At 40.9% G+C, this 72,089-nt stretch overlaps 1 pseudogene; it reads right to left on the bottom strand.

Annotated features, from left to right (window-relative positions):
* Positions 1 to 55,817: 55,817 nt before the first annotated feature.
* Positions 55,818 to 55,935, bottom strand: LOC126485457 (5S ribosomal RNA; annotated as a pseudogene).
* Positions 55,936 to 72,089: the final 16,154 nt, after the last annotated feature.

The following is a 72,089-nucleotide window of genomic DNA, read 5'->3' as shown; positions in this document are numbered from 1 at the left end:
GTTCGTGATCACGTTTTTATTTCAAATGTTCGCGGCCATTGTCAGCTTGAAGAGGTTATATCTGCTACTTGGTTCCTATCTTGTCGGTGCGTGTGAGGTCATCCAAGTGCTGAATCTGGTCAGCTTCTCTGTACACAACCTCGTCACGGGCAAAGTTTCAAGCATGCACGTTTCACAGATTAAAAAGGAAATTTAAGGTGTTCAGTTAAACTAGAGGTCGCTGTACCCGCTCACATTCTTGGCAGGGGGAGGGGAGGGGATGCAGTTTAGATGTGGGAGAGTGAGCTATGCTGCCTCGGATCGATCGTTCGTTCGCGATAGCCATGCGGTCCTTTGGTGGTTCGTTGCGCATGTGCATTTTGATGGCTCTCGACCTTCCACCATTAGCGAGTCCACCAGCATGAGATAGCAAATACAAGGTAGCCAAGGAGGTGGAAACGTTGTTCATACTATGCCAAGACTGCTTGGTATCTACAACAAGAAAACACAATTAATTAGCAGGAGTACAAAATAAGAAAGTATTTATTACTTAACTTTGTTGTAGTCCATGATCTGTTGGTTGACAATTATAGAAGACCCGACTAGACTAAGCGTCTGTAGAATGACATAATTTACAAGTCACAAATCTTGCACTGACGAACTAATTTCCTGTAATATTGAATGTCGAATCCGGTGAATTTGAAGACTAACTTGGCTGTCGACATGATAGATAGTAGAATTGTTTATAACTGCCAACTTAGTACTGTTGACTTTACTGTAGTACTATTACGGAACTTTACAACTGGGCTACAAAGACTTGGCAGCAACGACTGAGCTGCAGACGATGACTGACTAACATCGGCGCTGGCTGCCCACTGAGCGCTGCTGCGAACTGTAGACTGGCACAACAGCACTACACTCCTGCTACATATGAGGTAGCCTAACGTCGCCTCGCAGCGAGTTTAAGTACCTCGACTGGCTGTGTACTCTTCGGCTAACACAGCCGTTCTTCTGTTCCGTTTATCGAGAGAGTCGCATTCTGCGGATCGATCTCTCAGGCGGCAGTGTGGTCGTATGACTAACGACATCACACATGTGCTGTGGGAGACTGCTAGCAAAGACAGAAATAGCATCCGTGGGCGCAAAGGCGTTTTACCGCCGTTCAGCCCTAACACACTGAACACTGTCTCGCTGGCTGGAGCCATGATACGTACGAGGGCGGTGTTTTGGCCAACTGTGGGGCGAAGGCAGACACTGTAAATTTGCCTGAGCCTAATTTGTGGAGACTTTGAGTGCCCCTCCGCTACTGATCCATCAAATATTTTGGTGAGGTTGTTACTATAAAACGTTTCCTTGCCGCGTTTTATTGTTGTTGTTGTTTCTGTTGTTGTTGAAGGTAGGCGAAATGCTACGCAGGCAGCGGAACTGTGCAGAGAGCGATATCCTGACAGAGACCCACCTTCCCGACGGGTGTTTCCTTGTTTTGTTGCGACGCTTCAGGAAACGGGAAGTTTCAACCCACGACAAAGCAACAGTCGTAGCACTCGCATAGACGAAGCTGCTGAAGTTACTGTTCTCGCTTCTGTTCCTATGAATCCACATGACAGCTTGAACACGATATTGACATTCTTACAACCAGTCTACATTGTATTCTTACAAGTCACGGTTCTATCTTTACCGTGTACACCTACTTCAAGAATTGCATGGGAACGATTTCCAGAATCGTTTACAGTTCTGTCAGTGGGCACAGCAGCAAACCCTCACCAACCTGAACTTCTTCTACTATGTTCTATTTACCGATGAATGTTCCCTCTGAAACGAAGGACAGGTAAATACAAGGAACATGCATTATTGGTCCAGCGACAAACCACGATGACTCAGATAGGTGGAACATCAGTGTCAGTGGAGCGTTAAAGTCTGGTGTGGGGTGCTTGGTATTACAATTATTGGCTCTTATTTCATCAATGGTAGTCTGAACGGCACAGCGTATGCCAACTTCCTCTGACGAATTCTTCCTCCTCTTCTGGCTGATGTGCCGCTATGAACTAGAATGCTTGTGTGGTATCAATGTCCAGCACATAATGCCTTATGTGCATGTCGTGTTCTGAACCGAAGGTATCCTTACAGATGGATTGGTCGAGGAGATGTTAGATCTCCTCATTTAAATCATCTGGACTTTTTCTTCGGTGATGTGTTAAAGACGTTGTCTGTCGCTATATTCAACAACTCCAGAGCTCATGCAGGAACGTATCATGCTTGCTTGTAATTCTCTTTAGCAGGCAACACTGGAAGGAGTAAATAATTGTTTCATTCAATGAGTGCACTCTGAGCACCTTTAAATGTTCTACTGCTGGTGAATGGTACAGGGAGACCAAGTTCTTTGCTTGGTTTTCATTTGTTTTGTGACAACCCCAGCAAGTGGACGAGTTTGTGATCCCGGGCTCAAAGTCAGTGTTATATTATGTAATTAATAAGGTTGTGTTTCAGTGAATGGTACACTGTGCAACGTTTTTGAATTGGTCTTAAGGAGAGGAAATGAATTACCGAATAAAAACTACATGTTGCCATTTAAAAAAGTCATACCGCTGTTCATATCTTTGTAAAAAACAAATCTACAACGAAGGCAATCATGCTGACGGTTAAAGAACATATGCTTGAGACATTTTGTAATCTTCATCTGGACAAACAGTTATTTAGGGTGGTCAAGATAAATGGGACACCCTTCATATATCAATAGAATTACTAGTGCCTTGTTCATCATTCAGCCTGCGGTGGTGCGTGGCGCACCCTAGTGGCCACACAGTTTTCCCACACTACTATCTCGAGCTCCGTTTTAAAAATGTAGCAATGCTGATGGCTAAAAGTTATAGCAGTTTTAGGAACCGGATCGCCTTTACCGTTATTATCTTAGATTATATTCCTGAATATAGTGATGAGTATTGAGCGCAAGTTCTTCTAATTGTATTTTAACAGTTGGAAGGCTCAAATAATTCAAATTAGAAGTGTTTGTTTGGCACCTTCATCCTCACAAAATGTATAAACACACGAAAATGTACAATTCAAAATCTACGGTGACATTGTTTCCTACGTTTGTGTTTTTACTTTTTTCTTGTAACTCATTGTGCATACTGAAATATATTTGATTATGGTATGTTTAATTTTAATAATTTTCTTCATTCACATGCTTGACTACGTAACCTTCCCGGTGCCTTCCTCCGTACGTTTCTACGTAATTTGAAGTCACGCTCTTACCACAGCTAAAATCTACACCTTGGTGCCATTGGCATTAATAACTTCATGAAGTTTTAATTCTATTTATAGCACCTATGTCGCTATTGTTTGTTGTGTTATACGTACGTAATTGTTTATTTCGTTAAGTCTTATTTTCCATTTCTCCTTTTCCAAATATAGCTCAAGATATGATCTTCTAGTCAGAACGAAACCGTTCGTCATTAATAAAAAAGTAATAATTGCGAAGTTTTCTCCATTCATTATTTCAACGGAGAGTACGGTTTGCTAACAAATTCCGTCAGTTACGAAATATTTCTGTGTTAAAGAGACGTGTGAGGGATGTACTACGTTGGTGCTGAGGTTTTTTTTATCATGAAGAAGAAATCAGCATGATATTTTTCTCTAATAACATACCAGTGCTCTCGATTGCTTAGTGATATTGGATTATAGCTTGATGATGACCATTATTTGTACATTTAATAAAAATACAAGGTGATTTTGGGTGTAGCAAAAGGACATGTTGGATAAATAAAATGAAATATCCTTTAAATACGTTTCCATTTCTGAGGAGCTCTATGTCTCTGTTTACATGTAGCTTCATTTACCTCCAAGTGAATCACTGAACATTAAATCACAAATGTTATACACATTTATCCCAATAGGAGTGAATACAAATTAACTTAAAAATATACAACATTCGATACTCAGCAAACAACAAAAATCGAGAAGATAAACACAATTTTCTCTACAAAAGAACTGATTTCGAAACACCGCTCAATTAATGTAAACACAATAAAACTCTTACTGGAACATACCACTCCTAAGAGCTATCGACCTGCCCAAGGTGACGTACCTAACCACAAAATAAGACAGCAGTAAAAGAGATTACAATGATTTTAACACAGTACTTTAACTGGACAGGTAATAGTTAACAAGAGTAGAAACAAATTCCTACTCAGCGAACAATAAATGGTTAAAATGGCACTGAGCACTATGGGACTTAACTTCTGAGGTCATTAGTCCCCTAGAACTTAGAACTGCTTAAACCTAACTAACCTACGGACATCACACACATCCATGCCAGAGGCAGGATTCGAACCTGCGACCGTAGCGGTCGCGCGGTTCCAGACTGTAGCGCCTAGAATCGCCCGGCCACTCCGGCCGGCGCGAACAATAGATGCAGGGTAGAGAGATACACGTTTTTAAAGCAAATCTGTTCTTACAAGCTACCCACAACATATTAAATCGGTGGCCATTCAAAACTCAAAAACTGACCAGTGTGCTAACACCAACGAAAATCGGTAAATTTAGCTCTAATCGACAACTGAGCAAAACTGAGTCAACTACACATTTTAGTAGGAAGCACACCACACGATTCGCTACTGGAGCACGTATGACACGAGCCCTGGTCCACATGAAAACTCACACGCGACCATGCTGCCACAAAGTAATGGCAGACGTGGAATGCCGTACATGGACTTCTTAAACTAGTTCGGGCACGCAAACAATCCATGAGCTTCCCTAATGAATGTCGCTGCCGCCTTGCTATGGATATGTAAGCCATAGATTTGTTTACATGTTGTATTGCCCATAGTAGCAACTTCCTCAGCTGTTGCCAATCCATATGCCAATAACCACGTGCCCGCCTTCTTTCACTCCGCAAGTAGAGACGAAAAAAAAAAAAAAAAAAAAAACAACAGTGAATCCGGCTAGCGCTCTATGGTGGAAGCGATGAAATCTAACCGTCAATAGTCATGGCTCATGAACAGCACAAATAAAAAACTTTGACGATGGTAGCCAAGAGAAAAATTTCAAGGCTTGAGTGACTAGATGCCATATACCATAGCATGGTTACCAGTACTAAAATGTTGTAACACATCCACGCAGGAGATAAAATTTTAGAACATTCAAATCTGCTCAATCACGTGTTCCTCTATAGAAAATCCTAAACAGCAGCTAATTCTCTTGTTACGTGGCATCATTGAACTCTACATTTTGAGGTGTCTATTGCAATGTAAGTAACCAAGAGATAAAGTCCTAGGTACAAGTAAACAGATTATATTTACCGTAAATTATTGAAGTCAGTTGAGAACGAGAAAATACGGTACAGCAGGATCTGACTATCTCGTTACTCGGCTTTTTGAATTCTATATATCAAAGTGTGAATTCTATCTACTTAATCTCAAACAGGGTATCTAAATACGATAAAAATCACAACGCCACATATTTTCACGACGGTATACACTGAGGTGACAAAAGTCAGCGATATTCACAATTACCGATGGCGGTAGCATCGCGTACACAAGCTAAGATAAGGTTAGTACATTTGTACTATGATGATTCGTGTGAAAAGCTTTCCGTGGTTATGGCGGCACGACGGAAATTAACAGACTTTAAGCACGGAATGGTAGCTGGAGCTTGACGCCTTGGACATTCAATTTCGGTAATCGTTGGAAATTCAATATTACAAAATCGACAATGTCAACAGTGGCCGAGAATATCATACTTCAGGCATTACCTCTCACCGCGGATTACTCAGTAGCCGACGCCTTCACTTAACTACTGAGAGCAGCGGTGTTTGCATAGAGTTGCTAGTGGCTCAGAGCACTACGTCACTTAACTTCTGAGGTCATCATTCGCCTAGAACTTAGAACTAATTAAACCTAACCAACCTACGGACATCACACACATCCATTCCCGAGGCAGGATTCGAACCTGCGACCGTAGTGGTCACTCGGTTCCAGACTGTAGCGCTTAGACCCGCACGACCACTCTCGCCCGCGAGTTGCTAGTGCTAACAGACAAGCAACACTGCGTGAAATAACCCAGAAATCAACGTGGGACAAACGGTTAGGACAGTACAGCGAAATGTGACGTTAATGGGCTATGGCAGCAAAAGACTGACGCGTATACCTTTGCTAACAGCACGGCATCGCCTGCAGCGCCTCTCCTGGGCTCGTATCCCTATCGGTTGAACCGATATGGCCTGGTCAGATGACTCTGGATTTCAGCTGATAAGAACTGATAGTAGGTTCAGAGTGTGGCACACATCCCACGAAGCCCTGGGACTAAGTTGTTAACAAGGCACTGTGCGAGCTGGTGGTGGCTCCACAGTGGTGTGGGTCTCCTTTACGAGGAATGGACTGTGTTCTATGGTCCAGCTGATCATTGACTAGAAATTGTTATGTTTGGTGTTGTGGCTATGCCCTCTTGTAAAGTTTTGTGGTTCCTGGCTGGATGAGAAGAGTGTGGTATTATTGGTGGATGCCCAGTTTCCCCTCACTGCAACACAAAATGCACATGCGGTTACAATACACTCCATTACAGGAACCAACTAGGTACTTCACTGATGTCCAGCCTGAAGTTCTGTAGCAGTCAAAACACATGTAGTAATGGCGAAGAGTTCTCGGGCTTCCAGCCGGGTGGCGGTGTCTTCAAACAGCGACGTTTCGACGAGTGACATACTCATCATCTTCTGGCGAAGTGCCGAGACTTTGCGGATGCCGGTCCCTTTATACCTGCGGTGTGCCCCCCACCACCTGGCCGCGGGAGGCTGGGTCCAGAGGAGCCGGCGGGCGAGGTGGAGGGGGAAGCGGGTGCGCCGTTCGTGTCTCCGTCAGAGCATTCTGATTGCGTCTCGTGAGCTGGACGGTTCTTGTTGCGTTCCTGGCGCATTGCGGCTAATGCTGGATTCCAGGCCGCGCTCAGTTGATAGCCTTCGTCCCTGTTCACAAGGTTCTCGTGGACCCGTATTTCTATTGCTTCTTTAATGACGCTATCCCAATAGCTCCCGGCTCGGCATAGCACCCTGGTGTTTTCGAAGTCAAAGGTGTGGTTTTCTTTGATGCTATGTTCAGCTATAGCAGATTTCTCTATCTGTCCAAGTCGAACATGCCTGATGTGTTCCTCGCACCTTTTTGAGATGCAGCGCTGCGTTTGACCAATGTACTGCACACCACATTCGCAGGCAATGTTGTATATACCAGGTGTGTTTAGTTTGAGTGGGTCTTTAGCTGAGCCCAGCAGCTCTTTCGTCTTCGGCGGTGGTCGGAAGACGGTATTTATGTTAGATTTTCTTAATAGCCTCCCGATTTTGGCTGATGTGGGCCCCAAATATGGAAGAAAGGCGAGTCTCTTGTTAACTTCCTCTTCCTCTTCCTGAACTTTGTCAGCCTGTCTCCTCTTGAAGGCCCTGCCAATCTGTGTTTCACTGTACCCGTTTTTCCGAAAAACCTCTCTTAGGTGGTGTAATTCGTCTGAGAGGCTTTCTTTGTCACAAATGACGTGCGCCCTACGCACCAAGGTGGTCAGTACTGACTGGCGTTGCGCCGGATGGTGGCAGCTGGTTGCATGGAGGTACAGGTCTGTGTGTGTCTTTTTTCTATATACTGAATGGCCCAGCGTGCCATCCGCTTTCTTCCTGATCAGTATGTCTAGGAATGGAATACAGCCATTCTCTTCTACTTCCATCGTGAAGGTTATATTCTCATGTATGCCGTTTAGGTGGTCCATAAACTCCTCCAGTGCCTGCCTGCCATGCTGCCAAATCACGAAAGTGTCGTCCACATAGCGGAAGAAGTGCCTGGGTTTACGGTGAGCAGTTTGTAGTGCCACTTCCTCAAAGTGTTCCATGTAAAGATTCGCGATCCCTGGAGCAAGGGGAGATCCCATGGCCACTCCATCCACTTGTTCATAATGCTCTCCATTGCACTTGAAGTAGGTGGTCGTAAGTGCATATTCAAAGAGCTTCACTGTTTCAGGCTCGAAGTGCCGATTAAGGAGCGCCAAGGCGTCTTGTAGCGGTACTTTTGTGAACAAGGAGGTGACGTCGAAGCTCACGAGTAGGTCATCACTCTGTATTCGGATGTCCTTCAGTATTCTAACGAAATCCGCGGAGTTTTTCACGTGATGACTGCAGTGTCCCACCAGTGGTTTCAATAGTGTCGCCAGGTATTTGGCCAGTCCATAACTGTGCGAGTTGATAGTGTCCAGAATCGGCCGTAGAGGCACCCCATCTTTGTGAATCTTGGGCAACCCATACAGGCGCGGTGTCGTTGGCGCTCTGGGATACAGCCGTTTCTGCACTGCCTCTGGTAGACCACCTAGCACTTACGACCACCTACTTCAAGTGCAATGGAGAGCATTATGAACAAGTGGATGGAGTGGCCATGGGATCTCCCCTTGCTCCAGGGATCGCGAATCTTTACATGGAACACTTTGAGGAAGTGGCACTACAAACTGCTCACCGTAAACCCAGGCACTTCTTCCGCTATGTGGACGACACTTTCGTGATTTGGCAGCATGGCAGGCAGGCACTGGAGGAGTTTATGGACCACCTAAACGGCATACATGAGAATATAACCTTCACGATGGAAGTAGAAGGAATGGCTGTATTCCATTCCTAGACATACTGATCAGGAAGAAAGCGGATGGCACGCTGGGCCATTCAGTATATAGAAAAAAGACACACACAGACCTGTACCTCCATGCAACCAGCTGCCACCATCCGGCGCAACGCCAGTCAGTACTGACCACCTTGGTGCGTAGGGCGCACGTCATTTGTGACAAAGAAAGCCTCTCAGACGAATTACACCACCTAAGAGAGGTTTTTCGGAAAAACGGGTACAGTGAAACACAGATTGGCAGGGCCTTCAAGAGGAGACAGGCTGACAAAGTTCAGGAAGAGGAAGAGGAAGTTAACAAGAGACTCGCCTTTCTTCCATATTTGGGGCCCACATCAGCCAAAATCGGGAGGCTATTAAGAAAATCTAACATAAATACCGTCTTCCGACCACCGCCGAAGACGAAAGAGCTGCTGGGCTCAGCTAAAGACCCACTCAAACTAAACACACCTGGTATATACAACATTGCCTGCGAATGTGGTGTGCAGTACATTGGTCAAACGCAGCGCTGCATCTCAAAAAGGTGCGAGGAACACATCAGGCATGTTCGACTTGGACAGATAGAGAAATCTGCTATAGCTGAACATAGCATCAAAGAAAACCACACCTTTGACTTCGAAAACACCAGGGTGCCCCTAGTATCAGGAGAAATAATATTTCAGCGAAAATTTTTGAGTTGTGTTCGAGCTGCATTAGCTATTGATCTGCAAAACATTTCAGACCTGACTGAGAAGATCGTTAGTTCGACGATGTGGTTCGTTAAATTTTACCCTACTTACTGCAGTCACCCTAATAACCTAGTAATTGTTGCACAGTACTCCAACGCCAAGGCAGTAACGTTGGACACAGAGGCAGAGCAAGGAAACGGCCCTCAATCAGGTGAGAACGCAGCGTCATCCCCAGCTGACGTCACGATGGCACACGGACACTCCCCTCCGCCAGCTGACGCAGCAGCATCCCGTGACCTTGCTGCTGCCCATGCTTCTGCAACACGTCCACAGGGAGACACTCGGTATAAGCTCCGTGACCCCCAAACGTCGGCCCACAAGATACATGATGGATAAGACGATTGCTTAGAATTAAGTAAGTTTGATAAGATGAGTTTAGTTTTGAAATACATTAGGAATAGTGACTTTACTGAAGCTGGAGAAGGCTTAGAAAACGAGATATGGTAGTGAAATAGTTAATAAAAATTTTCATTGATGATATCTGTACAACACCTTCGTTAGTGCCCACTTTCCTTATACTGATCTACTTTATCTGCAGTAAAATTTCGGTAAAGATACCTAAACATTACTGTGCAGCATGTGGCAAGCAGCGTTTAGTGGAAGTGGAATTTATTTGACAAGGGCACAATTGAGTTTATTTTCTACCCTCTTCATCTCCATTAACTTGGTCATCGGCAGGAAGTTAAATCCTTATTTTGCTGTCTTCATTAACTTTAATATAAGTCTTGTGCTAAAACAGGATGCCAGTCATAGAAAATACAATATGTAATGTAATGAAATACAAATTACAGAAGCTGTTATTTATCAAACAATATGTAATGTAACGAAATACAGATTACAGAAGCTGTTATTTATCAAATAAATTTTAAAAAGTAATATCCCTACAAATATTTAGAGTGATGCATGGGCAATTCTTATAGAAATCATACGTTCTTGAACAAGGCTCCTGCAGACGTAGAATGCAGGCCCTTTTACTTGTGTAAGGTGCATACTTCCTTTTTTGGATAAAACGATCAAAATGAGTTTTATGCTAGCTAATGAGAGCAAATAAAATAATGATTTCTACGTTAGCTGGAAGCAACTGGAAAGTAAATAAAGCGATCTTAACTTCAAAATTTCCAGTAGGAACAACCAATAAAATGGTACATTTGAAACGCGTCCTCAAAACTGAGCATTTTATACCTAAGTATTTATTTTACCCTGACAGAGAAGACGTTCCTGTAAGAATTTAAACAACGGCGAAAGAAAAGAGAAAAGTAAGATAGATGACAGTGTTGAAGACGGATAAACATTGTATTACACTTTAACTTTGAATTAACTTTCTTTTCAATTTTAAAGTGTATACCCGATTAACAGGAAGTAACATTTTTCTGTCGAACTGCGATAGTAGGCAAAATTACTTCCGCCTTGTTTAAGCACAGACGTGTCTGCTTTTGTACACTCTGAGTACCTCGAAAGACGTCTGCGTGTGCAAGCGACCGACATGTTTCGCGAATTCCACGTTTATTATTACTTCGCATTTTACGAAACAATGTCTTTGAGTTACGAGTAAAAGGAAGGAATATTGTCTACTATGTTTTTCAACAACACGCATTACTGATGTTATTTAATCCAAACCAGAGCTTGTCAAAACCTCAGCTGCAAATGATTGTTCACGAATAACACAACCAGCTACAAACACTTTAAGAACGCTATTGTTCAAAGCATTATTATTTCATTATAATCTTTCAAATTTTGTAATGAATATCAAATATTTTTTTTAAATATGTGCAGTGAGATTTTGCCACTAACACGTAACTCTTTGCAGTATATGCTTGTTCCCGCTAACTACAGTTCAGTATTGTCAAAAGACGGCTAACCGGAAGGTAAGGGAGTAAAGCCTCTCGAATAGCGTAGTGGAACAAATTAATAACAACACTGACTGTGCAGTCAACTGACTCTCCATTTAGAGCATGGCAGCTAACAACCGTAACATGAGGTATCAACAGTAAGCGTGTATCACCCGTCTGATAATAGGTTTTTGGCGTTGAATCAATCGTAATTTGTAGGTAAATAATTTTTGAGATAATTTGTTCCCAGTTATAATATTTCTATGTAGCACACGCAGTTACTTTTGCACCATACAGTTCAAAAGACAATAATTGTGCTGTATATAATAAGCCGGATGGTGCACTGTGTTTGCAGATTCTCATCAAACAATGACAGATTGTGTAGTACCGCTGCTTTATTATAATTGCCATAGGCAGAATTAAATCACTGGAGCCACAAATACGATATGGAAATATCAGTGATCCAGAATTGAATTACCTCAGGCTTATTTGCATGTTCTGGTTTTTGAAAACAACTACGTTTGAAAACCACGTACTGGTGAAACATCAGTTTCATTACAACATATTAGCGACTGCAACTATGAGTGTGAATTGAAATGTTGATTGCAAAGAGTGGCTAATGAGCGTTATTATACGCAGCTAACGTTTATTTAAGGAATGATAACTGTTATCCATGCGCATAAAATTGCATGGAAGTACTACTGAAATGAATTTTAGCATTAACCACGTGTTTTTTCAGCCTCATTGACTGCGCACAATATGCCAGTCTGGGACGCAGATGACGCTGTAACAGACACAACTGAACCTAACTTCACAATCAACCACCGACCTTCCAAATGATTGGATTATGGATAACAAATGTAAAAACTGCAAATGTAGCTATACTTATTCACAATGTATCGCATAGACAAGCAGATGAGATGCAGCTATGGCAATTCTATCCAGTCCAAGATGAAATCATCGACTGAAAATATGGTCAACTAGCGGTGAAAACTCTGAATCTCAGTAACAGCAGGTTGGTCGTACCTATGAAATGTGTTATTACGAGAAAAGAATGTCAGTGCCTTATTATATCCCGTAACAGTCAACAGTGGAATGCGAACAACCTTAAAGATGACACAGAGGAAACCTGTAACTGCAATGGGCGTTGACAGTTGGAATACAAGCTATGATTCAGTGCTCTTTATAGGTACCGCCCCCCCCCCCCCCCAAATATAGCTGTACGCGTTTTCAATCTACGCTCGATATGTTGGGAAAAATACGGGCGTGAGGTCGGTGGTAAGCATAAATTATCTTCCAAAATTGTATTAGTGCTTTTAAGTAGCCTGTTTAGGTTTTTATATTGGTAACGCCACGTAGCGCTCTGTATGAAAAGCACTGGCTGTGCTATGTGCAGTCTGTGGCTGGTTTGCATTGCTGTTCGCTATTGTAGTGTTGGGCAGTTGGTTGTTAATAGTGCGTAACGTTGCGCAGTTGAAGGTGAGGCGCCAGCAGTGGTGGGTGTGGGGAGAGAAATTGCGGAGTTTTGAGAGCGGATGATCTGGACGTGTGTACGTCAGAGACTGTAAATTTGTAAGACTGGATGCTGTGAAGTGCTATATACACACACATATATATATATATATATATATATATATATATATATATAATGACTTTTGAACACTATTAAGGTAAATACATTGTTGTTCTCTATCAAAATCTCTCATCTGCTTAGTGTGCCTATCAGTAGTTAGTGCCTACAGCAGTTTGAATCTTTTATTTAGCTGGCACTAGTGGCGCTCGCTGTATTGCAGTAGTTCGAGTAACGAAGATTTTTGTGAGGTAAGTGATTTGTGAAAGGTTTAAGTTAATGTTAGTCAGGCCCATTCTTTTGTGGGGATTATTGAAAGTCAGATTGCGTTGCGCTAAAAATATTGTGTGTGAGTTTAGTGTTTATCAGAATAGGTAAAGAGCGAAATGTCTGAGTATGTTCAGTTCTGCTCAGCTGTTTGAAAATCAAATACTGTAAGAGGTTTATCAGCACATTAATTGATTAAATTTTTTAAGGGGACGTTTCATATGTCGACCCTTAGCCGAGGATACCTCACTAGAATCTTCTGATTTTTTCTTGTAGTTTCTGGAATTAGTGTAGCTATTGTTTATTGCTAGCTCGTAATTATAGAGAGAATTTCCTTTGCAGTTATGGTTTTTCATTGTTGTACGGTAAAACAGTTGTGGCATGCATGTAGATTTGCACCAAGTATTTCGCAGCTGCGCTTGCAATTAACGAGATATTATTTTCAATGCTATGTTAATGTGTTTTCTTATTTTGCTCTTCAAATTGTGCTTTTCTGTGGTATTGTGTGAAATATTGTGACAATAAGGGCGTATGAAAAACGTAATACTAGGCTCCAAAGTGAACTGAGAAATGACAGTGAAGACGAAAGCAGTGTGTTAGCGCCACCGTGTAATGAATTAACTAATGTTCAAACTAGTAATTTGGTAATTGCGCATAGGGAAATGGAGCGGGCTGCAAATAATGGTGTAGACAGTGAAACAATTGGTGAACAGGGAAGCATTATCGATCGATCGGTCGGCAACAGCTTGCCTCAGAAATCCGAAATGACAGGACACAATTTTGCAAATACTGTAGATTCTGGTTTTGGGCCCTCACCGTTTTCTCAAATAAGTCAAGACACATTTTCTGCTTGTCAAAATGTGAATGTTGCCGGTGCAGATTCACTGCCTAAAAGCACTGAGGAACATGTTTCAGACACCAGTGCATTGTTATTACAGTTAATACAAAAAATGGGATAAAAGCTTCAAAAGTTAGACACAATGGAACAAAATCTTCAAAAGTTAGACACAATGGAACAAAATTTTCAAAAGTTAGACACAATGGAACAAACTCTTCAAAAGTCAGACACAATGGAACAAACTCTTCAAAAGTTAGACACGATGGAACAAAATAAGAGACAAACACAGCAAAAGCTTCAAAAATTAGACACAGTGGAGCAAAATCTTCAGAAGTTAGACACCACGCTTGAACAAACACGTGAAGATTTAACTACCGAGTTACATAACATCGAATCGAAATGTCAAAAAGTCTGTAATGACGTAAAAACAGAAATATGTGAGAACTGTCAGTCTATTTTTTCGCGGCATGAAGATGCATTACAGAATCACGAAGCAGCCATAAAAGAACTGCAAACTATTGTTCATGAAAATCACGAGACCTTGCATGCTATAATTCACTCAGTTGCATCTACCGATTCGGTTACGCTACTTGCAAAAACTGAGGAAAACTTAAAGGAGACAATAGATACTCTGAAAATTGGTTCAGAGAGACCCATGGAGGAAATTAGTCCATTATCAGAGAAAGTAGTCGAACTTTCGGATCAGCTAAATAATTTATCTACGAAGGTAGACAATAATCTGAATGAGACAAGACAGGTAGTATTTAATGATACAGAAGAGTATGAACAAATTAGGAAATTCGAACAAAATCAGAATCAACTTAATACGCAACACCAAAGAGAAATCTGGGAAGTACAAGAACAATTGGCACAGGTAATACAAGAAACATATTTCAGCGGACACTCGCTCTCCACTACGGGAAGAGGGACATAGAAATACGGAACAGCCACAAAATTATAACTTAGGGCACTTCGGAAATTATGAAAGAAATTGGCAAGGTACACCGAATTTTGCGATGGAACCGCCGAAATGACGTAACAGTGACCGACATGCTACACGCCGACATGATGATTTTGTCTATAAGCTGTTTATTACTACACGTAAATTCAAATCATTTAACAATTCCGACAACGACATTCATCCACAAGTGTGGCTTCATCAATTCTCTCATGGTTTTCCTCCCAACTGGTCATTCGAGCACAGATTAGAATTTATGTGTGGCTATTTAGAGAATGAACCAGCTGTAAGAATGCGATCGGTCATTCACGATTGTCACTGTGAAGGAGAATTTTATCAAGCCTTCCTCTCAGCATATTGGTCTCAAGCTGCACAAGACCGAGTAAAACTTAGCGTCATAATGATGAAGCATTTCGAACAATCTGAATTTTCCAGTCTTGTGAAATATTTTGAAGACATGTTGCACAAGAATCAGTACCTGTCATACCCATACAGCCCCTCAGAACTCATCCGCATTTGCTTAATCAAATTGCCTGAACATTTACGACGTATTATTTTTGCAGGACGTTGCAAAGACGACATTGAAGCTATTCAGCGACTGTTACAAAAATTGGAAATTGACACCGACAATCACGTGACGCGAGAACAGGAACACAACAATTACAGGTTACATTTATTACAATTCCGTGATGAAAGAAATAATAACTGGACACGACAAGGCTATTCCTACAACATAAATCGTGACCAAAACAGACACCACCCGTATGACAACCATTGGCAGAGTAGTAATAATCACAGGGAAAGATCACGTCTCCGCAGTAATGACTATCACAGAGACAATCAGAGAAACAGACAATAAGGAAACCAAAATAATCATTATTGAGGTAGATAGAATAACGTCAGACGCAGCTGTCCACCGCGCAGCTACGATTAAAAAAGAAACTATGTAAACTAGCCACAAAACGACAGACCTGAATTTCATCAGAACTGACGAGATGCAAACAGGGCAGGACCCTCTCGACAAGGTGAATTTTTAGAAGTTAGGTCTCCTAATCCCAATAATGACGTGCGCCAACGAAGAGACAGACAATGACTCACACCACAGGCAGCTACGTGCGCCAGCTGGCTAAGAGAAAAATAGCATAGACGTTAACCTGGAGAAAAATTTTAGCATTTCTTACCGACGTATACAACATGATAATTGCTTTGAAGTTGAAACTCTGCGCGCTAGGAAGAGTAAAGGATCGCACCACATTTCACACGTAAAACCGTTTAATGAAAAATAATCTACTTTTTAACTTTGTCTTTTCCATAAAACTTTTCACTTCACGTTACTAGTATGCTTTGTCAGACTTAGAGACTGTTAACATGCAACAATGTTTGAAGTTAGATATCCAGTCAAGAACCAAGAGAACTTATTTAAACAGAAATTACGAATGCATTGTTATAGTGAACAGATGACACACTGTTGTTATTTGTACATTATTGCTTGTTAGTTGCACGATTACGTAACGAATATACGGCTCACATACTTAGAACATATACTGCTAATGAGATTTTAATGCCACATTTTGGTTTACTTGGAAAGATATTCTTTATTTGAAGTACATTCTGTGAGGCTAAAGATGACTTAGCTTTTGGTTTCTTTGACAGCTACACGATTATATCACGACGCTTCTTATATGTGACACAATTTACATTGTTGCTTTTGCGGTGTATCTGTTTTATATCTGCACAGTTTTTCGGCATTATTCTGGAAAGTAAAACATGTTTTAGTAATAACTTTGTGGTGTAGCTACAATGAGACAGCCTTTTCCTTAGCACAACAATACTTTACAGTATAGCACTTTCTTGATCACGGTAATATACATGACAACTACGATATCTATACGCACAGCATTTCACTTTTGTTTATTACGAGGTAAGTACATTGACTTCTGCAGAACTTTGCTTAAAGAGGACAATAACTACGACACTTCAACAGAATTATCTTACGAGACGCACAGTTACGCGCTACAGTACACGTATTTGAGTGATTAATTTTGTACTTAAAACATTTATTTTTAAAGATTTTTGAATTACAATGATACATAGGTTATCTGTGATACATTTCATTCCACTGCTGTAATCTATAACACCTGATGGTATCATTACATTAATCCTCAGGGGGATACACATTTACTTTGTCTACCATGTGTTTGGCAAGCAGAAGGAGCCCTATCTCTAGCCCTGGTATTTGCTTATACAACTTTACACATCGGTACCATATTTATCTAACCCAGAGTTACACAATTATCTGATTATTTAACAGAGAAACAAACATTTTTTTTACTACATCAGTGACACATGTTTACACAATTACACAGTTGGATAGCTTCACACTTATGAAATTGTCTTTTGTCTGTACTTTGTGAACTCTTCATACTTTTTTGGAACCATTGTGATACTATGAGACCTTTGAATGTCGTATTTGGTAAGGGATCATGATTTTTGAAGTACGTTTGAGTTGGAGACTTTATTGAAGGTCTTGAAATTATTGAAAGAAACAGCGATGATTTTCAGATGTGATTGATCTGTTATGATGTTATTATTATGATGATGATGTGTATTACGCTGTTGAGGTATGTTTATGACCAATAATCATGCTATATGAGAAATGTGATTACGTGTTTATATGTATATGAGTAATGAATAGAAGTTAGGGGCTCTGGTTTAAGAAAAAGGATGCTGGAAACCAAGAATCGTACTTTAAGAGTTATGAAATGTGTGTATATGCATCAATGTATCACAATGCAGGCGACATTATTTTTGACATTCTTATATTTATAGGATTTTGTTTCTACACATTCGTAACGCAAATTCTCAACCTGTGAAATTTTTTTATATGAGGCTGTGACTGCTGTTGTAAATATTTCAGTAAGAAAGTTAAGTGACCTTCACTTAATGTGTCGTGGGCGCCCAGCTGTGCCACCTGCCTGGAGAAAATGCCATTAGGTGGAGAAAAAAAGAGACCATTAACCTCGATATTCACATTCCTTTGTAGAAAGCATCGCAAATATGACACTCTCATTACTTGGAAACATATGGTTACTCGTACTTTGGGCTACTTATTGAAATGCATATGAATGAATGGATGGGATATATTTTTACATCTGCACACCACATTATGACAAGTGTCTTTCTACGAGAGTTGAGAGAATTTCTACCAACTTATGAAATGCCACATGACTACTGAATGATGTTTTTATACTTTGCTTTGCACATAGTTGCTTATTTCATTTGATATCTGTTTTCCAGCTGTGTCGCAGCATTGGTTTTATAAAATAAAATTAAATGCATTTGCTAATGTGAACAGTTTCTGTCAATAGATCTATTAAATAATAATTTTACGATCCACATTCTTCAAAAAAGGAGCACTTGGAAAGGAAAGAAGAATAAGAAGGGACTAATAACAGTAACTGCATACATAATTTTCTTTTGAAGTACTTGGTAACTTTGTTTGTAGAATAAGTTGTGGTGCACCACCTTAATTGCATAGTCATTAAGATGTGAATAGACATTTCCTTTATACGCATTGTTGTCTTTAGTGTACTATTTTTTCTGCTTGAACTTTGTCATATTTAGGTATAAGTTATTGCATTGGCTGCTGCTGTGTGCCAGGCATAGTGCTACTGAATTTCACTTTGTATTAGACTGTTAAGTCAGTTTTACTACTGATTTATTTTTCTTTTTGCTGCACATTGGCTCATATAGTGATAATATTGCATTTGCTTTGTTAATTTATATTTATTGCTGGTTGCTTTGCCAATTTGCATTTTTGTCATTGATGTTTCTGTTAGTTGTTTTGTGCTGCTGCATTGCCTCATCCCTTAGTTTAGCATCTGAGCTCAGTAGATGACAAGGTATAAAAAAAAGTGAAATAAGAGGATACATCTATGACATGAAGTTTTGGGTTGGACTGTAGTACCAAATGTCACATTGAAAACAAACCCTGACGTGTCGTTTTGTGTCATTCCACTATGTGTCTGTGTACCTTGTGTATTTTTCTTCCTGTCTTTATGTGTTCATCTGATAAGACTTACATTGTAGAATTTTTCTCATATTAAACTACATTCACTACGATGAGGACTACTGCTATCCCCAAATATAATTTACATTTATAATATGTTATTTACTTTGTAACGATGTTTAGACATTATTTATTCTGTTTTGTTTCAATGCTCACGTGTGAAGTTGATGTTTCGAAAGTTATTCTAACCTTTTATGTATTTACTTATGTCATAATTCCTGTAACACTGATGTATATGTTTATTTCAACTCTTTTGTAAAGCCTGTGTTACTACAAATGTTTTCTGTATTTTTATGTTCTTTAATGATGAATTTTGTACCTTTCTAATTGTATTCTCATGTTATAAAACTGTAATGGACACCAGTTCATCAAATTAAGTAACTTGTAAGCATACATTTCACTGCACAAATTTCTGTGGGTTATAGTATATGCACAATATGTGAGAAGTTGGGACTGTTAGTGTTTGCACGTGTGTTAACAATTCAGCAAGGGGCTTGATAACAGCATTGCTGGTTCTAAGGACATACCAAAAAGGTTTTGAGTGCACAAGTAGTTTATGGACTTGCTATATTGTGCGCAAGAGTCTTCGATGGTGATTGTGCACCTGCACAGTCGCAACACATGGCTGCTGGCCGTCGCTACAAGGGCTACAGTGGGTCTGCACCTTTGATGGCCCACCAAAACTATTATTTCTAGAAGGACTACAGTGGGTCTGCATCTTTGATGGCCCACCAATACCATTATTTCTACAAGGAGTACAGTGGGTCTGCACCTCTGGTGGCCCACCAATACCATACTCTCTACCAGGACTACAGTGGATTTGCTCTGTGATGACCTACCTACCAATATTCTTCAAAACTTCGACTGACTCAGCTGTGGGTTTGCTCTGTTGTGGCCCATTACCTGTCTGCATGTCAAGAGTCAGCACTGTTTTTCCTTTGGAAACACAACACTACTTCTTCAATTCTGCATGGAAATCCACTACTTTCGTGTGCATTTTCTTTTACTGCTCAGACTTTGAGAAAATAAAAAACACTGCAATTTTACTGTGATGAATGATCAGAACTGTCTTTATGGACTGTGAGAAAATTTTAGCTTTTGACCAACATTGTATCAATAAGTGTGTGCATTTGATTTCTTTGTTATTGTATTTCTGATTTTTTTTTTCAAATCTGTATTGGCCACTGCCCAAAACAATTTGTAATTGTGGGGAGCATGGTGGCTATGTAAGTAGGCTGTTTAGGTTTTTGTATTGGTAACGCCACGTAGCGTTCTGTATGAAAATAACAGGCTGTGCTGTGTGCAGTCTGTGGCTGGTTTGCATTGTTGTTCGCTATTGTAGTGTTGGGCAGTTGGCTGTTAACAGCGCATAGAGTTGCGCAGTTGGAGGGGAGCCGCCAGTAGTGGTGGATGTGGGGAGAGAAATGGCGGAGTTTTGAGAGCGGATGACCTGGTCGCGTGTCCGTCAGAGACAGTAAATTTGTAAGACTGTATGCCATGAAGTGATATATTTATATATATAATGACTTTTGAACACTATTAATAAATACAGTACATTGTTGTTCTCTATCAAAATCGCTCATTTGCTAAGTATGCCTATCAGTAGTTAGTGCCTTCAGTTGTTTAAATCTTTTATTTAGCTGGCAGTAGTGGCGCTCGCTATATTGCAGTAGTTCGAGTAACGAAGATTTTTGTGAGTTAAGTGATTTGTGAAAGGTATAGGTTAATGTTAGTCAGGGCCATTCTTTTTTAGGGATTATTGAAAGTCTGATTGCGTTGCGCTAAAAATATTGTGTGTCAGTTTAGTGTTGATCAGAATAGATAAAGAGCGAAATGTCTGAGTACGTTCAGTTCTGCTCAGCTGTTTGAAAATCAAATAATGTAAGAGGTTTATCAGCACAGTAATTCATTAAATTTTTCAAGGGGACGTTCATGCTTTCTTCGAAAATTATTTTGAGCTACTTGTTCAGGAGCCCACACGAAGTAGAAATGGTTTCGAAAACGAACTTTTAGCAACAAATAATCCTGAACAAGTAGGAGGCATCATGACTGATACGGGGACACTTAACAGAAAGTCGTTGTAGAGAGACTGAGTACCGTAACATACAAATCCATCAAAAATAAACGCAAAATAAAGGGATATCGAGAAATAATGTGTTTTTTTTTTTCACAGATGTTTATTACTCCATTTCAGTGTTTACATGATGTTTTCCAAGGTACTTCTATCGTACTTGAACGCACTATTTGTAGGATCTGTGCCAGTCCTCTAACACATGGTGAAGGCCGTTCTTTATCAGGTCCTTGAGAATCGCTTCACCTTTCTTGAGCATTGCTTCAGTAGTCTCAAACAGAATGTCCCGAAGCTTTCCCCTTCAGTGACGCGAATAAAAAGGAGTCACAACATGCAAAATTGGGCTATAAGGCGGATGTGATATACATGTAATACTGATGTGAGGTAGAAACTGCGTGAGTTGATTTTCACCATACTGCCGCATATTCTCATGATGAAGTCGCCATTCAGTTAAAAAAATTCTGGTTGTTTCCTTGTAATTAGCTTTCGCAATTTAACAAATTTTCGAATGTAGTACGCAGTAGTAACAGTAGTGTAAGGGCGAAATGCATAGTATTAAATTATTGATTGTCATAAAATATGATCACCAACACTCACGCCTTGTTTGGTGCTGGCGATTTCCACACTGTGCTGGCTCACTTTCCTTCAGGCTCATAATGGCGCAGCCACGACTCATCACTGCTGATAATCGATTCCAGACACGCATCCCCTCTATTAGCAAATAGACGCAGCACCTGGCTGCTCTCCCTTTAGACAGCATTTTGTTAATAGAAGTGGTGCCCAACGGGCACAAACACGGATCATTTGGAGATCATGCGTAATTGTAAGACACCGCCATATGAAATTCTCAGCACTTCACTGATGTTTACGTCGGCCATAGCAGGAGGCCCGCCTTACTTAACACAGTTGGCGTTCTTTGAAAAGTCCTTGAATCATCTAAACACTGTTACACAAGGTGGTGCATCTTCACCCTACGTTTGCTGCAGTTTTTCCTAAGATTCACTGGCTGCATGGTTTAAACGAACACACAATTTTATAGTGCTATACCGCTCCTAATGCGTCGCCTCTATCATTTGTGATACGAAATGCAAAGAGCGTCTACAAAATAGAGCATTATTACCACGTTACCAGTACGAGAGTGCTGCCACCTATGGACATTATACATTAAGCCCACTCTTTTCAAATATTCATGGTACGGATAAGAAACAATCACGAAAAATACAAGAAAAAATAGTCTCAATCTTTGTTGATCAGCTCTCGTATATCTACTTGAAAAACAGATAAAAGTTCGCTTGACGCGCTCTTAAGAGACAGTCTCCTTCTAGTCTAACTGTGTAAGCGTAGATCAGTTATGGCTTAAATTCAGAGGGATAGTACCTTTGGCCATGAGAGATGTATACCAATTAAATTAGTAAGAGAAGTAGATGCTTCATGGTACACAAAACGGGACACTACACTGTTGGACAAGCGACGAAAAATGCATGCCAAAATTAAAAGTTTCAATGTTGCACCCTCCCCGTGATCCTGCCACAGAAAGGTGCGGAACGGGAAGGCTGAAAAGGCATAAACGCACTACGCCGTTACGAATCATGTTCGGATTTAGACTAATGGTTTTGAATGATTCGTAGTGGTTCCGCCACGTATACGAGAACAGAAACTGCAGATTCGTTACACTCCGAAATAGCCGATTTACGGTCGACGTTTATGCAATCCCACGACGTTCTTTTCTCTTTATTCCACAAAAACAGTAACAAAAATGGCTAGCTTACAATGAAATGACATAAATAAGGTGACAGATAACGGCAGTCATAAATAACAGCATTCAGAGAATGAGGAATGATATTCAGTCTTTACAGTAGCACACATTCAGCACCTTCACTGTCACCTTCAAGTGGTGGCAGTTCAGCATGCACATTTTCTTCATCTGCAGCCTGAGGTTCCTCTTCATCATATCCCAGACCCAAATTAACCATTCAGTAAATCCTTGTTGTGTGTTCCTTCCAGGGTAAATTACGTGGACAGAAGAGCACTCCCGAACAGCGACATTGCAAAATCCTTCACTGCCTCGTTATTTTTGTCAGTTCCAGCCTTCTAAACACATCCTTAGGGAGTTCAAGGTCGTCCTTTATAACAGACACCAGATGTTTGCCGTCATATTCTTGTATCTGCTGTAATACTGATTTATTTTTCATGCGTGACTTGCAGGTGAGGTTAGCGTCGGAAACGTGACACAACCCATCCCCTCTCCTCGAGGAACCCAGTTCCTAACCTATACCCATTCTGTTGAGGACAATTCGGAGCACGTTACCATATTTCTTATTCTGATTCTGATACTTACGTGTTTTCTCGAATTCATTTTCCATATACATCTTGCATTCAGTATGTTGATCGCTCCCAGTATTGTTAAAAATGTAACTTGTATATTTGCCAATTAACCAAATCTATGGGTTATTTTTTACTTGAGGATAGTAACTTTCTTCTGGTCTGAAGAAAATGTTATTCGATACATTGTTTGCTGAAGTTCTTGTTATCTGAACAATTTTCTCCCTGGTCCACCTCCAGTTGATAATCCGATCTCCACATGTGTAGCGATGAGGCACACTATCAACGGGATTGCATTTCCTGCAGAGGTTAGTGTCACTTAAACCGATGGCAAAGAGACGCTCATTAGTGCTGATGATTTTATTGACTACCTTGTGCCACGCTGTTCTCACGTCAAACGACAGAGCATCACTACTCATGTTTTATCCAGTCCACGTTCCGTGCTATTCCAGCATATTTAGTTTCTGTATTATTTTTCCTTTCATGTTTCTGTCCTTCAGCTAGAATCGCCTTTGTTGTAACGTTTTTGGAGTTGCTGGGATAGCTTAGTTCAAGATAATATTCTCTAACACGTTTTAGTTTAAAACTTATTTTTTGTATATTTATCTGCGGCTCTATGGTTTCTAGCCTGACAATGTCGTATAGTTTTGCTGTAACGCACCCTCGATCGTTACACAGTATGCTCCATGTTCGTGTGACATACAGTGCCATCGCTTTTGACTTGATGTCGGTTAGTTCCATTCCTCCATTGCTGTCTTCACCGGCACTCGAAACAATTCCCATTTCCACAAAACCTTTGCTAAGATGGACATGATCGTCTTCACAACCATTAAAGGAATGGGGAAAACCTGTGCTATGTAGTAGGCCTTGGATAAAATATACGTGTTGATAAACAGTATTCTCAGGAACTGGTCTATGCTACGTCGACAGTTTTCAATCAAAACTCCCTTGATTTTTCTTGCCGTGTCCCGCCAATTTATAGCTATTATTTTTAAAAGGGAAGTTGTCGATGCTATTCCAAGGGCCTTGTGTTCATTAACATGGTTCGTCCTCTCAGTGCGCAAGTTGACAAGCCGCTTTATATTCAGAAATTTACTTTTGTTTTAGTTTACTCACGCACCTGATGCGGAACGATATTTTGCAAGTACAACCTCTAGTTGTGTCACATTTGCTTGGTCTCTGATGATTACGCCTACATCGTCCGCGTAAGCACCCACCACGGTCTTTGATAATTGAATAGTAATGCCTGTCAGCCTGTGCTGTAGCTGTCTCAGGAAACGTTCCAGTGATATAACGAACAGGAGCATGTATAAGGGGCTTCCTTGGGTAACACCCCTTTTTAATTAAATTTGTTTTGTCAGTTGACAGTTAACGGAGATTTGTGCAGTAACGCCCACTGCCATGTTTTTGATGATGCCGATGGTTTTTGGCTGGAAGTCCATTCGGTGCATTGTCTCTATCAGGTATTTGTGATTAATTTGATGAAATGCCTTACGGAAGTCTATGAAAAGCAGTCCACATTTTATGTTACTTGCCTGCGTTAGCGCAATGACATAGGGATACAAAGCCGCAGTTTGTAAAATCGTCCTTCTAAAAGCACAAGTCTGCTGTTGGCCTATGATGTCAGCGGTGCATGGTATAAAGCGCTTATTAATTACTCGAGCTATAATTTTATAATCCGATTTTAAAAGCGAAATGGGCCGTAGGTTGTCTATTTTCTTGCACCCTCTGTCCTTCGAGATCAACACGAATTTGTATTGTTTGAACTCTATAGGCACTGACTTTCCCTGTAAGACTTCATTGACAGTTTCGGTGAACTTTTCTCCTATTAGGGTTCAAAATCGTTTACAAAATTCAATGGGCAGTCCGTCAGGTCCTGGAGATTTCTTAGCAGGGGAGCTGCTCACGATTTCCAATACATCTTCCTTGGTGATGTCCGAAGAAATATTCTCATCATCATCTCGCGATATTCGTGGAAGATATGTACCAATGAGCTCATCGTTATCTTCTTCGTCTGTTTCCCCTGACGCATCCATACGTTCATAGTATGCTGAGATATCTTTAATTATTCGCTTCTGGGTGGTGATTACGGTACCATCATCGATTTGAAGTTCATCTATGAAACTTCTTCTTCTATTCTAGGCGTGTCTGACAAGGTGGTACAATGCAGCAGTCTCATCTTCAGTGACTGACTATGCTTTGGATTTTAATTTAAGTCCCTCCAGTTCCTTACGTTTCAGACTTATTATTATTGCTTTTATTTGCTTGATGTCTTTTAATCTTGTAGGAATTGCATCTATCATAGAGGTCCCTTAGCACGCTGTAGAAGAATTCTACAGTCTGTTCCCTTTCTCTGGCCATATCTGAAATAAAAGATATTAAAACTTTCCTTAGCTTCGGTTTCGCTCGTTGGGTCCACCATTCTATCACACTTGGAAAATTGTTTAGTGAACGGTGACACATTTCCCAAGCTCTGGTTAGGGCATCTTCAAAGTCTTCTTCTGATAATAACGATATGTTTAGATTCTACTGGCGCCTTACTCTTCGGCTAGGTTGTGGTGTTAAATTTACGCAGGTCAACAACACACTGTGATCGAAAAAACTAAGGGGAACAGTTTCTGTTTTCAGTACTTTGTCTGCAAAATTTCTAATACGTAAATTCTGTCACTTCTACTGCAGGAATTCCCAACAATATGAGTGAAGTTCACCCTCTCAAGTCATTTGAGTAATAGAAGTTGGTGATTTGATCCTTTCGACTCAACACACAATTAAAATCTCCCCCGATTATAAGTTGGAGGAGTTTTCCCTCAGTAAATAAATTACGCTTTCATTAAAGAATGTGGCTGTTGCAGCTCTATTACTGCTACCTGAAGGCGCATATAAATGGACAACTCCTGCTACATTTATTCCAATACCTCATCCCGAATCTAATTTATCAACGTTACCTACGGTTGATTTCCTCTTCATCTGTGCTATTGCCTTAAAAAGTTCCACGTTTCTTCTTAGTGGCTATACTATTTTTCGCAGCCGGATTGTCAACAGTGTCTTTCCTAATTAAAGGTGGAAATGCTTCAAGAATATCTTGTGGCCCGTCCTCCACATTTCCCGTAATGCTGGAACCTTCAACACACGTTATTTGATTTTCGGTCACAAGATCAGCCAGTGTTAACCTTTTACGCTGTTGTAAATTATTCTGCAATACAAATACCGTTTTTGGACAGTTTTGCCGGAGATGCCCACTTTCGTTACATATGTGACAAGTCTGGTGTTGCGCGGGCTCAGGCTGGTGGACGTGAAATTGGTTTTTTTTCGGTAGGTGACAGTCTGTTTGGTGATGTTAATGTTGGCGCCACTTTGTTATTAAGACAATAACATGAGATTACAATGCTGTAAGATTTTGTTGTTCGGAGGTGATCTGTACAAAAGTAGAGAATGTATGTGGTAAGACAGTGACGAAGAAAGGTAGTAGAGAGAACGAGTAGGTGTGCAGTTCTGTGTGCAGCCTCTTGTATAGATAGTGACTGAAGATGATGGAAGAAGCACGTGGAGTTTTTCCACGCTTATGATAATGAACGAAAATTATGTTACAAGACTCTTGTTTCGAAGATGTTTTCGAATGCCGTTAAAAACTGATGGCTCCTAATTTTTAAAAAAGTATTGTTGGTTGCAAATATAGGTATAAACAAGTGTCATTAATACCGAAAACCATTTACCTCTCTGTGTAATCATTCGCTGTAACGGTTTACGAAATGTTCAGTACACATAAGTTACGTTGTTAAGATTTGTTGTATCCACGGACCCAACCAACTCGCGCACGCGCGCCCTGACGGTGACATCGCTGGCCGCAGTTCCTGTCGCGGCCGTCGGCGTCTCAGGGCGTTACCGCCGACGGAAGAGGTCGCGCCATGGCTGAGCTCGGGTCCACAGCGCCCTCTGCCTTTTGCATATAAGGAGGAGCGCTGGCCCCGAGACGGACAGTCTATTGTCGATTGTCTATTGCTAGCATTTCGTGGAGTTTATAGCGGAGCCATTGCAGTGTGATATTTGCTATTGTATTCGTCTAGGCTCAGTACACGGATTACTCTTGGATGTTACTTGGACTTGTATTGCTGGTGCACGTTTCGTCAGAAATAAAGATAAGTTATCTCTTCATTCTAGCTGGCACAATTCCTGTCATTAATTATTTTTCGGCCATCAGACATAGCTACATCCTGGTCACTGCCCATGCTTTATACAATTTGTGGTGGCTGCCCCAAAAGTACCTCCGAGTACCTTGGGTTTGGGGGCCGTCACAAAAAGATTGTATGTTATAAAGTTTCTACGATTAACTTCGTCCTAAACATCACTAACATCCGTGACATCAGACAGTCATTTAACTACAAATTAATCTACATCTGTACAGTTTAGTGATTTCTAAGAATGGGGTCACTTGTCAGAAAATATTTGGTCCCGACTGAGACAACAGGTTTACTGTTGCCAGTTACTGCTTAGTTATATCCACGACGTGTTTCCAAGGTTTAATCTTCCATCATCAGGTGGATTTACATTATGATAGAATGACACATTTCTGTAATATTGTATTACGATTTTGGGATAAATTCTGGGACTGCTCCAGTGGTCTAAGGCTCCTTCCTCTGTCGTAAAACATCATATGTAAACTGTCATATTTTCTAAATAAAGGTGTCCAGAGACCATCTTTGTTTGAAAAATATGAAAGTTCCCATGTAATGTGTTACAAGGGAGAAAGGAGCCTCAGACCACTGGAGACAGTGACACGTGTTACCCCAAAATCGTAACGCAACATACACATATATCATAACACATGCAAATTCACCTTATGAGGGAGGTTAACACCTTCTAAATGCCTCTTGGATATAAATAAACAGTGACTGGTAACAACAAACTAGTTGTTTCATTCGATGACAATAAGTCACGGTAAAACCTAACCTAAAATGCTTGCATTTAAGGAAAATATTTTACTGTTCCCGTGAAAGACTTATCGACATCGCTGATCATAATACTGCCTATACGGATTGAGGTCCCTCACGAGAGAGCGAACTGCATGCCCGTTCGTGTCTCTGGTAGGCAAAACTAATTAGAGGGCAGGCTACGGAAGAAGGCTCTCCAGCTCAGATTAGCAGCGCGCCGTCTGAAGGAAATTAGGCGCGACTAGCAGGAGATTCGAGCCGCCGTTGTCTGCGGAAGGAAAGCCGCCGCCAACTCGCGCAATTACCTGCCACGACGCAGCGTCTGCCCCGCGGTGCTGCCATCTGCCGATGGGCGCCGATACTAAGCGAACACTGCTGGCTGTGAGAAACTGGTCTTGTCTGTTGCCCCAGTTACGGCAAAGAAAGGAAGGAAGAATAAGGTTTATCACCTAACTACTCTAGTGGGGTCTCGGAGTACCGCAATAAGTTAAACGAAACTGTAATTTACAGACATTCTATTTTGCATTGCACTTTTATCGCTGAATATAATTAACATTTTTACGCATTTGAGATATGATTCCAATTTTTGCGAGCTGAAAAATCTGTGATCGGAACAAACATGTTTTGAGCACTTTATTATTAATTTCAAAACATCCTGTGTTGGAATTGATAATATACTTTTATTTGTTCCTTTGCCCGCGTAGACAAATGCATTGCATAAATAGAATGTTCGTGAATCACAAAGGCACATAACTTTGAGGCCGTATTTGGCTGGCTTCTTAGGAATATAGATGCGAAATTTGTACCTACCACGAAAGGGTACTAACATTTCATCGATTGTCATGTTCGCTCTGGAGTATAATAATTTTGACATTTGTCTATAAAGAGTTCCCAGACACCTCTAACAGCTGCAAGTCTGTCATCAGCCTTCCTAGCATCTCTTGTTGTAGCACAATCGAAACGCAAACAAGACAAAATGAGTAAAAATCTATGAACGCTCATAGGGACTCGAAACACATCACGACCAATTCCATAATTAGCAAAATGTCCAACAAAATTGTCGTGATTAGTTTTCATTACTCCCTATAAATAAAGCAGACCTAGAAATGCTCTCAGTTCTATTATAACTAGCGGCTTTGTGAATGCTGGTTGAGGAACTTTGTATTTTTTTTTTTTTTGACATGTCATGCAACTTGACGTTTGTATTGGTGAATATTAGTTGTTATAAGTATTCGGTAATGAACAATTCCCAAGCAGATAATACGTCAGTTGAATCAAGCGTTTTTGCTGCACGTTTAGTGCCTGGAAGGAGACTAACTATATTGTGAGTACGGGCAGGAGTTGTAGGAGAGCTTATTTTGACCACTTGTAGCAATGATTTTTCTAAAAAAAATATTCATCAGCGGAAAGCCTAATACACGCCTCTTCATCTGATGCTTCACAACTACTTTCTGATGTAACTTCAGAGGTGAAATTATGATCACTTAGTATAAATTAATCCTCATCTGCTGTGCTCTCCTCATCTCCTCATCAGATTGCAAAAACGCAGGATCATTCACTATTCTTTCCAACTTGTCATCTGTTAATGACTTCGATGATGTCACTTAGAAAAATAAGGCACACATACTCACATAACCATAAAAATTGACGCTATCATTGAAATTTTGCTCTTTTCGAATTACTCTAAGACTTCAGCCGCGTACATTCCGATAATGAAAAACAACTTACGTTAATATTCTGAGACCTCTTTCTCATTATCTCAGAAAATATTACCAGAAACACCTCATCCAACACTCTGCGCTAAACGGCATCACTTCACTCACTACCAAGAACACAATCGCCATCGGTTGTTCAATTCACATACGGTGTATTGTACTCATATCGCCTGGGGTTTCCAGGACTCCACTAGAGCAGTTAAGTTTCATATTAAACATGCTGAAATGACCAAATGAGCCGTTTTGAAAATCTATTAATCTACAATGAGTAGATTACAAGTATTTACAAGTAGCTACAGCAGACCACACTTTGCTGTGGCTCAGTCTGCTCGGATTTAAAATAAAGAAAAGTGAAGCTATACATTTTTAATACGTACAGGAATTCTAATAATAAACCAATAAGCCATAAATAAAACTTCCCTCTCTTGTAATGACGCTACTCTAGTGCATATCTAGTGTATATCTTACCAAAAATGTCAAACAGTTACAGACATATATTATGTGTCATAGATTAAAGAATTAGGTCCTAAAAACACTTCCGTATTAGAATTCAATGTTGTGTCAAAATTTCTAAGCACTCTGACAGAACTTTCAGGGTGACAGATTTTGAACAAATGAAAATTTACATTTTTATTGATATAGAAAGCTGTTCTGCATCAGCTATCAGTCTTTGTCGACTGTTACAATCGGTTTCAGCCGCTTCTTGGGGAGGCACTTTTCATAATCGTAACCCTCAGTTTAAGAATTTATAAGCTGCTTTTATGTTATTTGATGCCACAGTATTTCATAATGTTATGTGAACTGTTGTGAATAACTTTAAGATATCTGAGAAGCATCTGACATTCGAAACCAGTTGTAAATAATTATTTATCTGTATCTATTGGTGGCTTAGGCATGACGGTTTTAAAATAAGGGCTAGCTTCCTGCAAAACATTCAGGAAATAACTTTTTTTTAAAACTTCATAACTTTTTGTCTAGTATTTCTTTTCAACAGAGACTGCAACATAGTAATTACACACCAGTAGTTATACTCATTGCATTTGTGATCTACAATATTCCTTGAATGGTGGCAGCTGTCAGTTTGACCTCTTAGTATTCCTTTACACTGCTGAGTCGCTTTTGATTGTTGGAGCCAATCGCAGCTTGCTTAGTCGTAGATGTATGGGACAAACTGTTACTCTTACATGTAGCAAAAGTGATGTATGGGGCAATTTTGTTGTAACATTGGGATGTATGTCGATAATGTATCATAATTTTTGTGCATTGTAGTAGTGTCTTCACCCTGGAGACTGGTTTGACGCAGCACTCCATACTACTCTGTTCAGTGCAAGCCTCTTCATCTCTGAATGACGACTGCAACCCACATCCATTCTAACCTGCTTGCTATATCTTGGTCCCCCGCTGCAATTTTTACTCCCATACTTGTCCACAATGCTAAATTGACATTTCCTTGATGTCTTCGACTGAGTCTGTCAACACACCTGGTAGTCAAACTGTCCCCATCTCTTCAGTGCCTCCTCATAAGGTACGTGATATACCCATCTAATCTTTAGCTTTCTCTTGTAGTAGCGTATTTTAAAAGATTTTATACCCTTTCTATGTAAACTACTGATCATCCATGTTTTACTTCTTTACAAGGCTAACATCAGACAAATGCCATCAGAGCTCCTAACATTTAAATACGTATTCAACATCATCTGTCTTTTCTTCTTCAGAAACGTTTTTCTTTCCATTGCCAGTCTACATTCCATACACTACCTAGTTCAGCCATTATTAATCATTTTACCATCCAAATAGCAGAACTCAAGTACCGCTTTTAGTATATTATTCTCTAATCTAATTTCTTCAGCATCTGCAGATATAATTCGACTATATCTCGTTACATTTCTTTGGTCTTGCTAATGTTCCTCTCGCGACCTTTCAAGATACTGAACATTCTACTAAGTGCTCTTCTAAGTCCCTTGTTGTCTCTGATAGAAATACAATGTCATCAGCAAACCTCAAAGTCTGTATTTAACTCCCTGAACTTTAATTCCTTCACAAACCTTTTGGTTTCTTTTACTGTTCTCTCGCTGTAAACACTGAATAACATCAGGCTTAGTCTAAAACTCCATCTCATTCTGTTCGCAAGATGCGCCTCCCCTTCATGCCCTTCGACTCTTCCAATTGCTGATTGACTGCTGTACAATTTGTACAAAATATTTCATTCCGTCTATTTCCGCCTACCTACCTTCAGAATTTCAAGTCTAAAATATCAAAAGCTTTCACTAAGTCAATAGAAGTAGTTTTCCTTTCTTTAACCTATCTTCTAAAGTGTCATACAGTCAGTGTTCTAATCTTTCACTGGAATCAAAACACCTTCCCCGAGCCTCTCCATGTTTTTCCATTCTTGGTCTATATTTTTCGACCATGACTTATTAAACAGATAGTTCAGTGTTATTTACATATGTCACCTACTGACTTTGTCAGTGATATTATTGCATTCTTTTTAATATTTAAGAGTATTTCCCTTTTGCCATATATGTTGAGTGCCAGGTGGAACAGTTTTATCAAGAATGGCTATCCCAGTGATTTCAGTAGTTGTGTGGTAATGGTGTCTATTCCACAGGCGGCCTCTTATACTTCAGTCTTTCTGTGCTCTCTCAATTTCTCCACGCAATATTATATATCCTATCTACTTCCTCATCCCTTTAATACTGACTTCAAGTCCTTTTCCTTGTACAACCCCCCTATATAGGTCATTCTGTGCTGCCGTTACAGACATTCACAGATGATGGGGAAGATTAAATGCATCAATACGAGGTATGGAACCTCGTACAGAAACGACTGAATAGAACGCTATAAGCGAGAGTCCTTCCTGCACCACTGACAGTTAACATCTTATGCTGCAAGCTCTTTGGTTTCCATATTTTCACAGCTGGTAATTTGGACCACAACAAGAAAAATTCTCTAGTAATCATGGACTCTAAAGCGCATGCCATAACAGCTATGAGCACTCGCTCAGTGGATGAGATGTGGTTCACAGTAACAAAGATGACCAAGTGCTCATAGCTCTTCAGGTATGTACCTGAGAGTCAGTATTTATTGGACATCTTTTTGTTTTGGCCGTAGTACCACTTGTAGAAACATGGAAATAAAAGAGCATTCAGTAGAAAAGGTCCACTGTCAAATATATCAAAGCGACTTTCACTTATAACTTTCGACGCGGTCGTTTCCAGATGAGGGTTCCTTTACGTCAAATTGATACTATGATTCTTTTCCATCATTCCTTAAAGTCTGTAACATCATCAATGACTCATCCTTTATAATCCTTCCACCTTTCATCTTGCTCTTCTTTCATTAGTGCTGTTTTTCCGTTTGAGCTTTTGATATTCAGACAACTGCTTCTCTTTTCACCAAATGCCTGTTCAGTGTTCCTGTGTGCGGTACTACAGTATGAAGTTAATACCGTAGCTTATACCTATATTTATAATAAATACGTATTTGGAGAAAAAATAATTTATGTTAGTACAATTATCAAACTTTTCTTATCGATAAGTACACCTTAGCCTGTTACACAGATCAGTAGTGGTGTACACGTGTGTTTTGTAATGTTACAGAACAAATTTTTGTGTAGTTACATAAACTTTACATACGTTGCAAAGATGGACGTGTACTTGTCGAGCAACTTATAGTTTATTTCTGTAATCTTAATAAGCAATTGATGTGTATTTTGATAAATAATAAAGGTAGTCTATTTGTGGAAACATTTAATTTGTGACTCCATGTACCTTGCGAGGTATAGTAGACATATGAAACTGTAGACATCAGTGAATGCTGCTCAAGCAGTACGTTTCATCATCTTATAGAATAATTAAGTCACGACTTTATTGACACATGCGTTCAGTGCTCGAAACCTTACATATTTTGAGATATGATTTTATTTTTTTGTGAAGATGTATTTTCGTTCATAATGTGTGATCTGTAATTAAACTGGTGTCTCATCATAAGAAATCTATGTGTGTGTTTTTGTACTCAAAATCTGTGCTTAATTCCACAAACAATTATATTTTGGTCTGAAGAACTAAGTTTCATTCACAGTCTGAGAACTGTGGTGCAAGGAGACATCAATTTTTTCATTCTGTCTGTGTGTGTGTGTGTGTGTGTGTGTGTGTGTGTGTTTGTGAGTGTGTAACCTTGTTCTAAATTGATTTTGATCATGTTTACTTCTCATGTTTGAGGTATTGCGAAATTATACGTAAGCATTAAGAAAATAAGTAGTTTATGTGAATCATGGCAATAGAAACCGTGTCAAAATATATGCTTCCTTCCTAAAATGGTGCTTTATCTGTTTGCTTGGTTTTGGTTATGTTGCGCGTTTAAAGCTGGTATCTTGGCACATAAGAACTAGATTTTGATAATATTTGGTGGTTGACTCCACGTAAAGGCCGCAGATTTCCTCAAATATTGGTTTTTCTATATAACCTTGAGTGAGCCCGTATTAGATGTGATGAAAAGTAGTGTTAGCCCATCAGTACTATGGGTTATATTTTTCTAATGTAGGACATGATTAATTATCTTCTCCACTCTTAAAAACGATGCTTGGTGATATGACACATTACTCAAAAACTTCTACATTTTTATATACAATTAGCATGCAGAAACATTATTAAGCTAAACCTTTTACGTATTTTGATGGAGATTCCAGATGCGAAAAAAAACCTTGTGACATCTGACGTGAAAATAAGATTGTGATACTTGATGTAAACATGATGTATGCTGTTACTTTCCTCCTCGCTAAAATGCTGAATGTTCAGCTACAGTTTTCTTCATACCTTCATTTATGAGCAGCATGAAATGTTAACTACCTTTGAGCATGCTGCATGGGATTTGTACTGTTGCAAAACAATTTAGATTTGGATTAGCATTTCAGCAGGTAAGCTGAAAGTTCAGGAATGGCTTAGGTACCACACATTAATTTCACTCTTCAAATAGCTGATATTAAATCAAATTACATTTGGTTGTTGGCTTGTCCGCTTAGTATAGTACTTTGACCTCCATGTGTATTTATAAGCTTAGTTGGGTGCATTTTGGTACGTCATCTCATTTAGGCCTAAGAGTGAAATGTCTGCTACCAGCTTAGGAAGTTATTTTTAGACACATGTGTTAAATAAGAATTTAGACATGGAAATGGCACTGGGGCAGTTATTTGGAGAATCCAGAGCCATAATTTATCATTTTGATGCATATTTTGGATGTGATAACGCTGACAAACAGAATACTGCTTTGAAGTATCTGTATTTTTGCATACAGATTGGAGGTTGAGTTAACATTGCGACATTTGATTAGTGTCATGGGCTTTGCAGAACAATTTAAAAGTGGAAATATTTGAAAGATTTTGTGTGTGTGTGTGTGTGTGTGTGTGTGTGTGTGTGTGTGCATGCCTGCGTGCTGCTGACTAACATCAGTTTATACATTTGAGGTGAAGAAGTTAATGTAATTTTTGAGAATACTGTAGTACTGGCAATATGCCTTTTTTGATCATCGAGCTATTTTACGCAGTTCAGGTGAAGGTTATCTATTTTTTTCAGAACAAACTTGGTTATTCGGATTAATTATGGTTGATACATGCTGATTACCTGTTTCATTCGTACTTTTTGGAATTTCCCACGAGTGTGATATCAGAGACAAAATGGGGCGTGGCTTGTGAAGTCATGATAACGACATCGTTGATAGTGTCGATGAAATAATCGATAAGAGGGGATGTAGCTTTCCTCATCATGGGTAACGCAACGACTTCCTCACAGATGTGAGAAATGTAGACAATGTGGAATGAAAATTACTTTGCTGCAGTGGTGACTTTTGTCTATAGTAAGACGGCAATGGGAGAAAAAGGGCATGTTATTCTTTAGTGACATAACACTTCGCTGGTATCTATAAAAGCAAGGACTAATACAAATGGAATACCGATGCTCATTAACATGGTGTCAGAAATTTCATCGATAATGCTGCATATCAGTTAGTTTGGTCGTAATACATGCATTTGATTTTAATTAAATTCTTAAACCAGTTTTCACAGCCTCACCTATCTTAAGAAAATTGCTCAGAATCATATTCTGATGGCATCATGGTTATAACTGAGTAGATGTTCACACGTTAGTAACAATGGTTACATGCTTGGCGCGTGAATGGCACATGGACTACATAGCAGCCAAAGTTGATTTCTGTTACTGCTACCCACTGCGCTGAATAGTATATGTTGATGATATATATGTCACTGCTGACTCTTGCAATATGTAAATGATATCCCTGCAATGTAGTATTAGAATGTTTGATACAGATCTTCTGCAGTATCAGTTAACAGCATTCAACTCTATCTGTCTGGCTTCCATAAGCCGGCCCTCGGAACACTTTCTTTTACCATCTTCAAATAATTATTTTTGGAATTGCCCAGTAAACTTCCTTTCGACGTCCTAAACATTAAGCAACAAATCCACACACTTTGTAATGTGACCATACCTTGGAAACGTTCGTTGTTACCTCAGAGTTTTATTATTTGGCAAGTAATTAAAATCTTTGTTTAGGTAAATGAGCGGTTAAATTCACTCTGAGCTCAGCCACATTTTATGACACAACTGGATGATGAAAAACATCATCAAGGAATCGAATTGTTTGGAATAACATTGCAGTCATAGGCAAATCATATGAAACAGTGTGGAGCCATCAGTGAATTGGAGAGTAAACGTCGTAAAGACGCTAAACCGTTATAGAAGGCGCCAAAATAGCGTCACAGCACAACAGAGGGGCCTACGACATTGAGGGTGGTGGATGTAGTAGTGAACAATCACGAATAGATAGGAGTATAGTAGAAATATTGAGATACCGTACCCTTTCTGAAGGATTACCTGTTGCACAACGTAGGTGTGACTATTCAATAAGAAAATCGAAAAACTTTTGATTCAATAAAACGTTGAACATAAAAATGCAGTGCAGTTGGAGTGGTAATATTGTATGGTAATAGTTGGTGTCATAAAATAATGTAGAAATAATGAGTTATACTTGTACCTCAAAAGAAATAACTATAGGTCGGCTATTTCACTTAATCATTTACCTGCGGATCAAAGTAAAGAAAAGGTCAGAGCACTAAAATGCAACTCACTATCATCATGAATGTGACACACAGCGTAGTATACATATACGTAGCTGAGTACATCTTCAAAGTAGAAAATAAATCAAACACGGTTTCGAGATAAGGAATTTCAGCGATCAGCATTAAAGTTTACATGTTACAGAATCTCTCACCAACATTTAGCTGTAGTCAGATTGAGTCATCTGAACAGATATAGGATAAATACGCTGCGCAAATAAACATTTCAAACTTAAGATATAGAAGTTCAAAAGCATTAAAATTCAGTAGTCATCATGTTATAGCCTTAACGCCATGTGCTACTGCTTAGCTACGAACACTGCGAAAGTCACAGGATCTACGAGGGTTATTCGGAAAGTAACGAACGATCGGTCGCGAAATGGAAACCACAGTGAAAATTCGATGAAATTTTGCACAGGAGTGTTGGGCAGTGTCTCTAGTATGCCCGCCGATCGCACTACGTCGTTCTTTTTAGTTCTGAGCACACTGGGAGCACATAAAGACACCTAGAACAACAGTGCCTTCCGCCAGGTACAGGGGTCTGGTGAGAAATTTCGCCTGAAGCTATGCAGCCAACATTACATACTGTCGTGCGTTTCCTTCTTCAAGACAATTCTCAGCTGCATTCTACAGGGGCAGGGAAGATGCTCCTGCATCATTTTCAATCGGAAATGCTTGATTACCCACAATACAGACCGTAATTGCCTCCCTCTGGGTTTCATCTTTGCTCATATGAACCGCTGGCTATGAAGACAACATTTTGGCAGAGGGAACGAGCTGTAGGCCAGCGTAGAGAATTCGCGGAAAGCACTGGCGGTTGGCTTCTATAACGATCGTATTGGAAAGTTGGTACGACGCTACGACAAACATCTACGTCGGATCTGTGGCTATGGAGTTAAGTATCTGGAAGTTGTAGCTAACTGTTGCAAATAAAACAGTTTTCATTTTCGCTGTGGTTTTGATTTAGCGACCTATCTTTCCTTACTTTCCGAATAGCCCTCGTAGGATTTTTCAGCCACTATGACGTACAAGCTGAGACCGACACTACTAATGGTTATAGTTATGTATATCAAACTAAAGGTTTCTCAAAGCTTACCTGAAGCTTCAACAATCCCAATAGCCAGGTCCTCACGTTTGTCTATAGGTGTCTCCCACACATCTTACGAAGAAATATTCACAGGGACGAGATCGGAAATTCATGTTGGTGGGGATGCCACCCTGCCAACCATACAACTGTAAATACAATGCAGACTGTGCCTGACACAAACTAATATGTGGGAGATCCATAACGACGACCATATTCGCTCTCTGATCCAACAACTTTCGTAGTACATCACTATACAGGTGAAAATAGACTTTTCAACGTCTCATATTGAGCAGACAACGAGTTCTAACAATGCTACGTCATGCAAATCTGTGCTGTTGATTCTCTGCAGGAATGAATAGTTCTTACTACTTAAATGTGACTTACAAAGGATACAAGGAGAAGCAAACTAAAGAGGCTTTCATACTGCAATCGAAGCTAATGTGATACAATGTTGGGTATCAGCTGTGGTATGAGCGTAACCTAGGTTGCACAATATCAAACAAATTCTTGTACCCAACAAAATGAGGATCACTCTAAATCAAGTAGAAACATAGATACTGTTACGTAAAGAAAAACGTATCATTTAAATTAATAACGATACGGGTGGCCCAAATAAGCGTGAAACAAATGGATGCCAATCACGCATATGTATTAATGGGAGGAGGGAACTTCTAGTTATGAATGGAAACTAAAGGGCACCATAGCAAATATATTCGTTGACTTTAAACATGAAGGTTATCGACTGACATCTTAAAAAAGAAGCGGATGAGCGAATACAGTTCAAAGTATAATCTTGGCACAAGTAGATAGGGATGATAAAACACAGTTTGATTGCTACCTGCGGTCCATGTGCCTGCCCTAGTAGAACAGTTTTATAGCCTCAAATTCCTCTTCAAAGAACTGTTAGTTCACACATCCAACTTGTAGGCTTTCATATCTTCGAAACTTCCATTATTTACACAACAAAGGCAGAAAAACGAACTGTGAAGCGAAAACAGTCACTGGCAATGCTAATTCAGATCGGCAACTACAGACCAGTGTAACTGAACGACTATTTGATCAAGGGAATTTGCATATCATCCTCTGAGATAAGTAAGTGGGCGGTTTCAGGATAAAATGATCACGTTACAGTAAGTGGGCTTCACATTGTTAAAATATTAAAAACTATGACAAAATGCAATTAAAACAGTTTGCTCAGTTACAAGTAAGGATGTGATTGCACAAGAACTACACACAACGCTAAGCAGGCTGAATTTATCAAGTTAGACTTGTCGTAAATCATTGCAGGAGGAGGAAAACAAGTGTAGTAAATAAACTGCTACATACTACCCTAAAACACAATGCTGATCATTAAAATTGCGAAAAAGAGAGCGAGTAACCTAATGTTGCTTATGGTGAACATAAATAAGAACGCTTAGAAAAGGTGAGTAATTTTGTAGGTCATTCGGGGTTAAAAAAATTGCTAAATTTAGTACACATGGGACTGGCAGCAACAGTAGCTTTAACCTGGCTGGACGTCGAGTCGAACTAGCATGGCAGATACGAGTTAGTCATTCCAGGCTGCTTCACCTCTATGTCGGAGCTGATTGGTCATAGTGTCTGGCCAAGTGGTCGCGTTTCGTTCTCTCGCCAAACCAAGACCAACTGTTTTCATTGGGCAAGAAATCAGGAGAATGTGATTGACAGTGCAGATAGAGTGTCACGCCACGTCCTACAACCGTATGACGCTGACGAATTCAATCTGGGAATCTTCATTCTCCTCAAAGCCTCCACACGTTGATACGCCCATAGTATTCGTGTCCGCAGGAGAGGGAGTCATCTGGAAGGATGACATGGTGACTTTCGGCGCACCTCTGTCTGTTGATGAGTCGAAAGAATACCAACAATGGTATCATACTGACCACGGCATTCCAGACTTCGTACTGTCCATGTGGATACTTGTCTTTGTGCAAACAAGCAAATTTTCTGATAAGGTATGCAACTATCCTCGTGGCCAAACAAACAGTGCTTCTTGGTCGCTAGTTGTGTGCTGGCACTATGGCCATTCTGAACACATCGATTCTCAATTCACATTCATGTTGTGCGATTTCTGTCGTATAAGACTTCATATGCAACGATAAGGAGAGATTGGCTACAGAGTTATGTGGCAACTGTATGCGTAGGAAAGTTGGACAGAAGCAGAAATGATTGGCGAACAAAGTATAACAGTGACTAGAAGATTTACTTAACTTATATTTCTCCAAGCGTACTCACTGTAAATAATGCAGCAAGAAATAGAGCGCATCTATCTCAGTGTCAACAAGCACGAACAATGGATCCTGAGCCATGATTAGGTGGCATCTACAATGAGAATTGGCACCGAGTGCATCTGGGGCTGAGTGGCAGCTGAGGTCGGATTTTAATCCAAGGCGACTGGAGGCATGGCTCACCGGGCGCACACTGTTGCGTCCGCCAGATCTCGAGCGACAGATATTAGCGTCCAACGGAAGCTTGCAATTCTATTGCCAACGTTTCGACACCAGTGGGGTGGTATCGATACGGAATAGCACGATTCCTACCATTGTGAGTGACAATATTATGGGAAGATAAACTGGAGTCTAGATAGGCCACTATTCTGCTAAAATTAACTGTTCTTCTTCAGTTTCCAACACATGCCACTAGAGATTCCACCTTCCTGCACGAGACATAAGACGATCATGTTTTACAAATGAAAAATATTGAAATGTGATTTACGAATGAGAAACCCACTCTGTAATTTATCTTAAAAAAAACACAATGTAATTGGTGTTACTGCTACTTAATTTATATGGTTGCAATCAAATGTTAACCATCTACATAACAAAACAAATAGTACACTTCACATCAGTTTTATTTTTGTTGCATGCTACTTTCATGGTGTTCAACTTTTAATTGCAAGCAGTGTAAATATCTCACTACCACAGGGAAAATTAAGACAAAAAGGTACAGACAACAGTCGTGATATCTAGATATGAAACTATCTAGAGAACCAGGAAATGCTTCTCAACTGCTAAATATGTGTGAGAATTGGGTATTCCGAGTCATCTATTCCTCTCCCCTCTCCCTACCCATCTCTCCTCACCCATCCCTAGGTGTACGTCTTTCTCCTCCTCCTCCTCACCTCCCCCCATTCTGTCCATCACTTACTCCCGATTGTCTTGGTCCTCCCTCCACCTTCTCCTACCTCCTCTTTCTCTCTCTCTCTGTCCACCTCCACCTTGCCCCTCTTTATGTTCAGCCCCCTCCCCTCTGTCCATCTTCCCCCTCCTCGCTTACCTTGACTCTTGTTTACTGGTACAGCCTATGAAACCTTGATTGGGAATTGAATACAACTTTCCTGTTTTCTGTTAAAAGCAATTGCGAAAAAGATAACGAAATTGCAAATTTTCAGAGCACAACATAGTCTCTCCCACTGTCGGTTTTAAGAGAAAATCTGTATTGCTTAAACAATATCTAGGTTTTGTCCGTCTGAAGGTTTATTAGAATACCGTGTAAGTATTTGTAGTATATTGGCCAAGTATTCCTCCCTACTTTTGGTAACGATGAACATGTACTTGTCTTTATATGGTAATATATATTTTAAATATACGTTTGTATACCTATATATTAAAAAAATTGCAACCTGTCTCCTTCTGTAAGTTTAGTAAAGCATGCTTACAAATTTTGACATAAATCAGTGAAGTACTTTTCTAGATTTTTAGTAGCTTAACTAAACGTCTTTAAATAGTAGTATAGATGACAGGTTCCCTGCTGAAACTAACAAGGCAGTCTTCTTATTAAATATAAGGTTAACTATCAATGGCTCAGTGAAATGCATACGCTGGAAACTAGTAAGTCCTCACATCGAAGTAAAATGCCCTGCACCAATAAGCTAAACAAAGACCGGGATCATCACTGCTCCGTACTTCATTTGTGGAAATGGGCTACGCAGCAACTTGACAACAGCTCTCGACAGCCGCTGCTAACTGTCTCCCTACTCTCGCGATTCCTCCTGCCACAGATACAAGGACTTGTGACTCAACAAAGGGAGAGCAGCCCGCTAGGGAATGCCCGTTGTTCCCATAAAGGCCGCTTTCTCGACTGCCGTGAGTCCCAAGTGCCCTGGTACTCAGCAGAATGACGCAAAATTCTCTGCTTTTGTTTCCGGACTGAGCTACTCTTGGTGTTCAGGATCATCTTGTCCTGCTAAGCACATTTAATGCTTCACTCTTTATTCATGCCAATAACGGACATTACGTTCTTTCATGGCTAAATGGAAAAAATTTAGGAACTAAACAGAAACAAAAGTAACATTATACATGTCAGACAATCATTCACATTAAAATCTGAGAAAGGACCTACATTTGACAGAGATGCTAATTCATCACATAGCAAAAATCTCTGTAGAATCTTTTGCGAAATAGTGCAACAGATACAAAATAAAACGGGACAATGAGTATTAATTACATAAGGCAATAAAATCAAGGGGCGTTTGTGACCAAGTAATGTGATCATTTATGAAAATTTCTTGAAGTGCCTAAAGGAACGTGAGGAAACTGGAGAAGACTAGGTAAAGTCTTCCACTATCTGTACCACAGACCACAAGAGCTCTGTACTGAACACTGAATAAATATGAAACGAAAATGCAGGAGACGATGAACATTGGCAATGATCGATCGAATTTGTTACAGATGTGTATTCTTCCTTTAAAAAATGGTCCTTATGCCAGATGTTTTAAACTACTCGTCTGAGAAAATAGTTCTGTGCCCCCTACGACACCAAGAGGGGATCTCCACCAGTCATTATACACGACTGATTAGGGGAACCAGCTTTGGTCACTGTCTTAAAAAGTCGAAATTTGGCAGGATAGTAGAAGGAGGGAAATGAAGGGACTACTATTTTGGCTTAGGTGCCAACAGGCATTAGCTTAAAAGTAAATGACGGTGAAGTCTTCGAAGCGGCTTCATCAGGCTACTCTAGCGACGTATAACCAGCAGCTTTAGTATAACGTCTCCTGGTTGTGTTGGTTGGTTGCACAGTTGCCAACAACATGGTTTCGAAATTTTGCACTCCGTGTTATTAAAAATATATGTGACAGTAAAACTTTTTATGACATCGTGAAATACAATGGAATTAATCGCAAAGGAAATAATGATTTCTAATCTTATTCAAAACAGGTTTTATCATCGCAACTGAAACGGATTAACACCTTCCAGGGAATTACTATCAACAGTTTCCTTTTGACTCCAAGACGATATTGATACATTTGGTCCTTCAGTCCATTAATAAGTAAATACATAAATGATACGGCATCAAAACGAGCACGGAACAGCCAAAAACACTCGCAGGCTCACACAAAGAACTTATCATCAGTCTTCACAAATAGCCAGCACGGATTCAGTAAATATCGTTCTTCTGAAACACAACTAGCTCTTTATTCTCACGAAATAGAGAGTGCTGTCGACTGGGTATGTCTCACTGATTCCATATTTTTCGACTTCCAGAAGGTTTTTGACACAGTTCCTCGCAAGTGAATTATAATCAAATTACCTGCATACGGTGTATCGTCTCGGTTATGAGTAGGATTCGTGATTTCCTATCAGAAAGGTCACAGTCCTCACAAACTGAGGGAAAGTCATTGAGTAAAACACAAGTGATATCTCGCGTTCCCCAAGGAAGTGTTATGGGCCCTCTGTCGTTCCTGCTAAAATAAACTACACTCCTGGAAACGGAAAAAAGAACACATTGACACCGGTGTGTCAGACCCACCATACTTGCTCCGGACACTGCGAGAGGGCTGTACAAGCAATGATCACACGCGCGGCACAGCGGACACACCAGGAACCGCGGTGTTGGCCGTCGAATGGCGCTAGCTGCGCAGCATTTGTGCACCGCCGCCGTCAGTGTCAGCCAGTTTGCCGTGGCATACGGAGCTCCATCGCAGTCTTTAACACTGGTAGCATGCCGCGACAGCGTGGACGTGAACCGTATGTGCAGTTGACGGACTTTGAGCGAGGGCGTATAGTGGGCATGCGGGAGGCCGGGTGGACGTATCGCCGAATTGCTCAACACGTGGGGCGTGAGGTCTCCAAAGTACATCGATGTTGTCGCCAGTGGTCGGCGGAAGGTGCACGTGCCCGTCGACCTGGGACCGGACCGCAGCGACGCACGGATGCACGCCAAGACCGTAGGATCCAACGCAGTGCCGTAGGGGACCGCACCGCCACTTCCCAGCAAATTAGGGACACTGTTGCTCCTGGGGTATCGGTAAGGACCATTCGCAACCGTCTCCATGAAGCTGGGCTACGGTCCCGCACACCGTTAGGCCGTCTTTCGCTCACGCCCCAACATCGTGCAGCCCGCCTCCAGTGGTGTCGCGACAGGCGTGGATGGAGGGACGAATGGAGACGTGTCGTCTTCAGCGATGAGAGTCGCTTCTGCCTTGGTGCCAATGATGGTCGTATGCGTGTTTGGCGCCGTGCAGGTGAGCGCCACAGTCAGGACTGCATACGACCGAGGCACACAGGGCCAACACCCGGCATCATGGTGTGGGGAGCGATCTCCTACACTGGCCGTACACCACTGGTGATCGTCGAGGGGTCACTGAATAGTGCACGGTACATCCAAACCGTCATCGAACCCATCGTTCTTCCATTCCTAGACCGGCAAGGGAACTTGCTGTTCCAACAGGACAATGCACGTCCGCATGTATCCCGTGCCACCCAACGTGCTCTAGAAGGTGTAAGTCAACTACCCTGGCCAGCAAGATCTCCGGATCTGTCACCCATTGAGCATGTTTGGGACTGGATGAAGCGTCGTCTCACGCGGTCTACACGTCCAGCACGAACGCTGGTCCAACTGAGGCGCCAGGTGGAAATGGCATGGCAAGCCGTTCCACAGGACTACATCCAGCATCTCTACGATCGTCTCCATGGGAGAATAGCAGCCTGCATTGCTGCGAAAGGTGGATATACACTGTACTAGTGCCGACATTGTGCATGCACTGTTGCCTGTGTCTATGTGCCTGTGGTTCTGTCAGTGTGATCATGTGATGTATCTGACCCCAGGAATGTGTCAATAAAGTTTCCCCTTCCTGGGACAATGAATTCACGGTGTTCTTATTTCAATTTCCAGGAGTGTATTTAGGAGTCTATCTGAGCAGCTCTCTTACATTGTTTGGAGCTCGTGATTTCAATTCCCGTCTTGCAAAGTCGTCAGATGATCAAAACCAATTGAAAAACTGTTTTGATCAGATATCTGTGGGGTGTTAAATGTGGAAATTGACTCCAAATAACGAAATGTGTGCACTCATCCTCAAGGGTACTAAAAAGAATTCGCTAATTTTCGGTTGCACGATAAACCATACAAATCTAAATGCTGTCAGTTCAACTAAATACCTGAGGATTAATATTACGAATAACTTAAAATCGAACGATCATATTGGTTTTGGTGTGGGAAAAGCGAACAAAAGACTGCAATTTGGTGGGATGACACTTAGAAAATGCAGCAGGTCTACTAAAGAGACTGCCCACACTACGCTTGTCCGTCGTCTTGTGGAGTACTGTTGAGTGACGTGGGATCCGTCAGACTGTTTTCATGGAGGACATTGCAGAGGTTCGAAGAAGAACACCTCGTTTTGAATTATCGCAAAATAGGGAAGATACTGCCACGAATATGATATGCTAATTGGACTGGCAATCATTGAGTCATTTTCTTTGGGGCAGGACTTTCTCATGAAATTTCGATCACGAAATTTCTCCTCCGAATGCTAAAACATTTGGTTGATACCCATCTACTTAGGAAGGATTGATCATCATAATAAAATAAAAATGATCAGAACTTGCAAGCAAAGATTTAAGTATCCGTTTTTGTCACGGGCTGACAGAGAGCGGAATGGTGGAGAAACAGGTTGACGTTGCTTCGATGAACCCTCTTCCAGGCACTTACTCATGGATCGCAGAGTAATCATGAAGATGTAGATGTAGACGTAAATCTTACGCAAAAATGGCGCCGTTTCAGTAGACTATTGATTCGTGGGGTGGGGAAATTGATCCCTCCTCGTACGAAGGGCTGTTTGTCGATGAAGTCGGAATACCGAGGAGTTCATTAAATGTTATTCTACTAGAGTGAATGTCGTTATGTGAATCCAGTCTTGTGTGCTTTCACAGACAGATGAAGAATTACATTTGCGGACTGCAGAAGTGCCCTGTTCTCATTACACAGCAAAGGGAACTCACAGATAAACGGACGCAATTGAAATGTACACCCTGATCCATAATCAACTGCTGGCTTGAGCTTTCCAGAAAACGCTTCGATACACGTGGTTTACAGCGAAACTATCGCCATATCGCAAGGCTGTTCCCCAAATGAGAATCACACAAAGAAATGGTGCCGTGGTATATGAGCCTTCGTGCGTTGCTCGTGGTGCTCCGATTTTTTATGCTTTGAATGTTTTTATGAAAGCACTGGTTCTCCACAAGCACAAATCAAAGCAAAACTTAAAATACTGCAATTTCTATGTTTTTAATTTCAGTTACTGCTAATTACATAGGTTTATGTAAGATTTGTGATGACAAAATCTATTTTTCATAAGATTTTATTCTTTTGTCAATAACTCAGTTGTATTTTGGAGTGTCACAAAAGATATGGACGTGACATACTTCAGCGACAACAACAGAAAAACAGATCAGAATGTGGGGTTTAAAATTTTTTAAACCGTGCTCTTAGCCACTGCGCTATCGACTCGTTTCGTTTTACGCAACAGGAGTGGGCGTTATTTTCTCGAAAATACGTATACCTTTATTTTCACCATTCTGTCACACCGCAAAGTTTCGACTGTATCGGGGCACGACCTATGGCGGATTCCCTTGTAAGAATCAGTTCTTCGCTCGTACGTGAAGCGATCATGCTGTTTGCAGAAAACTGCTCAAAAGTTACTGCATCTGTGTATGAACAGTGGTACCGCGATAACGCGAGCTAGAGGACAAGAGTAGACGGTGGGACCTGAGGAAAGTGAGCTTCTCCGGAGATGTTGCTTTTCTGTCAAGCTGTTCCATACACAACGACAGTAAATTCACTTGCCCGTTTCACGAGTACTTGGGAATATTTTGCCCATTTGTAGGAAGAATCCACGTCCTGTACTTTGGATGATTGTGGATTTAATATTTATTGTGACTTGCAAAGGATGGGTTATCTCCTCCTTTCTGCGGTTACTCCACAACAAAGTCATATAAATAAATACAATTATAGGGAGTTCATTTAAATCTTTCGTGGAGAGAACATTTTCATTATATTACAGACGGAACTTAGTTGTTTGCAACGAGTGCCTTAAAATTAAACGGAGCAATATCTGTATGTTGAAGCATTGCACACAAACACAGGCATTATACAGAAAACATAGCGAGAACACATTGCTCTTCCGCAAGTAGTCACCTCAATTTGTACTCTATAACGGCCCTAACCGTAGATGAGAGGTTGGAAATTGCAGCAAGAGAAGGTAATGACGCGACGGTCTCTCTGTGGCGTCCGCCTTGTATGTATATATACATGTACGTATGAGGTGTCCGAAAGATACACCAAAATTTAGGGGCATTTCCATACATCAAAACACGAAAAAAGTGTAGTAAACGAAGAATTCAAGGCGCGTGCCTTAAGAAATATGAGCACTTCTTCATCTTCGATAAAACGAAACACATCTCTTCTACTGCAAGCTTTTTGCTTTTCTTGTTTTGGCAGGAGGTAGTATGGAGCAAAACAACAAAAATATCTATTAATCACAGGCTCTAATATACGTATCTTAAGAGTTATGACCACTTGTTCAATAGAAGAGAAGTGTTTCACACAATCTAAGGTGAAGACGTAGTCGCGGCTTAGAAAATGTGCATTTTAGACCCCATGTTCACTAGATTTTTCTTTTGGTTTGGTCAATATCTCCTGCTCCCAAAATATGGAAATCAAAGACTTTTGCAGTAGAAGAGATCCGTTTCGCAGCACCGAAGGTAAACAAATACTCGTACTCCCCAAGGTAAGCATTTTAGAGCCATACTATATTAGATGTTTTTAATTTCTTTATTTGTGTATGAGCAACCTGCCCCTAAATTTGTTGGTGTTTTATTTGGGGCAATCTGTGTCATAATGTCCTTGGTAATTGAGCACGGAATAGTAACACTTCGCTTTAATATGAATGATTAATACCTTGAAAAATAGGTGAAATTTCCACCATGCATATTTCAGATAGGTTAGGTACTGAATCATGAAATGTCGTCTTCGAGGATGAACAATGCGTACCTTGATTAGATTTCAATGCTCCATTAAGTAATTAGACATATTACATGAACATTACGTTGCTGAGCGTCGTAAACCACTCTGAGGGAAAGACAGAGAGAGAGAGAGAGAAAGAGAGAGGGAGAGGGAAAGGGACAGGAACAGAGAGAGAGGAAAATGTAGAAACACAGTCACCCATCAAGTTGCGTAGGACCAAATTGAGGAGCAAATACCCAAGGTCATGGTAAGTGTCAGTACATGAAATTACAACATAAAAGCAATAATAGGTAAAAATAAATGTTTATGAACCCGTTAAAAGTCAGTGCGTAAGTCTAAGTAAATGCAATCAACAATACAGCAAGAATAAGCTTCATTTTTCAAGGAACACCTCAACAGAATAGGAGTGATCCATGAGGACACTCTTCATTTTCGATTTGAAAGGACGTGGATTACTGCTAATATTTTTGGATTCAAGTAGTAGCTTATTGAAAATGGATGCAGCAGTATACTGTACACCTTTCTGCACAAGAGTTAAGGAAGTCCGATCCAAATGATGGGTTGATTTTTGCCGAATATTAACCGAGTGAGAGCTGCTAATTCTAGGAAATAAGCTAATATTGTTAACAAGAAATGATAGTAAGGAATATATTTATATTCAGAGGCCAATGTCAAAATACCCAGACTCGTGAACAGGGGTCGACAAGAGGTTCGTGAACTTAGACCACTTATTTCCCGAACCGCCCATTTCCTGAGCCTAAATACCCTTTTAGAATGGGAAGAGTTACCCCAAAACATAATACCGTACCACATAAGCTAATGAAACTAAGCAAAGTAGACAAATTTTCGTGTCGAACGATCACTCACTTCAGACACCGTGCGAATAGTAAAGAAATGGCAGTACTAAGTCTTTGAACAAGATCCTGATTGAAGGCTTTCCACAACAGCTAGCTATTTATCTGAACACCTAGAAATGAGAACTGTTTGGATTCACTAATCATATGCCAGTTCTATGAAATTAAAACGTCAGGTTTTGTTGAATTGTGTGTCAGGAACTGTAAAAACTGAGTCTTACTGTGATTTAGCGTCAGTTTATTTTCTACAAGCCATGAAACTTAGATCATGTACTCCATTACTTGAAACCGAGCCAATGTTGCACACAACATTCTTTACTACCAAGTTAGTGTCATCAGCAAACAGAAATATTTTAGAGTTACCCTTAATATTAGAGGGCATATCATTTATATAAATGAGGAACAGGAGTGTCCCCAACACTGATCCCTGGGGCAACCCCCCCACCCCACCCCACTTGACCCGCTCAGACCCCACATCACAGCCATTATCAACACAGTGAATAATGACCTTTTGATGTCTGTTGTTAAAGTAAGAGGTGGACAAATTGTGAGCTACTCCCAATAATCTATAAAGGTCCAACTTCTGGAGCAACATTTTGTGATGAACACAATCAAATGCCTTAGTTAAATCAAAAAATATGCCAAGCGCTTGAAACCTTTTGTTTAACTCATCAAGTATCTCACAGAGAAAAGAGAATATAGCAACTTAGACCATACAGCAGTTTCCAATTATTAAATTTAATTAATTATTACATTTAAAGTCTGCCACTCCAAGTATAAACCATTTTCAATCAATTACTTCACATGAACTGATTCGTTATACCCCCTCCAATCATTCCTCCAATCGTCTTATGGTGCGCCAAAACAGCTTATTATAAACACTAAATCTGTAACGTGGTGGCTACCGCATATTCTGCAAAAATGGAGCACACTATTTCCGAGTGCTCTTATGTCCTATGGCTACATCATTTTGAAATAAAGGCTTTGAAGTAATTTAAATTCCAGTCTCTGAGGTGAGGTAAGATAAGCTCATAATCAAAACACTGTCACTCATTCCGCTCACGAAAAGTGAAAATTAAGATGCTACAATTTGATACAAACGGTGGGTGATATTAAATTTAAATTGAAAGGGCAATGTCAGTATTGTTATACTCTGGACAAAGGCCGGTAAAGGTCCATAGCGCTATTTACAAATTAATGTAAAAGAATGAGCATGAAGTGAATACAGTGTCTGAATTTGCACACGTGACGAAGCGCCAGCGTCGTCCTTCCGAAAAAACATCTTGTTCAGTTTATTGACATCTCCTAAACTTTCGCGTAGATAAATGTTTATAAAGCTACAATAGAGTCCATAGGTTTGGGGAATACAGTGATGTGATATGGAAGTAATGAAGACAGCACAGATGTCTATGGACATGGAATGGTTTGAGAAAAGAAATAGCTTTGGCTCACGTATCGAGGTATACCTCGAATATGGCTCTAGGATAACACTGGTCAGTATTGGAACCAAGGGACACTGCGGTAATAAGGAGACGCAGATTGTCAAGGGAGACGGGAATACGAAAAGGGTGAAGAACCGGAAGAGATGGTATTGAGCAACTACCGATTGTAAAAGAAATTAAGGAGAAGCAGGTTTGATTGAGCTCTGTTCGAAACACAAATTGGTTATAACAAATACACTTTTTCAACATCACACACCGAAAAGATACACCTGGAAGGTCCCTGGAGATTTAAGAAGTCAACAGTTCGACTTAATTTTAGTTGTCACATTTTACAAACCAAGTTAAAGACTGCGGGAACTATCCAGCTCAAAATACAGACACTAACCACAACCAGTCATGACGAAATGTTAAGTCAAATTAAATATCTGAAGAAAATGACAGTAAAGCAGTAATGGTAAATAAAGAAACCGAACAGTGAAGGACTGACAAGATATTATGCCCACGAAACAGACAACTTAAATAAGTATTTGCAGCATGTTGGACTAAAAGAACAATGGAAATAAATTAAATGTGGCATTCATAAAGCAGCAGAAAAGATAGTTGGGAAAACTGTATCCAAAGACGAAATGTTATTCAGCTTATTTCGAAACAGAAGACTATGCCAAAACGTAGTTGATGAACACTAAAAATCTGAAGAGACTGAGGAACTCAGTCAGTAGAGAAGCAGAAACGTAAAATAAAGTTTTCTTGGAGAAATGTGCACAGAAGTGAAAGAAATTATGCGAAATACAAGAACAAAATAATACAGTCTAAATAACAGCAAACACATTTTTGACAAATGGAAAACCATAGTATCAGGTATCGCAGAAAACAAAAGTGGAAAAATGCTATTGGTGAAGACGAGTTAGCAATGGAAACAATAAATTGGGAAATTGCTTACGGAGGGGCACCTCTATCGGAGGATGTAACACGGTAAAAAAGGGTAAAAAAGAATTGCAGAAAGCTCTCAAAGACTTATGATTATTAATGACATTCCTGCAGAACTAATCAACATTACTAGCATGAAGGTGAAACTACTGAAGGTAATTACGTCTTTCTATAATACTGGAGAGATACTAAGCGACTTCCAGATATACTTTATAGTTTTCAAACCGAAAAGGGGGAATCACGAAAAGTGAGAGTGGCAAACCTTAAGCCTGATATCACATGTATCAAAATTTCCCACAATATAATTCTGAGAATAGTTGAAAAGAACGTGCAGGATATTTTGAGTGAAGATCAATTTGAATTAAAGACGGTATTATAACCAAGAAAGGCGAATCTGTCGATGAAAGGTTCTCATCCTAGAACAATTATCGGAGAATCAACCGTCGACTGTGTAGAACTGCAGGAAGAATGTGATAATGTTATTTGGCTATAGACATTTCGAGTGCTGAAGAAAGCGGGTATAAATAAAAAAAACAGAAATAGTTCATCGTTACCCAGCGTCTTTAAGAGCAAGGTTGATGTGATTAGAAAATCTAATAGAGAACTAGAATCAAAGTTCTGAAGAGGCATGGGACACGGTTATGCTATCTTTTCTCTTACGTTCATTGCTAGCATCCAGGTAGGTGTAGATAAAGTCCTTCGAGAAATATCTGAAGTTGGGGTAAAAATTAGTGGGCAGAAGGCAGACATGCTGCATTGCGGAGGTGATATTGCTAAGGTCACAGAGACGAAAGAAGATCTAAAGAAGGTACTCAGCACAATGGTGACAATGCTCTGTAATCAGTATGGTATGAGGATGAACAATGAGTGAATGAAGTGGTGTATGCAGTACTGATCAAGAATGTGAATATCTAAAAACGAGATTTGGAAAAGTGATCTAGAAGTGATACAGAAATTTACCTATTTGGGAAGAAGAATCACAAGGAGTCGTAGAGTAGGGGTCTAAATTATGAGAGAAAAAGTGCTGGCCGAAATTTCATTTAATTTGGGAAATAATTTACAAAGTCAGAAAATCAGTCTTGAAACAAGAAAACGAAGCATAATGCAACAGGATTGATAGAGAGAAGAAAGCTAGAGGCCCTGTTGGTTTCGTGCTGGAGAGATAGAGGTACTAATGAAATGATGCTACGAAGAATGCGGGAAACCAGTTCTCTCTGGGTGCTCATCTGTAACAGAAAAGAGAAACCATTACTACAAATTTAAAGACGCTGTTGGGCCACGGTACCGTTTGGTGAAGCATACAGCTCTTGTGTTCGACTCAACAAATCGATATTGACAGCATTGACCATGTAAACTGAATTCAGTGCCAAATATGCTTTCCACTCGTAAAATAGAAGGTCTACTGTAAAATCCAAAAAGTAGAAGGTCTACTGTAAAATCCAACTGCTTGGAAATTAAAATATTGTGTGATTCAAGACTCCTCAGTAAGTAGGTACGCAGGTGTAAGAAAATGTATTCAGTAAGCTGACGTTGCAGAACACGCAACCCAAGGTCCATGAAAGAAGGAGTTGCTACACATGACAGCACAGTCTGAGCTTGTGGACGCTCTGGCATGACTGGAAAGCTGGGAAAAATGATGTCATAGTCGTCCAAGTTAACAACTGCAGCTGTTAACTGGCACCCTTTGGTATGTACAGCCTGTGCCATCTACACATGTCACCATGGTCTGAAGACGCTCGTATCTGACGGAAAGTGGTTCGAAAAAAAATTTATTTTCGTTGCGCTCTTAAATGTTTTTATTATACATCTACTTTCGTTACTGTCCCACGTTCCAGGAGCACGTACGTAAATTGGGACACATAAGAAGCTTTTCAGAGACGATATAGGGTAATTATAAAGAGAAAAGGAACTGTACTAAGCTTATGTAGAAACACAATTTTTTAATTTCCAAACAATTGGGTTTTGCAATGGGCCTCCTGTTTTACGAGTGGTAAGCATATCTGCCACTCAATCAAGTTCACCGGGATAGTGTTGCCGATATCGTTCACACCTACAAAAACAAAAGCATCTGTACATACATTATAATTTCGACGCCCGAATAAAGTTATAAATGAAGATTTATCTTTATTTTTATACTCTGATATTTTTTGTCTTTTTGACTGTCCATGTAGCTCCAGAGGCATCGCATTGTACATGTGGATGCAAGTTTTGCGGCAAAAAAGTCTATTTTCTAACTGTAGATACGAGTATGTAAGGTGTTACTTAGATTATGGACCCCCTAGTGAGCAGCTCGAGGTGTATTCACTATTGCGGCACGGGAAGAACTTGGCATTAAATCCGGAGTTTACAGAATTACTTGTAACGACTGCCCCAACTATTACGCTGGACAGACAGGTAGACCCATTAAAGTATGGTGTAAAGAACACATGCTACGTAAAAATGGGTAAAACGTATACAATTCCACGTTTGCTGAACGTCCATTGCTCTTACTGCATACACCACGTAAACTGGATCACGTAGAATTGCTACACTTCGTGAGTAAGGGTTACAAACTGGACCTCTTCGAGGAATTAGAAATTTTCAATTATCTGTCTCAAAAAGATGAATTTATTCTTAACGAACAGGTGCAGCTTAAGAATAAATTTTTTTTTGATAGTTTCAAACCCCTTCTTGCTCTCATGTAATATTGTCTGCCTGACTGGAAGCTAGTTCTTTTGTCTGTTGATGCTGGTGAGATGGTCCTTCCCTGTCTTGTTGGGATTTTACGTATTTTTGATGATTGTTGTGCGTGGTTTCCGATATGTATGTGTGGTTTAAATGATTCTGTTATGTGTATCATTCATGACGACAGATGGTTTCGATTTACTACAACATTTTGTTCATTTTCGCTAGTATGTATCCGAGTCTTTAATTTGCGCGAGATCCTCGCGCGTAACACTAGTGCCCTCTCTCGTTAGATGTGTTCCTTAGCGCAAGTTTCACTTGCTTGACACTAGGATAAAGGCAAATAGTTGTTCATATTTTCTATTGTATGTAGGTGTTTTAAATAGTTGTGATATGTTTTATTTATTAAGACAGAGGGTTTGAATGAGCACAATCTTTAAAATTTTGACGCGCATGAGTATGTATCCATGGGTTTTAATGTGCACGGGTATCTCCCGCATACCACAAGTGCCCTCCCTCGTTGAAACTGTCTGCCCTCTTCACGCTAGTTCACAGGCTAAGTACTGATAATATGCCGTGTTCACATCGACCATCTCTTCGTAATTATGCTGTACAGATGGAAGTGACATTTTAATTTTAACTACTGACGACGGCTTTGGCAGGACTGTTTTATGCATCTCCACTGCTGGATGTGATTTTAATAAGTGACTAAATGTTTTTGTGCTTCTAACTACTTTGGTAGTTTTTATGGTTACATAAGGCTATTAGTGCTTTATTCTTCTATCTCAGTTATGTTTGCTAAGTTTTTTGCTAATGAAGGTGTCTTCCTGTTCAGGTGTGTTTTTCCTTCTGATGAAGGTATATTTAGATATACCGAAACCGTGGTCAAGGATTTCAATAAATCTTTATCCTGCAACTGTTTGGCTGTTACCATTAACCGTAAAGATTTTCAGCAGTTGCTGCTTCAGCCATGTTTAAACTTTCGAAGTATTTATAAAGTATGAATTATCATCTTTCCTTCTCTCTCTCTCTCGCTCTCTCTCTCTCTCTCTCTCTCTCTCTCTCTCTCTCTCTCTCTCTCTCTCTCTCCGCAAACCCCAATAAAAATCGAGCAGCGATCATAAACGTTGGTACTAGTTATTCTCCACATCTTCACGCTACAGTGGGTTACTTTCCCACCAATGAATGACATGGCAGCTCGGCTGTAGAAAAACTGGCTGTTAACGTTCCATCACGAGAGTCACACGTTGTCATTTTGCGAAAGACCGTCACGCAATGGTTTCTTCATCCGTGGAAGGAGAAAGAAGTCGCAGGGTGGAAAATCACGAGGACTTGAGAACTCCTCTCCGTCCGAACAGGCCTCGGAAAGCCCAACGGTACCGACCACCCGTCGTGTCATCCTCTGCCCACGGGCGTCACCGGATGCGGACATGGAGGGGCACGTGGGCAGTACAACGCTCTCGCAGCCTTATGTCAGTTAACGAGACCGGAGTCGCTACTTCTTAATCAAGTAGCTCCTCACTTTGGCCCACAAGGGGTGAGAACACCCCGTTTGCCAACAGCGCTCGGCAGACCGGATAGTCACCTGTCCAAGTGCTAGCCCAGCCCGACAGCGCTTAACTTCAGTGATCTGATGGGAACCGGTGTTACAACTGTGGCAAGGCCGTTGGCAGGATGTGAAAGGGGGAATCAAAATACGAGGACTGAATGAAGCAGCATGTATGACCAAGTCCTGCACACATTGAGTTGGAGCGCTACTGTCCTACAGCAGATACATCCCTCTTTGATAGCTTCTAGTGGTTTTGACTGTCTCCTACAAAGTTCTAAGCAATTTCAGTAGAATGCTCCTGCGACGGTCCCTTACGAACATAGTCTGTTGGCATCACTACATGGAAGACCCAGAACTTCTCGATAATGGTTGACTCTTCGCCTTTTTTTCCAATGATAGACCCATATGTATCCTTTGCTTGCTTTGTTCCTTTGTCTCGAAACAACAGCGATTGAGTAGCTAAAGAAGTCATCTGAAGTGTCCTGACACAGCTGCAAAATTTACGCTGCTGTCTGGTTGAATAGGTATGAGCAGTCACGGAATCCAGCAAGGGACAAACTGAATCGTGCACGAAATGTCGTAGAAGATTCGATAACTTAGCTATGACTGATGCTCACTTTTATTTCGACTCTTCCAACGGCGTTCTATGGCAATATGTTGTGGAGATTTAAATGTATACCTGTACTGTAGGGACGTACTCGTATCTATAATCAAACAAATATTAATTGCGTAACTTTTATTTATTAAAATTTTGTCTAACACTTCGTACGTCTGATTTGTGAGATGCTAGTCACGTGGGACCATTGAGGCCTAGCGTGTGCTGAGCATAGTCCACACAAACCCATTGATTCCTTATACGCATAACAGCTGACGTTGCTTCGTGGGGTCGCGTCAGAGATATGAAGGTCAACTTTCTTTTCAGTGGGGTGCTATAGTTTGGTACTTATTTTCTGATAGCGGCTATCTAGACGAATCCAATGATGTGTAACAGTAAGGTCATTGAAGGTCAACGAAGGTCAAAAAGGTGGCATGAACGTCAATCTACAGAAGGTGTTCGAAGTGATGAACATTGGTATCAATGCTGTCCTGTAATCTTCTTATCATGGACTGAATGCTATTCCTTATCACTTCGGCACCTATCGAAGGACAAGCTCTGATAATTCACTCTCGTATATCGTGCAAACAGTAAAAATTCGCAGAATACGGCGTATCCATCTAACGTGCCATTGACATGTAAACACGATTCGACGGTTTCGCAATACAACACTAATAGGAATGATCAGACTGGTATCGTCGAAAGCGAACGTGAATGATGTATTCCTTGGAAGAAAAAATCCATATGCTTCTCATTTACGGAAAATGCCAACGAAATACAAGGGAGCTAGAGACTTTGATTTTATTTACAGACGACGCTATATTTGCGAACCATGGTAACGTTAATTTGCATAACATGCATTATTTGGGAACTGAAAATCCATGTTGGCTGCGGCAAGTTGCACACCAAAAACCGTGGTCGGTGAATGTATGGTGCGGGATTTTGGAGGACAGAATTATAGGCTCCTATCTGATCGAAGGAAATCTTAATGGTAGGAAGACCAAAAAATTCCTGCAAAATACATTAGGTCTTTTATTGGCAAAAATACCTTTAGGAACAAGGAACAGAATGTGATAGCAACACGATGAGTGTCCGACACATTTTTCGCTGATGGCTAGAAATGAGTTGGATAGGCAATTACCAAATCATTGGATTGGACGTGGAGGAGATGTGTCGAGGCGGCTCGTTCGCCAGACTTAAACGCCTCTGGATTTTTTTACTGTGGGGATTTGTGAAAGACATTGTTTATAAAGGCCTTCCAGCAACACCTGAAGCTATGGGAGAGAGAGCTGTCATTGAATGTGCTTCGATAAACACCAATGTGATAAGGAATACAACTCAATCCATGATGAGAAGATTTCAGCACTGCGTTGATACAATGGTCATCACTTCGAACATCTTCTGCAAATAGACATTCACGCCACCTTTGTGACCTTCATTGACCTTCAAAGACCTCATCATTTGATTTGTCTCGAAAGCCGCTATCAGAACATAAGTGCCAAAATATAGCATCCCATTTAAAAAAACAAAGTTGAGCTTCATATCTCTGAAGTGACCCCACTTAGCAACAAAAAACCAGCGTCATATTATGGCCCCCGTTGTTCCACTCAATTTTTGTTCCACAAACTTTTCAACTCCTATCATACTTTCTTGGTGGCAAAAGTTAGTGACTCACCCTGTATAAACCAGTGTTCTAACTTCAATCTTCACAATGTTGGTGAGAAACTTTTAGAATTCAAAAATGAATTAGCTAATGATATTTCATATGAAGTGGTGTCACCAGTACTGAAACCGCTTTGTAATCACGTTTTGTAAGAGTCTTTCCTACTAGCCAGGATGGACGCTTCTGCCCAGAATGAAATTTGTAGCAACACTGAGTTGGGACCTTGCAGTACCACTGCAAGCAGAGTGTCAAGAAAGCTCATTTAGTGTCGACATCATTTATTTAAGAGTTAGATGTCTTCGTCCAGGTGGCATGAATGGTCATTGAGCCAGCAGTGTGCTCCCTCAGAATAACACGTTGTTAAGCAAGCGTGGAGCCGTGGCGACGTGTGTTTATGCTGCAACAGAGGAGCACTGCCAAAGCGGAATAGTAATGGTCGGTGAAATGGTCTTGCTGACGCCAAGATGACGTCAATCTGGCAGCCTGCAAGCTTGCGCTAGACTGCAGGAAGCTTCATAGCAACTGGCTGCAGTCTACCTTAGGAATCGCTTAGTGTCAGAGGATGACATCCGGGAAGCGACCTCCACTCGGTGGCATAGCCCCTCGAGACCCAGAACTATCAAGTGGAACTTGCAGCTTGTACTCCAACGATTTCGTCTACCTGATGATGCTGCTAGGTAATGTTGAAGCTGCTCGCTTGTCTATAGGACAATAGACTTTCGTGGAGACTGTCGCAGTCCAAGAACAAATGCTGTTAATGGCTGAGCAGGAAGCACTTACAGTCGTGTGTGGCCTGCTGTGTTGAAACAAAGTCATTACATACGTAGCTGTGGAAGCTCAGCATTATGATATGGTATGTGGATACTTTGCCTGCCACTACAATAGACTGCTTTGCTGCACACTGCTATGCCAGCATTATTTTAACAATATTTCACGCGTGGCTCACATCTTCTCCTGCACCGACATTTACACTTTTATATGTTGCCCTTTCCTGCACAACGCATCACACGGTCTATGGTCACTGCTTCACCCACCCTGTTGAAAAGCTGTTGTTGACCCACTGGCTTGGTAGGTAGTGGATAGGAAATTCGAATGGATGGATGGACGCGACGATGAACAGAAGGTGGACCAGGTTTAGGGCATTGCCCGAATATGCTGATAGCTTCTGCAGTTTTGTTGAACGTGCTGAAACATTTTTTCCCACACTGATTTACCAGCCGGCCACTGTGGCCGAGCGGTTCTAGGCATTTCAGTCCGGAACCATGCTGCTGCTACGGACGCATGTTCGAATCCTGCCTCGGGCATTGCGGGCATGGATATGTGTGATGTCCTTAGGTTAGTTAGGTTTAAGTAGTTCTAAGCCTATGGGACTGATGACTTCAGATGTTAGATCTCATAGTGCTTAGAGCCATTTGAAACATTTCAACTGATTATCCTTTCCATGTCAACAAAAAGGTTTTAGAGATAAATATGGTGGCGTCTAGTGGGTTATTCAGGTAGCTTAGATTTCCTGCTAGCAGTGTCTCTAAACGATTGTCAGGTAAATATAGCAGAGGATACATTAGCCTTAGAGCTGCAGTTGCTGTTATTATCGCTGTAAACCGAAATTCTGAGCTGAGATGTCACATTTGTGATGACAGCTTCGATCGAGTCATGCACAGAGTATAACCTGTGAGGTCTTACCGTCTAAAAATATCGTCGCATTATTAGGTTGCACTGTAGACACCCTCCTGCGGATATTCATCCCCAGGCATAGCCCTAACTCACGCGTCTCTAAGACGGTTTGCTGCACCATGGAGAGACATATCTTCATCTGCTTCCTCTGCCATCAGCGCAAAGGCTGCGTCTTAATGATGAAGCACTCTTTTCTTTCCGCCTTGCCCTAAAACGAACGTGCATAATTCATTGCACGCAAGAACAATCCAACTGTCAGAATCTTCCCAACAATATATCACATACCAACTGTGAGTTACTATATGTTTTCGTGTTCCTTCTAAAAGCACAATCAGACGGTCAACAGTTCCTACGGTATATCTGTTCCTTATACTGAACTCATTACAGGAGAATATGGGCTTGGGACTAGGAATGAAGGAGGAGAAAGACTAATTGGGTTCTGTAACAAGTTTCAGCTAGTAATAGCGAATACCCTGTTCAAGAATCACAAGAGGAGGAGGTATAGTTGGAATAGGCCGGGAGATACGGGAAGATTTCAATTAGATTACAACGTGGTCAGACAGAGATTTAGAAATCAGATACTGGATTGTAAGGCGTTCATTGACTTCGTGACCATCAATCCTGATGTTAAGTTTCTCGCTGTTCTCATTTCTACTACTTCTCATTACCTTTGTCTTTCTCCGATTTACTCTCAAACCATACTGTGTACTCATTAGACTGTTCATTCCGTTCAGCAGATCATTTAATTCTTCTTCACTTTCATTCAGGATAGCAATGTCATCAGCGAATCGTATCATTGAAATCCTAACTATGTACATCCGTATCGCTCTCCTCCTCAGCATGTGCAACTATTTCCTGATAATTATTATGGCTGTACAGGACAACTGTAACACAAGAGCTTTCTCTTTCTCTAAATGCCCCTGCTATTTCTGTAATTCTCCCCTTATTTCTGTTCCTCTCTACGTCGGCATAGCTCTCGGTATTTGTGCGTATGGCTACGTGCTTGTAAATTGCACAGGACCAGTTTGCTGTATTCATGCCATCTTTCTTTCCTTTCTATCCCCCTTCCCCCTCCTTTGAGAGCGATGCCCAGAACTGAGGTGTTAAAGAGTCCAGGATGCTCTAAAAGGGCTCAATGCACCATTGTGGGTAACTGTTGTTCGAGCAGGAAGCTACAGTTTAACAGTTATTTTTGAAGTCATCTCCACCACCTGGTATGGACTTTGATAACAAGTATAATTTTTTTTCCTGGTTCTGATCAGGGGGAAAGGGTTGATCAAGATCACCCACTGCCCTACACGGTACCTAAGTAATGTAGCATTCCGTTGCCTCATTCGCTTTCGTCGTTCGACGGCTTCCTTATTCACTCTTTGCACTTGACTCAATGCTGTCAGAAAAGTTTTCGCGGAATTACGTACCGATCCCCAGAATTCTCCTACTGTGGGCTTCACTGTCTCAAATGGTGATGGCATCCTCCTTACACAATCGCGTATGGTTATGGACCCATACTCTTATCAACATTAGAATTATACACTGCCAGTATGTGAGGTAATGGCATATCTCCCTCATTATTATCTTCGCTATTGTCTGGTGATATTGTTTCAATGCTTCATTTTCTCGTGTGTGTAACACACTCATCGATTTAATAATTGGCAATAAACGGTGAAACTGCTTCGTTAATTTCCACTTGAAGTTAATGTCTTGATCTGTAATCAACTTTTGTGGATACCGAATTTCAATAACCAATTATCAACCTTGGCCTGTTTCTCTTCGTTAGCTTTCTGATTTGAAATACTATCTACATAGTTAAACATAACAGATTCCTGCTGGTGCTTTAACAAAAGTACTAGAAATGCCCAAACTGATCATCTCAAATGGTTTACCGTCCTCCAGTAATGTGTGCAGCAGAATAAATGATGATTGAATGATCAAACCATTTGTTAGAAGCGAAGCTGTCTTAACCATCACCAAGGCGTGGGTAAAATCTAAACTATGTAGGTTGATCAGGAGATAGTAAGTAGAATATTGCACTAACATCTAAAAACAACAACATGATACATGGTGCAAAAATCATGATTTAAGGCAAATTCTGCTAACTTGGGATTGAAAGGGATACAGATTAAACTCATGGTAGGTCTAATGGCTGGCTATGCGAACTTCAGGAAATACCTGAACAGGGCTGGTATAGAAACAGAAGCCCCAGAGTGTAGACTATATGAGGTGGGGGATGAAACAGCGTCACATTAAATTTTCCGATGAGAAGCACTGGAGACCAAAAGACGCAAAATGTTTTGCTCACTATTTTCTGAAGAGAATAAGTCTAAGAAAGACCTAGTGTGACTAGTGGCAGGGAGAGAAACCGTACAATAAAATTAGTTTAAGTACGGGCAACAGGGGGCAAAGCCTACTGTTGTTTTATCGCCTTGAGTACATAAAAGACATCATCAATGCGCCATCGTACTATTGTGTTGTAATTATCCCCTTATCGATCTCTCTGCACTGGTGCTAAATGTAACCGACAGACTAACCCACAAATTTTATAGTCCATAATGTGGGAAGACATCTTTCAATTTTTCAGAATTTTTGAAAAATGCGTCTGCATTACCCACAATCTCTTGCGTTTGGTTTTTCTATAGATGCAGATCTTTTCGAGTTATTTATTTTTTTGGTCGTCAGTCTACTGACTGGTTTGATGCGGGCCGCAACGAATTCCTTTCCTGTGCTAACCTCTTCATCTCAGGGTAGCACTTGCAACCTACGTCCTCAATTATTTGCTTGACGTATTCCAATCTCTGTCTTCCTCTACAGTTTTTGCCCTCTACAGCTCCCTCTAGTACCATGGAAGTCATTCCCTCATTTCTTAGCAGATGTCCTATCATCCTGTCCCTTCTCCTTATCAGTGTTTTCCACATATTCATTTCCTCTCCGATTCTGCGTAGAACCTCCTCTTTCCTTACCTTATCAGTGTACCTAATTTTCAACATTCGTCTTTAGCACCACATCTCAAATGCTTCGATTCTCTTCTGTTCCGGTTTTCCCACAGTCCATGTTTCACTACCATACAATGCTGTACTCCAGACGTTCATCCTCAGAAATTTCTTCCTCAAATTAAGGCCGGTATTTGATATTAGTAGACTTCTTTTGGCCAGAAATGCCTTTTTTGCCATAGCGAGTCTGCTTTTGATGTCCTCCTTGCTCCGTCCATCATTGGTTATTTTACTGCCTAGGTAGCAGAATTCCTTAACTTCATTGACTTCGTGATCATCAATCCTGATGTTAAGTTTCTCGCTGTTCTCATTTCTACTACTTCTCATTACCTTCGTCTTTCTCCGATTTACTCTCAAACCATACTGTGTACCCATTAGACTGTTCATTCCGTTCAGCAGATCATTTAATTCTTCTTCACTTTCACGTGGGACAGCAATGTCATCAGCGAATCGTATCATTGATATCCTTTCACCTTGTATTTTAATTCCTCTCCTGAACCTTTCTTTTATTTCCATCATTGCTTCCTCGATGTACAGATTGAAGAGTAGGGGCGATAGGCTACAGCCTTGTCTTACACCCGTCTAAATACGAGCTCTTCGTTCTTGATCGAGCACTCTTATTATTCCCTCTTGGTTGTTATACATATTGTATATGACCCGTCTCTCCCTATAGCTTACCCCTACCTTTTTGCAGAATCTAGAACCGCTTGCACCATTTTATATTGTCGAACGCTTTTTCCAAGTCGACAAATCCTATGAAAGTGTCTTGATTTTTCTTTAGCCTTGCTTCCGTTATTAGCCGTAACGTCAGAATTGCCTCTCTCGTCCCTTTACTTTTCCTAAAGCCAAACTGATCGTCACCGAGCGCATTCTCAATTTTCGTATCCATTCTTCTGTATATTATTCTTGTAAGCAGCTTCGATGCATGAGCTGTTAAGCTGATTGTGCGATAATTCTCGCACATGTCAGCTCTTGCCGTCTTCGGAATTGTGTGGATGATGCTTTTCCGAAAGTCAGATGGTATATCGCCTGACTCATATATTCTACACACCAACGTGAATAGTCGTTTTGTTGCCACTTCCCCCAATGATTTTAGAAATTCTGATGGAATGTTATCTGTCCCTTCTGCCTTATTTGACCGTAAGTCCTCCAAAGCTCTTTTACATTCCGATTCTAATACTGTATCCCCTATCTCTTCTAAATCGACTCCTGTTTGTTCTTCTACCACATCAGACAGATCTTCACCCTCATAGATGTATTCTTTCCACCTATCTACTCTCTCCTCTGCATTTAACAGTGGAATTCCCGTTGCACTCCTAATGTTACCACCGTTGCTTTTAATGTCACCAAAGGTTGTTTTGACTTTCCTGTATGCTGAGTTTGTCCTTCCGACAATCATACCTTTTTCGATGTCTTCACATTTTTCCTGCAGCCATTTCGTCTTAGCTTCCCTTCCTATTTATTTCATTCCTCAGCGACTTGTATCTCTGTATTCCTGATTTTCCCGGAACATGTTCGTACTTCCTCCTTTCATCAATCAACTGAAGTATTTCTTCTGTTACCCATGGTTTCTTCGCAGCTACCTTCTTTGTACCTATGTTTTCCTTCCCAATTTCTGTGATGGTCCATTTTAGAGATGTCCATTCCTCTTCAACTGTACTGCCTACTGCGCTATTCCTTATTGCTGTATCTATAGCGTTAGAGAACTTCAAACGTATCTCGTCATTCCTTAGTACTTCCGTATCCCACTTCTTTGCGTATTGATTCTTCCTGACTAATGTCTTGAACTTCAGCCTACTCTTCATCACTACTATATTGATATCTGAGTCTATATCTGCTCCTGGGTACGCCTTACAATCCAGTATCTGATTTCGATATCTCTGTCTCACTATGTTGTCATCTAATTGAAATCTTCCCGTATCTCCCGGCCTTTTCCAAGTATACCTCCTCCTCTTGTGATTCTTGAACAGGGTATTCGCTATTACTAGCTGCAACTTGTTACAGAACTCAATTAGTCTTTCTCCTCTTTCATTCCTAGTCCCAAGCCCATATTCTCCTGTAACCTATTCTTCTACTCCTTCCCGTACAACTGCATTCCAGTCGCCCATGACTATTAAATTTTCGTCCCCCTTTACATACTGCATTACCCTTTCAATATCCTCATACACTTTCTCTATCTGTTCATCTTCAGCTTGCGACGTCGGCATGTATACCTGAATTATCGTTGTCGGTGTTGGTCTGCTGTCTATTCTGATTAGAACAACCCGGTCACTGAACTGTTCACAGTAACACACCCTCTGCCCTACCTTCCTATTCATAACGAATCCTACACCTGTTATACCATTTTCTGCTGCTGTTGATATTACCCGATACTCATCTGACCAGAAATCCTTGTCTTCCGTCCACTTCACTTCACTGACCCCTTCTATATCTAGATTGAGACTTTGCATTTCCCTTTTAAGATTTTCTAGTTTCCCTACCACGTTCAAGTTAATTACTTGCACATTAATCCATTTCACTTTAGGTTAGTTCCTTAACGCAAGTTGGATCGTAAGATGATGTAATTAATCACACGTGGGAAACGTAACGATCTTTTTTTTTTTTTAAATTCTGAATTCACTTAACAGAAATTTACAAATAGTGGTGCGCCGAATCCTAACATGAGGAAGAGAATAAATGACACATGGTACCCTGGTCGCTCCTCTGACATACATTCTGTAAATGAATCTGGCATTTATGGAAAATCTCTTGCCCAGCGCAAAGTCTCAAGCGAATGGAAAAAGGTGCACGTGACTTCTGTATATAAGGAACATAAAAGAATGGACCCATCAAATTAAGAAAAATATCTTTAACAGAGCAAACTTTAAAGTCATGGTAGCCACAGTCCGGATATATCATTTTGAAGTAATAAAACCTCTCTAGCTGTAAGTCCTTTAATTATAGACACGGCTGGTTCCGCAGCATTTTAACTGAATCATCAGATGCAATAAAATCAAGTAATAGTCTTATCGAGAAAAGAGAATAGAATGACATTCTGTTCATAGTCAGCAGTTGCGTGTCGACACGACACCTGTTATAGCATAACCCAGTGCGCGCTTGCTGTAGGAAAACGAGGAGCCATTAGCTGCTCAAATTTCACATTATTCCATAGATGATCATATAAGGTCTGTGATTTGAAGACTATACTGGTATATGGGGACCTCATTAGCTCACCAGATGCTGTTACTGATGGTATAACTGGAGCGTTTGATGTTATTTGGTGTTTGACGTTCGTTACGTAGTGAAAAATTGTTGACAATGAACGTTAGATCATCCCATTTAGTGTTCACGATATGAACATGACTTGATTTTATTTCACCCGTTGATGCAATTAAAATGCTGCGAAACCGGTCGATCCTATAAATAGTGAACTTACAGCTAATGCAGTCTTACCTTTTCAAAACAATATCTTTGTCTTCGGTTTTCTGAAGAATTATATGGTACATTGTCTTTGAGACAGGAAAGTTCTTGTCTGCATATCAACACGGATTTAGAAATCACCGCTCGTGGAAAAATTAGCTTGCGTTTTTCTCACGTGATATTTTGGGAACCATGGGTGAAGGACAATGTTTGACAAGTTGTCCATGCAGACTGTTAACATAGGTCCGAGCATATGGAATATGTGAGTGCCTCGAAGGTTTCTTAAGCTCTTATGTTGTCCTCGACAGCGAGTGTTTATCAGAAACAAAGGTATCGTCAGACGTGCTCCAGGGAAGTATGATAAAACTGCTCTTTTCTCTATATATGTATAAATCGTGTGAGGGACAGAACGATCAGCAATTTGCTGATGACGCAGAAGCATACGGGAAAATACCGCGTTTGAAAGACTATAGAGGTGTACAGGATGACTTACATTTTCTATCTGGTGTGATGAATGGCAGCTTCCACTAAATCTAGAAAAATGCAGACGAGTAGAAAAACGATTCTGTAAAAATTATTAGTAGTGAGCTACTTGAAACAGTCATGTCGATTAAATATCTAGGGGTTGAAATGCCTGGGCTAGCAGACCGGAACGGATTAGGTTGTGGAAAGGGGCCAAAATAGGTTGCTGTCAGTTGCACTCAACATATAAACTTTATTTATGAACTCACAATATTACAAAAAGAATGCAAAACACACAAAACTTTAGTCGATCTCCTTCATTATATCGGATTAAGGCCACACTTAAAAAATGTAATACACAAGGGCTAAGCGAAATTGAAATACAAGGTTCTTCTGGAGGTTTCACCCAAGAATATTATCTAAATCTTCAATCTAATGGCTGACGGCCTTAGCAATTTAATTTTCATGGAACTTGGCTGGAGGTCGCATATGAAGCAATAAGAGGAGTTTCAATCAAAAGGCAGAAGGCCTTATCTTAAAACACTGAATGCAAAATTTGGCTGAAGGTCCATACAAAAGTATCACAATCTTATGCCTTAAGGGCAAGACAAGAACATTAATTTAAGAGATATTAAAATTCGGCTGAAGGCCACACATCAACAAAATAACTGAAACTGAAACAGGGAAGTTACTCTGTAACAGACACGGAACGGTGCTCAGAAGTTTCCAAGAGTCGGCCTGGAATTGTAACACTAACGCCTGTTTAGGCGAGACAGACAGCCTGTCCAACAATCTCTAAATCGGAAGGCCACCCAACCGACAGAGAGCCGACGAACCAACCGACTACCTGATTTCGGTCACCAGACCAAAAACACCACAACTAAAATGCCAGCTTGGCGAAGAGACCAGTAACACTCGTCTTCAAATATTGGTTTGTTAATAAGCCAAGGCACAATAACTACTGACATACATGAACACCGCAGTGGCTGTGAAACTACACGCCGTGGCGGAGAGCATCAACATGGTAAGAAAACACTCACTCGCTTCTCTGTCGCAGCCGACCAACTGGCTACTGCAGTACACAGACAGCATTACAGCGTTTAAAGCATTGCTCAGTGGAACTGACACAGGGTACACAGTGTTGCTCGAAACACTGACACATGAAACTCGAACACTTTTAAAACGAATCACTGATGAACAACTACAACAAATCACCGGCGGACACACACACAAACCAGCAGGACGGTCGGTGACGAAACACACGTCGACTGGCCAGACGACCGACCAACAACCAACCAAGGTCGTTGGCACTCAAACCATGAGCGTCCGCTGTCCGTCGGGAACTGGGAGACACGGCGATCCGAGCACAATGGCTCGGACCCAATCATACAACGTCTCCATAGAAGTAGGAATCGAGCCACGTGCAGCTAGATTACCCAGTGACGAAGCCCAGAAACAGACAAAAGACCAGAGACACGTTGCCCAAAGAGGTGACCAACTGAACGACTTACCAACGGTCAATCCCCCTGCCATATCCGTCCGTCGGACAGTTCATCCTGTGTCGCGAGCGTTTGGCACATACTGGCTGTCCGCGCCTCCCTAGCGCTCCGTCCCCGACTGCTGCTGCGTCCCGACTGCACTTCTGCCGCGTTCCAACTCCAACCGCTTCAGATCCGAACTCCCCATACGACACACCACGACCGGGAAGTAATAGCCGTCCAGAAAAGATAAAACGGCAGGGCAAAAATCGATACGCGCTGCTGCTGCCACTCACGGGCAGGCAAGACAGTAATTCAGTGACAGCAGTAATTGAAATTTAAAATTACAAGGCGACCGTACGGCAAAACAAGATTTTACATAATAGACGGCACAATCATGACCCACGCGTGGCTGAGGGGTGACACTGCAAAGCTGTATTCAATGCAAGGAGCACGTGAGGACGGTAGCAGGGAAGGTGAATGTTTGACTTCAATTTATAGGGAAATTTTACGCAAGTTCTTGTACAGTCTGTCCCAGGAAGAACGATAAATATTTAGGGATGTGACACGAACTATCCTTCGAAGAAAAAATGTCCAGTAACATCGGCTTTAAAATGAATACTTTAAGAGCTAACAGTATGTATTGATCTTCGCTACTGTGAAACAGATCTCTTCTATTGCAGGTTCTTCGCCGGCCGGGGTGGCAGAGCGGTTCTAGGCGCTTCAGTCTGGAACCGCGTGACCGCTACGGTAGCAGGTTCGAATCCTACCTCGGGCATGGATGTGTGTGATTTCCTTAGGTTGGTTACGTTTATGTAGTTCTACGTTCTAGGCTACAGGTGACCTCAGGTGTTAAGTCCTATGGTGCTTAGAGCCATTTGAACCATTTTTGAGCAGGTTCTTCGGTTTTCATATTTTGGGAGGAGGTACTGTGGACCAAAACAAGAAAAACTTGTCTGCTAAACATATGCTCTGAAACGCATGTTTTAACTGCTATGAGCACTTGTTCAGCAGATGAGACGTGTTATGTCCTAGCGAAGATGAATAACTTTTTTACTTCGAATCATTGTTTTTGTCATGCCCCTACATACTTACATCCCATATAGGACAATTTCTATGAAGGAGATCGTGTACTGAGCATTAGTGTGTCCCATTCTTGAATACTGCTCTTGTGTTGGAGAATAAAACGAGGCCCGATTAAAGAAAGATTTTTAAGGAATTCAGAGGCGAAGCGCTAGATCCGATGCCGGTATTTCTGCCAACACGCGAATATTACGGAGATGCTTGGTGAACTCAAATGGAAACCACTGCAGGGATGATTACGTTCTTTTGGCGAAGCAATATTGATTGCTGATTGCAGAACGATGCTGCTTCCGTCAACCCAAGTTTCGCGTAGCAACCGCAGACATACACTAAGGTGACAAAAGTAATGGGATGGCGATATGCACATATACATATGACGGTAATATCGCTCATACAGAAGGTATCAAAGGGCAGTGCATTGGCGGGGCTGTCATTTGCCCTCAGATGATTAATGTGAAAATGCTTCCGACGTGATTACGGTCGCCCAGCGGCAATTAACAGATTTTTGTAGCAGAATAGTAGTTGTTACTAGACGTAAGCGACATTTAATAGGAAATTAGATACTCCGAGATCCACAGGGTCAAGAGGGCGCCGAGAATACCAAATTTCAGGCGTTATATCTCAACGCAGTGGCCGACGTCCTTCACGTGATGACCGAGAGCAGCGGCGTTTGCTTTCAGTTGTTGGTGCTAAGAGACAAGCAACACTGCGTGACATGACCGCAGCAACCACGACGCACGACGAACGTGTGTGGCTAGGGTGGTGATACGAAATTTGACTTCACTGGGCTATGGCAACAGACGAACGATATGAATGCTTTTGCTAACAGCACGACACCGTCTGCAGCGTCTCTCCTGGACTCGTAACCATATTGGTTGTGCCACAGATGACTGAAAAACAGTGATCTGTTCGGATGAGTCCCGATCAGTTGGTAAGAGCTGATGGTAGGGTTTGTGTGTGGCGCACTCCCCACGAAGCCGCGGGCCCAGGTTGTCACCAAGACACTATGCAAGCTGGTGGTGGATCCATAATGGTGTGGACTGTGTATACATAGGTCACAGACTGGAAACGGCTATGTTCGGCTGCTTGGAGACCAGTTGCAACCATTCATGTACTTCATGTACCCAAACGATTGATGGATTTTTTATGGATGACAATGCGACATATATCTGGGTCACAATTGTTCGTAATTGGTTTGAAGGATACACTCGACAATTCGAACGCCCACCCAGATCGCCCGACATGGATTCGATCGATCATTTATGGGTTTTAATCTAAAGGTCAGTTCGTGCATAAAATCCTGTATCGGAATCACTTTCGCAGTTATGAACGGCTGTAGTGGTAGCATGGCTCAATATTTTTGCACTAGACTTCCAAAGACATGTTGACTCTATGCCACGTAGAGTTGCTACACTATGCTCGGCAAAAGGAGGGCTGAAAGGATATTAGGAGGTATGGCATGACATTTCTAACATCCGTGTAAGACCAGAGAAGTTAGGACTCGTACTGAGCCATATACATAGTAGTCGTCCCTTCACACCATTTGTCAATGGAACAAGAAATAAAATGCCTAATAGTGGTACAAGGTATTCTCCGCCACGTGCCTTACCTTTATTTGCTGAGTATTTATGTAGATGTACAAGTGTGACTGCATCTTCTGTGTGGGTTACGAATATATAGTCTTTGGTCAAGAAACCCTTCTCTATAACAGCTATAGGGTTTACATACGCCAACTTAGTAGATGGAAATACAACTGCATAAGAGATTTAGTCGTTGTGTTCCAAATATAGGTGACGTGTACAAGGCAATGAGTTCAAACAGTTCAAATGACTCTGAACACTATGGGACTTAACAGCTGAGGTCATCAATCCCCCAGAACTTAGAACTACTAGAACCTAACTAACCTAAGGACATCACACACATCCATGCCTGAGTCAGTATTTGAACCTGCGACCGTAGCGGTCGCGCGGTTCCAGACTGAAGCGCCTAGAACTGCTCGGAAGGCAATGAGTTTTTTTTATGTTTGTTATCACAGTTGTCTCAAACTACACACATGGAATTTTCATATCGCAGCTGTTTTCATCGTACAGCAACGTCTGAATGAAAGTCCCGTCCATATCTAGGAAAACACTGCAGTATGACAGCACGCATTCCTGTCTGTGCAGCAACAGTTTTCCCTCTGCCTTCGGTGGCGAGGGCTATACGCCAGCAGGGTAGGCCACCTACCGCGCAGAGCAAAATTAATTTTCCGCCGCATAGCTACGGCCACAACCGCCGCCGCCACTGCTGCTACTGCTGCAGAATTTTGGCAGTACGTCATAAATCGGACATTTGCGGAGAGGTATTTATTAGTTGCAGCCACAGTTTACAAAATATTGCGTGTGAGATATGGCTCATTAACTGTCGAAGCAAACATTCTGCTGTGTTTGCCATCAGCTCTTGTTACGCACGATGAGCTACATTCTAGCGCGAAGGCTCAAAGCGAACGCGTGAATCCACAAACTATAGAATAATTTCATGTGACGATCTTCATACGTGTGAGTTAACTAGGAGAAATAAAACAGCTTCGGGACTTAGTCTACATTCTTAGCACCAGTTATTAATCGTTCATTACGTTGCCTCAATAGCTACTGCACACCTGGAGAAAGTGAAATTTTAGGAAGACATCCAGGGAGCCTTCGTGTTCCTCTAGGGGTTAGACTTCATATACCTGCTTTTGTAATGCTCAGTTAATATTGATTCTCTCATTATTTATGGGATTTAATAATTCATTTAAGCAAAACTTTAAAAAATACCTAAATATTTCAAAGACTAACTTCTAGTGTCATTCTGATTCATTAATAATTTCATTGATCGTTCTTAAAAAGCATATTTTGGAAGAAGGATAATCTGAAATACGATCATGGCTGGAATTCAGTTGTTCGTTTTTGCCAAT

This window comes from Schistocerca serialis, chromosome 6, assembly GCF_023864345.2.
Source record: "Schistocerca serialis cubense isolate TAMUIC-IGC-003099 chromosome 6, iqSchSeri2.2, whole genome shotgun sequence".
In the NCBI taxonomy this organism is placed as follows: Eukaryota; Metazoa; Arthropoda; class Insecta; order Orthoptera; family Acrididae; genus Schistocerca; species Schistocerca serialis.
The sequence above is the reverse complement of the archived record's forward strand: the minus strand, read 5'-3'. Positions and strand labels throughout refer to the sequence as shown.